This window comes from Hakea prostrata, chromosome 6, assembly GCF_041222555.1.
Source record: "Hakea prostrata isolate BN-2017 chromosome 6, UWA_Hpros_2, whole genome shotgun sequence".
NCBI classification, from domain to species: domain Eukaryota; kingdom Viridiplantae; phylum Streptophyta; class Magnoliopsida; order Proteales; family Proteaceae; genus Hakea; species Hakea prostrata.
The window spans coordinates 21,566,074-21,636,252 of NC_142605.1; the positions used below are offsets into that span (position 1 = coordinate 21,566,074).

The 70,179-nt window shown below is 37.1% G+C and overlaps 6 protein-coding genes and 1 pseudogene across 17 annotated transcripts; 3 read left to right on the forward strand and 4 right to left on the reverse strand.

Annotated features, from left to right (window-relative positions):
• Nucleotides 1-2,716: 2,716 nt before the first annotated feature.
• LOC149012577 (pentatricopeptide repeat-containing protein At5g66520 pseudogene) lies at nt 2,717-5,326 on the reverse strand (annotated as a pseudogene). Its single transcript, XR_016174024.1, has 2 exons — nt 3,340-5,326; nt 2,717-3,242 (listed from the first exon to the last, which is right to left on the reverse strand). The product of XR_016174024.1 is annotated as a pentatricopeptide repeat-containing protein At5g66520 pseudogene (transcript).
• Nucleotides 5,327-7,736: 2,410 nt separating this feature from the next.
• LOC149012578 (high mobility group B protein 7-like) lies at nt 7,737-9,243 on the forward strand. Its single transcript, XM_089159758.1, has 7 exons — nt 7,737-7,943; nt 8,212-8,294; nt 8,409-8,568; nt 8,648-8,705; nt 8,821-8,865; nt 8,960-9,031; nt 9,155-9,243. Exons 1-7 carry the CDS (start codon nt 7,837-7,839, stop codon nt 9,233-9,235), a joined length of 606 nt encoding a protein of 201 aa, XP_089015884.1. The 5' UTR covers nt 7,737-7,836; the 3' UTR covers nt 9,236-9,243.
• Nucleotides 9,244-9,641: 398 nt separating this feature from the next.
• Nucleotides 9,642-11,622, reverse strand: LOC149012579 (Leucine-rich repeat (LRR) family protein). Its single transcript, XM_089159757.1, has one exon. It carries the CDS (start codon nt 11,457-11,459, stop codon nt 9,642-9,644), a length of 1,818 nt encoding a protein of 605 aa, XP_089015883.1. The 5' UTR covers nt 11,460-11,622.
• A 6,752-nt stretch (nt 11,623-18,374) lies between these two features.
• EMB2759 (embryo defective 2759) lies at nt 18,375-31,667 on the reverse strand. 3 transcript variants are annotated; one of them, XR_016173916.1, is made up of 6 exons: nt 31,407-31,667; nt 31,127-31,193; nt 30,662-30,792; nt 20,086-20,550; nt 19,043-19,721; nt 18,376-18,855 (listed from the first exon to the last, which is right to left on the reverse strand). XR_016173916.1 is itself a non-coding variant. In XM_089158203.1 (5 exons), exons 2-5 carry the CDS (start codon nt 31,151-31,153, stop codon nt 19,307-19,309), a joined length of 1,038 nt encoding a protein of 345 aa, XP_089014329.1. In that variant the 5' UTR covers nt 31,154-31,193; nt 31,407-31,667; the 3' UTR covers nt 18,375-19,306. The 3 variants fall into 3 exon arrangements, 2 of the variants coding, with proteins under 2 accessions (XP_089014329.1, XP_089014330.1); XM_089158203.1 differs by having other exon boundaries at nt 18,375-19,721; XM_089158204.1 differs by having other exon boundaries at nt 18,378-19,721; nt 20,086-20,538; nt 31,407-31,666.
• Nucleotides 31,668-34,732: 3,065 nt separating this feature from the next.
• On the reverse strand, nt 34,733-47,614 carry LOC149012581 (CDT1-like protein b). Of its 9 annotated transcripts, none has more exons than XM_089159409.1 (11): nt 47,512-47,614; nt 47,248-47,391; nt 46,964-47,034; nt 44,816-45,067; nt 44,595-44,714; nt 43,062-43,287; nt 41,791-42,414; nt 37,199-37,406; nt 37,005-37,095; nt 36,686-36,753; nt 35,073-35,550 (listed from the first exon to the last, which is right to left on the reverse strand). In XM_089159409.1, the coding sequence occupies exons 4-10, from the start codon at nt 45,040-45,042 to the stop codon at nt 36,696-36,698; spliced, it is 1,554 nt and encodes a 517-aa protein (XP_089015535.1). In that variant the 5' UTR covers nt 45,043-45,067; nt 46,964-47,034; nt 47,248-47,391; nt 47,512-47,614; the 3' UTR covers nt 35,073-35,550; nt 36,686-36,695. The 9 variants fall into 9 exon arrangements, with proteins under 9 accessions (XP_089015538.1, XP_089015541.1, XP_089015536.1 ...); XM_089159408.1 differs by having other exon boundaries at nt 46,964-47,053; XM_089159412.1 differs by lacking the exons at nt 35,073-35,550; nt 46,964-47,034 and adding an exon at nt 34,733-34,993.
• Nucleotides 47,615-60,671: 13,057 nt separating this feature from the next.
• LOC149012582 (putative glutathione S-transferase) lies at nt 60,672-61,711 on the forward strand. Its single transcript, XM_089158451.1, has 2 exons — nt 60,672-61,247; nt 61,349-61,711. Exons 1-2 carry the CDS (start codon nt 60,933-60,935, stop codon nt 61,694-61,696), a joined length of 663 nt encoding a protein of 220 aa, XP_089014577.1. The 5' UTR covers nt 60,672-60,932; the 3' UTR covers nt 61,697-61,711.
• A 4,835-nt stretch (nt 61,712-66,546) lies between these two features.
• LOC149012583 (small ribosomal subunit protein eS7-like) lies at nt 66,547-69,418 on the forward strand. Its single transcript, XM_089159549.1, has 6 exons — nt 66,547-66,652; nt 67,564-67,648; nt 67,734-67,807; nt 67,892-68,015; nt 68,699-68,881; nt 69,047-69,418. Exons 2-6 carry the CDS (start codon nt 67,574-67,576, stop codon nt 69,164-69,166), a joined length of 576 nt encoding a protein of 191 aa, XP_089015675.1. The 5' UTR covers nt 66,547-66,652; nt 67,564-67,573; the 3' UTR covers nt 69,167-69,418.
• Nucleotides 69,419-70,179: the final 761 nt, after the last annotated feature.

Sequence of the window (70,179 nt, forward strand, 5' to 3'; positions counted from 1 at the left end):
ATGAGGCCATGCTCGAGGATATTGTTTACCCTTCGGAGATTGTTGGGAAGCGAGTTAGATATCGCGTTGATGGGTCCTGAAGGTATAAGCTATCCTAGTGTTCTCTCGTACCTCTTTTATTCTTTTTTCTCCCCCCCCCCCTGCCCTTCCTTTTTTCTCCTTCCTCTTCCCCCGGGGGGGGGGGGATTGAGTTTTGGGGGTGGGAATTTCTAGTGTTGGTTTTAGTATAGTGAAGTAGCTGTTGAAACGGCTTAGTGATTTTTGGCCATGAGTTCAGTATTATAGTTTTTCCACCATTGGCTTAATACTAACATTTTTTTTTTTTTTGATCGGAAAAAGAAAAGCATTTCATTACTGATTAATTAAAAAACATAATTCCTCAATTTGTACGATGCACATTTCTTTTCTACTGTTCAATCCATTGATACTAGGAGTTCTACTAGTCAAAATATTTAGTGAGTTGAGGAGGGTTGGGGACTTATAATTACAAAACAATGCATTAACTAGTTTGGACTTGATGTCCACCAAATGATGCACAAGGTTGATGGGCCATTGTTTTTTTTTTTTTTGGGGGGGGGGGGGTGTAGAATAATGGAGTTGCCTCTTCCTCATTCACCCATACTTCCTGGACTTCCGTTGTGTACTTCATGCCTTCCTTTATTGCCCTTACTATTGCTTCCAACGAGTTGCTCTTTTTCAAGTATCCCGACTTTGCAATCAGAATTTTGCCTTGTTCCATAAGTCCCATACTCCATCCTGCTATGTCTAGTTGTTTGTTATATACCCCTGCACAGAGCAAGATAAGAGAGTTAGTATATGGTATTGTACAAATAGTAGGGTGAGTGTGTACTATGTTTTCTAGTTGGCTCTCCCTGTTGGGTGAAACCTTCATTTCAAGGAGCCATTTCTTTGTATTTTCCAATTATCCTTAGAGGGTTAGGGTTTTATTTTTTCCATTGTTGCTTTGTTTCTTTCTCTCCATATGAAGTAGCATGTAGTCACAAAAGCAGAGAAGAACCAAATTTTTTTATGCAGGTCTTGTTGGAAACCGGTTAAGAAGTCATTGCACAGATGAAGGATGGATCTTTGGGTTAGATGTTCCGTTCGTAATCCAAGCGGTCCTGCTGCCCAGTTTCTCTTTGTCCATTCACATGAGATGAAAATATGCCAGAGAGTCTCTGTCTTATCGCCGCACAGTTCACAAAGATCGTGTATTTCAGTCCATTGCGAAATTGTAGCTCTAACTGGTACCCTGCATTCAGTAGACGCCAAAAGAAGGTTTTAAGTTTAGGGTGAATAGGGAGTTTCCAGAACATTTTCCACCAATTTGTGAATTCAGTGGGCATTGTTTCATGCTTTATTTTCAGAGCATTGTTTCATGCTTAATACTAACATGTTGATCTCTAAATATTGCAGATTTTCCTGGACTCGAAGGAGCGGAATGCTACCGAGTACAAGGTCGAGACATTTGCAGGAGTTTACCGGAAGCTTGCAGGGAAAGATGTCGTGTTCGAGTACCCCGTTTCTGAGGCATGAAAAACCATACTGCATTGTCATGCATCTCTAGCTTGCAATGTTGCTTTTTAGCTCATTAAATTATTGTCATTTGTTATCAAGTGTTGAATTAAATTTCTGACCGAGGATTTTGTGTTAGGACTTTTTGGTTCAGGGAGCTAGATGGATGGTCTTACGCGTTGACAAATTTTGAAACCATTTTATTGTAGAAGACTCTTTCTTTGCTTGTTAAAGTGAAATTTTTAAATCTTTTTGGTGAAACAGCAATTTAGATAGCCTTGTGAAGGTGCTCACGTTGATTTTCATTTTATGAGAGAGCCTTGCTGGTTTTTTTCCTGAGGAAAGTGCCCATTTGTCCATGCATTACCATGATCTCTCTGCCTCTGAAGCGCACTCAGGAACCACCATGAAATTGTGAGAGAGCAAGCTTCTCAATATGTAATTTGACAAGGGATGGGCTCGAAGCCTATCATGGGGATCTATGGTTACCCTGCCTGGCCTTAAGAGTCATCTTTTACTTTGCTAGGGTTTTTCCAGGTCCGAACCATCCTAATATACTTTGATAAGGAGAGTAGGATCGGTTGGCCTTGATTCACCCTGATCTTGATAAAGATTTTTATCTTTAGTGTTGATGCGGTTCAAAATATACATCTAATATAAGAATTTGAGTTTGGAAGTGTTCAGTTTTAAGTCTTATTAAATAGTTTACCTGTATATTGAAGATTTCAAGGTGGCGGCTCCAGCAAAACCTTGGTGGATATCCTCATCTATGAGTATGCTCATAAATCCATATGTTTTCACTTGAAAAAACTATTTATTTGCGATGACCCATTTTAGGTCTTTAGGGTTTGTGGGTTATCGACTGAGCTGGTTCAAGGACTAAAACTCGGACCCTACCTAACAAGGCTGACACCAGTTAATGCATAATGCAGACCAGCCCTTTCGGTTTAAAATTCAGGCTGGGTTCAAGCCTTCAAGGTGGGTTTAAGCGGACCCACCGGATTTGGGCTGATAAAGAGTTTCATGAACCCATCTAGTTTCAGGATAATTACAAAGCCAAAGAGGAAGTACACCATCAGTAAGCCATGTTCATTCTAGCTTCCTGAAATTTGAGGCTGAACATTTTGAGCTGAAATATATGATCATATTTATTTGCAAACCGCCATGATTTTTGACATAGCAAGAGAAATTCAAGAAGTCTTCATCAGTAATCAAAGAGGGATGCTAATAGAATCCAAAATAAAATTAGTGACAAAACATACAGTCAAAGGAAATAATTATGAAAATGCTAGAATGGTTTGACAGGGTACTCCATCAGAGCACCAGAAAAAATAGGTCTAGTGCCATACGAGTCCTTGAAGTTGTAATCTGTTGGCACAGAAGCCTGCAGAGGGTAGAGTGGACTTAGAGGCTACCAACACCCAGAGCCCCCTTTTTCCTCCAAAGCTGAAATTGGTGTTCCCCTGTCAAATTGGTGAATGAATCCATAGCTAGATACTGAAAGATCTTCATTTGGATTTAAGATTGTTTACATTCTGAGGATTGAGTAAGCATGACTCTGCAAATGAACTTCTCATGAAGGCAACTTTCTATTTGACATAAAAAGAACAGTTGTGCTTCAGCGCTGGAAGTACACTGAATCATGAAGTAGGAGTTCTTCGAGCAGAAATAATTGCATGAACAGAGAAAGGAGGGAATGAAGCACTCCTATCATTATAGCCGGAGATCTGATACATTAAAATGAAACTGAGACCCACTACTAAGCAATTTCTATCAAGAATCTCCTGTTGAGAATCTGAAATGGATCAAGTAATTTTAACATACCTCTTAGCTTTTCCAAGGATTTCATTAGATGTTTTCGCTATGCATAAGAATGAAATATGACAGTATAATTGCACATTATCATTCATTCTTTCATGCAAAGGTCTTTGCGATGAGCCAATAGTTGGCTTTTCTGTCTCTGTATGCTTCTGATGTCTAAGCCTTCGTCCTGTCCTCTAGTTCTGATTCGTTTACTCCTCATACCTCAGTATGTTCCATGAGATTTATCAGTGCAGATATAAAATATTTGCCTAGTTTGTTGCAACATGTGGCCTTGTTTCCACTAAACTGTTCCCTGGGTTCTTAAGAACCCCTCTTTCTTTAAACAGTTTTCTAACAACTGCTACATCATCCCACCTTTTTGCCACTGCAAATATGTTAGACAATAGAGCATATCTACCACTATGGTGTGGCTCCAATTCGATAAGATGTTTCCCCAATTCTTCACCTAGCTCAACATTTCCATGGATCCTACAAGCACCAACAAGGGCACCCCATAAGGCAGGATGTGGTGGAAGTGGCATGTCATTCACAAAATCCAAAGCTTCCTTAATGAGGCCAGCCCTTCCAAATAGGTCAACCATGCAACCATAGTGTTCTAGTTGAGGTTCAATTGCATATTCTTGAGTCATGAAATGAAAAATTCGTCGGCCCTCATCAACCAATCCACAGTGGCTACATCCACTAAGGACATTGATGAAGGTTATATCATTTGGAGCATGACCCACCATCTGCATCTTCCAGAAAAGTGTCAGTGCCTGCTTTCCAAATCCATTCAATGCTAAACCAGCAATCATGGAGTTCCATGAAAGAACATTCTTCTCTGGCATCTTATTGAAAACTTGGAGAGCTTTTTCAACACTTCCACACTTGCCATACATGTCCAATAGTGCTGTGCCTAAGGTAACACTAACCTCAAACCTTTGTTCTTCTATATAGTCAGTTAACCATACGCCGTGTTCCAACGCTCTAAGTTGTGCACAGGCCGATACTGCACTCACGAGTGCTGGCTCATTTGGCCTGATCCCATGTCCAACCATCTCTCCGAAAAGCTTCAAAGCCTCATCGCACATCCCACATTGTGAATACCCAGAAATCATTGTGCTCCATGAGGCAACATTTCGTTCAGGCATATCATCAAACGTTCTCCGGGCTTCATCAATCATACCCCTCTGCGCATACCCAGCTATCATTGCATTCCATGAAACCGAGTTTCTGAATGGCATACTATCAAAAAACTGACGTGCCACATCAATATGACCGGAATTTGAATACCCAGTAACCAAAGTAGTCCAAGAAACAACATCAACTATAGTACGGTTTTCTTCAAATAATTGCCAGGCATTACTCAGCTCCCCACAACTACAATACATGCTGATCATGTTATTTAGAACAAATACATCAGACCCGATTCCAAATTTTGAAGCGTGGGCATGTAATTGTTGCCCAGGAACAAGCAAGGATGAGATCGAACAAGACCGGAACAAGAAAGGGAATGTGAATTTGTCAGGAGAGATGTGAGCATGGAGCATGCGAGTATAGAGCTGGACTGCTTTGAGGGGTTGGGTGCTTTGAGAGTAGCCTCTTATCATGGAATTGTACATGAAAAGGGTAGGGTGTTCGACATGGTCAAAGAGCGTTCTAGCGTAATTGAGATCACCAAATTCAGAAATGGCAGCGAAAGCTACGAGTCTGATATTGGAGAAGATGTCGTGTGCAAGGCCAACGATTATGATGTGGGCATGAACTCGTTTTAGTTCGGTAATGTTGGAGAAAGCAGTTAGAGATTGAGCAAGGTTTGGGTGGTAGAGTTGTCCCAGTTTTCTTGCAAGATTACCCGAAAACATTCCTGAGATGAGAAAGCTAGAGGTTGGATTTTTTTCCTTCTTTCAGGCAGTTCTTTTCAATAGATCCTTAGGCAGTCTTTTCAAACATTCCTGAGCAGCTCGTCTTCGAATTTAGGATGAATAACTTTCGAGAATGTCACCAAAGGTGGTATGTTAAAGGGGTTAAAAGACCCAACTTTCCTAGGGGAGGTCTTGGGTTCGTGCACCCACTCGATGGTATTAATATAAAGCTCCTCCTGAGCAAGTAAATCGTGGTACGCATGGAGTGGTCTCCAAGAATACTTAACAATAGTTAAGCGAAATAAAGAATGACTAGGCTACCTAATGATTTTACTAGGAAGAATATGAAGAGTACAATACAATCCTACAAACGCTATCTACTTATAACAAATCTAAAGGTCTCCTCTCTTTTTTTTTTTGGTAGGAATCTAAAAGTCTCCTTCATGCTTTGGCCAAGGGATTTGCATTTGAATCTGATTGTATGCAACTGATAAAATATATACAAAACAATTCTAATCCTCCCCCTACCCCCCCCCCCTCTCCTTTCAAATCCTTCCAATTGTGCACGACTTTGGCATTCTAGCCTCTAAGTTTTTAGGCTTTAAAGCCTACTACATTCCTAGGAAGTCTAATGTTATAGTGGGCTTCTTAGCTAGGAAGACATTCTCAGTTGAGAACCCAACAAAATGGCCTACTTCCTCTGAGTGGTTATTACTTATTAGAGCTTAGCTAAGCCATGTCCTTGGCTCCATGTAAATAAAATTACCTATTACCCCCCCCCCCACCCACCCAAAAAAAACACTCTTATGATCATTTGAATGTATTGGGGACTTAGAATGACCATCGAAACATTCTGATTTAGCAAAAATTGAACTTCACCATCCATTTTTTAATAACTTGAACATGTTTGGGACTTATAACCATCTATTTTTTATACTACCTAGAACTTGTTTGGATTCTTGTATCATCATGTGCTTATCAGGGCTAACTTGTTGGTCACCCCATGCATCAAAGACAACCATTGAGCGTAATTGTGACTAGGATAAAGTTGATAACTTGATACAATAATTTTAAGAAACTAAAATAACATCTCATCATCTACTATGAAATCCCTTATGATCTTAATCCAAAAATTCATATTGTAGGTCCGAGAATTAGAGACCATTGGATTTGAACCTAAATTAATGAAGGTGGATGGTGATGTTACTGAAGCGGGAGTTTCATGGAAGTTTGGAAGAAGATCTTACTCGAACACTTATTGATAGTACATTTGGAAGGTCCTAGAGATCAGTTAAGACCCCCCCCCAAGTGTGGGTTAGTGTTGAAAAAGAGCCAAAGGACAAACCACCATCGAAATTGCTCTTGGAGAAATTTCAGGGGTCAAGGTTGATTGGGTATGGGTCTCCCCGGACGACACATATTAGTGCATGCAAGTGAAAATAGTTGTTTTGGAATTTTTCGCGTTTCAGACCCCTATTTAATGATTTATTCGACCTAAAACGTGTTATTTCACTCCTAAGCCGTCAGAGAACATTAGAGAGTTTGTGGCAATGAGGGAAAATATTGCAGAAATCATATGGAGAGCCTTCTGTTCACCCACTGAGTTTTTCTAAGTTTAGTATGTTCTTCTCCTTCTAGTTATCTCCTTTGGATTCTTCGCCATTAATGGATCCTTGTGGAGAGATTTCTAATAAAAAAGAGACCTAAACTCTATCTTAGTTATTGCTCTGGAGTAATCTCACAATCATTCTATTCTACCTTTTCTTTCTAGATAAATTTCGGAGAAGACATACTAATGATTCGTTAGGTTTTCGATTTGATTTGAGTTTGTAAATGTTTTTTATTTATAGATCTTGTTCTTAGGAATTTTTTAAATTTTCTTTTGATTTTGAAAGTAGTTTAGAACCAAATCCCGTAGCCAACAGAGAGTTGGATCAGATTTTATCCATATTCGAACATAAGTCTCCCGGCATGGGTCTCTCCCTTGTAGGTTATTGTTCAAGCAACCCATCCTCGGGGTTAATTGATGAACATGAGTCTCCCCAGGCAACTCGTACATATTACTATTAAAGAAACTCATATCACGCAGTTTCTGCTCATCCCACACAAATTATCCGGCATATGTTGCAGTGCAAATACATTAGAATTGCTGTAAGATAGAAATGACTGATATATTTGTTGTTGAACCTACGATGCTATATATAGTTCTTGAAAATTGGAAAAATCGAGAGAGAATAAGGTCGAAACCATATTAAGGCATAAATATTCAATCTTACATACAAAAAATATTTCAAGAACCGGTCCTAGCCCGGTCAACCCAGTCGTCAATCGTCATGAGTGGAGAGCTCTGGCGCCAAAACCAAAACTTTTAGCGGGAAAGCCAAACAAGACCAACGAAATCAACAAGATCTGCATCGTTCAAGCAATTGAAAACTACGGCTATTAACGCTCCAAGTCATTGATCCGTGACAAAGGAATTCGAATATTTCGCGCTATTCATATTTGGCATTTGGCGCTAAACACGAAGCTTAATTTTCTTCTTTTCTCTCCTTCTTAATTGGTCGCCTGTGTTTTGTGTTTGAAATACGGTCTCTCTTGTCTGTGTTCCTCTCAACCCCTTCGTCCATCTATCTGTGTTTGTCAAAGAGAGGAAATGGCTGGTTCCACAACGAAATCAATCCCTTCTAAAGGAGGAAAGAGGGTCGAAGTCGACGCAAATGTGATGAAGCGTGCCAAGGATGGAAGCGCTTTCACCAGATGGTATTTTACATTTTTCTTCAGATCCTTTGCGGCTTCAAATGGGTTTTGCTCAATAATCATTTTAGGGTTCCCATCGGTTATTGAGGTTTTCCCCCGGGGGAGGGGGGTGAACATAGGTTTGTCATTACCATTTTCTGAAGCTTTAAAGCTTCAGCTCTAGTATCATTGGTTTTGTTCCTTCAGAATCGCTTGCGGTTAGTGGGTACTCTGGGTATCCTTTTTCTACTTTGTGACACTTTGAAATTCATTGCCTTTTTGTGATTTGCAGTGAGGAGTGTAACAAAGATGTTCCGGTGGTGCTTATTGACATGCACGATTGTAGCATTGAGTCAAGAATCAAGATGAAGTTAGGCATGTCTATGTTTGCCTATTATATGTTTGCTCTGTCTATCGATGGGTTGGTGTATTTGCTAACATTTTTCTACAATTTGATCTTATTCTGATTGGCTTTCTCGTTTCCTTCAGAGGCGCATGTCATAGAAAAAGCTACAGAAGTGAAGAAGCCAGCAGAAAAGAAGAGGAAATCTGTGTCGTCTGAATCAAAGGGAAAGAAGAACAAATCTGGGAAGAAAGTAAAAGACCCAAATGCTCCTAAGCGCCCTCGTACTGCCTTCTTCGTTTTTTTGTATGTCTCTATCCTTTTCCCTGTCACTGTCTCTGTCCTATTGATTTTGATGGCTTTTAACAGTATAGTTTGGTTACAGGGATGACTTTAGAAAATCATTCAAGGAAGAGAACCCAAATGGAAATGACGTTAAATTGGTAAGATTTATCTATTTATTACTTAATTCAAATGTTCGTTTCCTTGTTTATGTGTTTGTTTTGTGGATTTCTGCTTTTAACTTACTGACATTTGTTGTAAACTCAAATAACAAAGGTTGCAAAAGAAGGTGGAGCTAAATGGAAATCTATGACTGATGATGTGAGTAAATAATCATATCCTCCTTTATGTGCTATATTTCTTTCTGTTGTTTTGCCTGAATTCTTAACGTTTTCATGGTTCATTGCTTCTTCAGGAGAAGAAGCCTTACATTGATAGGGCACAAGAGCTCAAGGAAGATTATGAAAAGACTAAGGAAACCTTCAAGGTAATTTTCCTTGTTGGTTCTGTTTTGTTCTGTTATCACTGTTTCAACTAGTTTTGGAATTTTATTGAGCAAAAGATTTTGTATGTTTCTTTGGCGTCTTGTTTATTTGATTGCCTGTTACAGGAAGAAGAGAAGCAAGAGGAGGAGCAAGAGGAAGAGGTGCAAGAGGAACAGGGGGATGCAGGTTCAGAGCAAGAAGAGTAGAAGATTTTGAGCATAATCCTGGGCACCATATGGATAGGCTTCGCTGTCCTTTGTAAATGCTAATGTAGGTTTGGAGTAGTGAGCTGTGTTTTGTTGATTAGACTTCCAAGTTTCAACAGTTCATGAATTGTGAAAGAATCCATGTGTCCTCTACCATATAAAACTGAAAGTCAATTGTCTGAATCAGCAACTTAGATTTGAAACTGTACTGAGTTCAAATAGAAACTAAATTAATTTCCAATATGTTCCATTTCAAACTAATGACATTAAGATGCAAGTTGAATAAAAGAAAAGAAAAGAATGTGTTTGTATTGTTTCTAAGTAGAAACAATTCCTCCTCTCCTCTGAAGTTGCTAGCAACGCACAAGGCAGCAATGTTGCCTGCCACTGGTAGCAGGGTCAGCATTTACTGACCCTCTACACCTAAATTCTTTGTTCTACAAGGGGGCAAAGGCTTGCCACATAAGCATTGATTATGGGCATAAGCAGCCACAGGGAATATGTTGAAGGGTCTTCCTTGGGGAATCTCTCCGCACAGCCTGTTTATCCTGAAGTTTACATGCCTGATGCTTTTTAGGCCAAGCAAGCTATCTGGTATTTTGCCTGTCAGTGCATTGAAAGACAAGTCCAGCCATTGCAATTTCAGTAGGCTCCCTAAACTTGTTGGGATGGTGCCCTGTATCTGGTTTCTTGAAATATCCAATCTCTCAAGTTCAAGGAGGTTTGATATTGAACTTGGAAATATGCCTGTGATCCTGTTGCTTGACAAATTAAGCACTTTCAAAGTTGAACCTTCGCTGAACTCGGGAATCTCACCTGTAATTTGATTTCTGGAAATGTCGATGAACTCTACAAAGCTGCTTGACTTGTTCTGCAATAGCCTTGGTAGTGATCCATAAAACTGATTTGAGCTGATGTCAAGGGTGGAAAGCCCTTCTGTTAATGGAATCTCTGAAACATCATACTTCAGCCGGTTGTTTGAAAGCTTGATTTTCTGCAGGCTTGACATGTTTGTGAAGAACTTTGAAATCCCACCTGTGAAGAAATTATCAGAGAGGTCTACTGATGCCAAAGAATCTGGCATTTGGAAGTTTGGTAAGAGGCCTTTAAGGTTACAGCCAGCAAGGTGCACCTCTGTGAGGGGTTTATTTCTAATCCAGTCAGGAACATTTGTCAAGTGGAATTTGTTGTAGGACAAGTCTATTGACAGTAGAGATGGAATGCCATTTGGAAGAATTCTTGGTAAAGGATCTGAAAGCCCATTTCTTGACAGGTTGAGTTGCCAAAGTTTTTGTAGCCTAGAAGCTGACGGTGGAATTTGACCAGTGAGCTGATTATCGCTCAGAGAAAGGGTGTTAAGAGATTTAATGTTCCCAATTTGATCTGGGATTCTTCCTGTGAGCAGGTTATGGCTCAGAGAAATATCCATGAGACTGGGCAAGGTGCAAAGGGAATTGGGTATCTGGCCCGAGAATTTGTTATTTGAAAGGTCTATAGAGGTCAGATTATGAAACTGTCCGAAAAAATCAGGAATTTGGCCAGACAGAAGGTTGTAGCTAAGATCCAGGTTCATCAAACTGTTGATGTTTCTGAGGGTCGGTGGGATTGGGCCTGTCAGGAAATTCTTACCAAAATTCACCTGGATGAGGTTTCTGAGGTTCCCGAGGCTTGGAGGAATCAGTCCTCTCAAATGGTTTCCACTCAGAGAGAGTGTCTTCAGAGAAGGCAGTTGCCCAAGACTTGGAAGAATGGAACCTTCAAGGCTGTTACCTTCAAGAACAAGTTGGGTGAGGTGGGTTAACTTTGAGATGCTCTCTGGAATGGGACCCTGAATCTGTTTCATCCCACTTATCACCAATGTCTCCAAGAACTGAAGATTACCAAGAGAAGGAGACAATGTGCCCTTCATATAGATACCAGGTTCTCTGTCAGCAGGTCCCTGCAGCACCAAGCCAATCACCCTCCCTGAAGGATTACACTGAATGCCCTCCCAATCTCCTCCACAGCAATCTTTACCAATCCACGAAGAGAGAATATCTGTTGTGTCCTTCAAAATCTTGCCTTTGAATGCGAGAAGCTCACCTCTGTCTGTCTCTGAACAAACTGGGGTTTGTGCAACCGTCTGAGTCAGGGTTTCTGGAAATAGAACAGAGGATTGAAAAATGAAGGCAAGCTTGAAAACCCATATCAGATTCAGCATTTTTGGAAGTGGGTTATGGTCCATCTTGAGAAAACTGCTGAAAAATATACGGGATCTCTAACCTGTTAATGGGTTCTGGCAGTTGAGAACTCTACTGGAAGTTGGAAAGCTGTAAAAGGGAACTTCTATGTTTGTTCCTTCGCTTAGGGTGGAAGGTATGATGATGGAAACACAGTGAGAAAGAGGTACAGAGCTCCCTATTTATATATCAAAGATAAGAAACAGCTCTCTCTCTCTCTCCCAATTTTAATTTAAAAAATATTGAAATTTACGTTATCCAGATTTTAATTTACTCACATGGGTTTTTGTGACCGTTTGATGAATCACGAGGGTTCTAATTTGTTTTTGAACGTTACAGAGGTTTAGAGCGTCTAAGATTCAAAATTCATGACCTTTAAATTCCTGCTATTACTTTTTAGAGTCACAGGTTCCTATCATTCCCATTCTCCTCTGCATTTTAAACTAGAGAAACTAAATTGTCACTGTGTAGTATGGTTGTTGGTGTTGTTATTGATCATAGACCATCAATATAGAATCTCCATCTGATTTGGGTTTCTAATACACATTGATGGTTTGGATTGATGGTGTACCATCAGTTTTCTATGGTGAAGGACTATTATTATAACTCTCTCCAAAAGGTTTGTGTAAGAATCTCATCCCTTCATTTTGGAAATTTCTTGCCTGTCATACACCTTTTCTTAAAACCTAATCCTTTTATATTTAAAGGTAGAGCTTTACAGCCCTAAAAAGAGGACAGACAGAGTGGGGATGAAAAAGTTTTCAATATATTTTCAAGTTATTGCAGGTCTACTTGAATAATAAGCAACTTAAAAATGAAAAATAAAATAAAATAAAATAATGCTAAGTAGTATCAATTTTTTCAATCCCAATTCAAAACTTCTAAAATAAGAAAAAAAATTATTCAAAGAAGGTTACAGTTTATAACTTCTTAATCCACTATTTTCAATACAATAAGATGTATCATGGAGTAGGTTGGAGAAATATTTGATCAAACGAAATTGTAATCCTTCAGCCCATTGAGATGAATATTTTACAGTATTGATTGGAAGTAACTAGGAATAAGTGGTCCTTCATTTTTTACCTTTTTTTTCGTCTAAAAGAAAATTCATATTGGACTGTCGAAGGAAACAACCCGGGAGACAACAAATTAATGGTCCAACAAAAACAAGGGTGGACAGTTCCACCAAACCCTAAATAAGTTAAAAGTTTTGGCCCTACGGACTATTTAATCTGCATAAATATTACAATCTCTACTAACAAATCTAAAAAAAAACTAAATTAAAGGAGTTCTTAAGTATTAGAATTTCAGTCCAATCCAAAGAGTGGCTACTACCATTGTTAGGATTAATCACACTCTTGCAGTTCAAATATAGAATTAACTTAGTGATTTACAAATCTCTAGCAAGCAACAAGCCATTCTTGATCTTTTACCTAAACCAAGACATGTTACATGGCCATTGAACATTATTTTTTTTATACTTGGTTAGAATGGGTAGGAGTAGGGTTACCCCAAAAAAAGAATGGATAGGACTACTTTATGTACGATTTACCCCTTTAAAAGTCTAGTGGAGGTGGTTTGCTCACGCTGTGAATGTTCTGAATCACCCTAGAACTATAAAGTGGCACAATGTAGCCCCTATTGACCTCTCTATATGTTTTTAGTAATGAAAAGTTTATTTTCCGTTAATGTATGGTTGGTAGAGTGGTAAGATTCATATTTCTCAGTGGAGAAGTCATGGGTTCAACCATTGCAGACGACAAAGCTCCCCCGTGAGGATGTAATTGAGGTGCGCGCAAGCTGGTCCTGGATAAACCTTAGATACAAAAAAAAAAAGGGCTTATTTTCTCATTAGAAATAAGTAATACATTGGATTCATATTGGAGACTGAATTAAAAGAGAAAATTTTATAACCAAATAACATCAAAGGTATTGTTGCTTAGTTGGTATAGTCTCTAGATCAATGCGAGATCAACAAGAAACTATGCAAGAGCATCAACATGGACAAGTCTTTTTTTTTTGGGTAGAAATTAGTTGGACACATTTGTATTTATATGATAGAAACACATGTGGATGTGTTTTTAGCACATTATTGGCAATAAGATCAAGGAGCTTTTGGTTCGAAGGACTGGCCCTCACACCTTCCCCCTCTCCCATCCCTTGAGTTTATGGACCCTACCATCATATATTTAAGAGACCGGAATTCTCTTGTCTGTGTTTCTGAGGTGGGCTTTCATCCTGATTGTGTAATAGAAGGATCGACAACATCTGGGTAGTGTTATCCTCTATCATCTCTATCGCAGAAATGACTGTTTTACTCTTGGTGAGGATAGATATTTTCTACTTAAAAAAAACACACAGGTTTTACCCACAAAAAAAAAAAGCAACTAATATTACACCGGATTAGTCAGAGCAAAGCCTTGAAAACCGGGGTTGGCAACAAAAAATAAAAAAAAAAATAAAATAAAATAAAATAAAACCCTCTACTTAGAGCATTCAATGAATCAAAACAATGTTGATCAAATACTTTACAACTCAAAATCTACAAACCATAAACCCTTCAATGAATGGCTCGGACATCTTTTATGAAGCATGACCTTAAAACAATTATTCCAATGATGAACATCTGACCATCTGATTCAATGAAGCCTAGCCATCCAATTCCATGGACACAATCATTTGTTAGGTGTAGTAGGCTTAATGATGAATCACAATACCAATCAAACGGTCCACATAGATAAACTATCAAAGGTGAAGCACCCATATAATCACCCTTCCACTAATCACTCACTTAAGATAATATTTTTGTCATTAACTGAGATGAAAGTTTCCAAATAGGGAAGAGAAGAGGCATGCAACTGTAGAAGATAAAGAGTGAAGGATTTTGTGGGCCCATGTGGGGCATCATCATTTGAATTATTATTTTTTTCCAACATCAACGGTCATGATTTCCTTGACTGCAAGGCTGGAAGAGTGAACAAATTCAAAATGGGACAATTGGGTTTGGTTAAGATTGGTGGATTTTTCTCTCTTTCAGTGGCATGATTGAAGTTCTCTGTTTCCTGATTGATGGACAAGGCTTGCGTCAATCAAGGAAGAAAGAAAGCCCATTGGCCCACGTGGAAGATTCTTATCCCAATCATTTGATGATGTGTGAATTTAGAATCCTGACCGTGGGATTCTATTTCAATGGATAGAATGGATATAGAAGACATAATAAGACAGACATGATCATATAATGATCAATATTTCTCTCAATCTCTCTTCAAATTTAAAAAATTTGAATTTTAACTCTGCCCACATAGATTTATGTGACAATGAATATAGATTTCACATATTGAGGCCTATAAAGGTCTTGATATTGCCCCCATGTATACATCTGGTGGTATTTTGCATTTAAAGAAGAAAATGTAAACCCTAATTATAGAATTACTCTTGTTTTGTAGATTTGCTTCTTGTACAATGATAACAGTCTCCTATATAGAGATAGTAAATCTAAGGAAGTCGCCAATGATGGGTTAGTCAAGTGGTTAAAGACCCGCCCTCCCATGGGAAGGTCCTGGGTTAGTCAGCATCGATTGCAAGAGGTGTTGAAGATGACTATTTGATCATGTCTAGTATTTTTTTTCTCAAATTTAATTGTTTAGAATATATACCATGTATCCTTGATCTCATGTCTTGAAATGTTGAGACATTAAACACCGTATTAGATCAAAGTAGAAGACAAGACAACAATTTGAAAGCCTAAATGGAAAGTTGCTTAATTGATAATAACCATCACTCTTAGTAAAGAGATTATAAGTTTGACTCTCCCTGATGGTATATGTAATAGTCCGACCCCTACTGAAAAAAGTTTCCAATTCCAAAAGGAGATAATAGATTCTATGTTTGAATCTAACCAGTCACATTATGATTTGTAGGTACTACCAAAGTGCTATTTATTTTATGTAACAAAAACCTAACCACATTAAGCAATCACATGCATGAAGAATGATAACACTAGTTCTCCTTTTTAATTTTTTTTTTGGTAAGGCAAGAGAGCTTTTCAACAGCCTAAGAGGCCATGACTAAGAAAAGACAGTAGAACAACATACACGGTGGTGGTCCTCTTTCTATCACATCAGCTGTATCGATCATGTGAATCAATAATATATAGGAGACTAAACAATGAGAGGTGGCGAACAGCAAGAAATCTTAAGCTTTCATATTCAAGCTGAGAAATATGTCGACAAGGATTTTAGTTGTTTACAAAAAATTAAAAATATTTTCATCACATAAGTTCCATTTTGCAGATCTTTTGACACCAACAACAACCACGGTGTTGCAACTTGCAAGTTGTTGCCTAGAATTATAGGTCAAAAACCCTAGTCCTCACTTGTACTTCAAGGGAAATGGTAAAACATGTAAAGGGTTGTTGAACACTACTTCTTTTTCTTGTTTCTTGTTTTTGTTTTTGTGTTTTTTTTTTTTTCATTTATTTTTTATATAGCTTTTTAAACAATGTGTAATCAGTGAAAAAGCTTGAATTAATGCACATGACCATCAAGCCGAAATTTCGTCTGTTATATTCTAAATTTTGATCCTATCGTCAAAATTGTATGGCTTAATAAATGCGCAGGACCCAAGCACGACCCGTGTAATCAGGCATATTTCTCGTAATTTTTTCCTCATTTTTGAAAGAATCAACACTCAAAAAAGAAGAAAAAAAAGATATTCTCTTGAAAAAGTGGAGGGCATCCTTATCTTTTCGACATCAAAGGACAGCCTCTAATTTTGGAACCCTAAAACTCAAAAGTTTTTTTCTTACTTCAATTGTTTTTCCTTATAACCATTAATGGTTTCAACCCAAGGAACATTGAGAAACAGTGAAACCTAAAAGCAAAGAAATAGAATAAAAATGTCACCATACAACCCCTAAGTCATCCTCCAATGAACTGAATTCATTAGAAGGGACCATGAGGATTTTGCCCACATACCCTCGACGAGATCAACAATGGGGCTTTCTCTACTATCATCAGAAATCTCAAAAACTTTCCTTCTGAGGTTCTAAACAAGAAGGGGATACAATGAATTCAAGACACATAAGAAAATTGATCAGAGGAGATGTGCACAATCAGTTCTCATTTCCTGGTGGATTAACTTTTCTTTCTTGACTGTTGTCCTTTCAACATACTTAAAAAAGAAGTGTTCAAAACAGATAATGGTCATGCGTTTTTTGGAGGATTAGGAATTTGAACTGTTGACATGGAAGGATGGGTAACTGTTTTTGCTGTGGCTGATTGATTAAGGAAAAAGCCACAAGCTTTTATTCACGGGCCACCGTTCTTGATTTGAGCAACTGGAAACTTTCAAGTGGTTCCCACAACATGCAATTTCTACGTCAGGAAAAAGGGAAAAAAGTCAGGTGTGGGAAAGTGTGGTGGGCTTCACAAACAAACAAGACTTTAGTTACAACTCTCCATTTCCCATATAGTCAAAATATCTAATGACAGATGCACAACAGAAAAACACAGGTGGAACACTTCTTGTAAAATTTTCTCTTTTCTTTGGATGAAAGCTTCTCATAAACTTTTTTTGGGTAACCGAAAGCTTCTCATAACCTCCTGTTATAAGGAAGTAGACATGTTAATGACTCAAAGTCCTCATAAGATGTGATGAAATCCAGAAATCTCCAAATAGATTTCGAAGTGAAATGATTACAAAGGTTTACTTAGTTTACATTCTAGTTTACACCCTCCTTCCTCTGATGATATGGTTTTCTTTTAGTCTAAGTACACTAAGAAATCTTGTACATATTTAATTGTTGACTTTGCATGCTTAGAACAGTTCAATGAGCTTGAACCTGACCTGAAAGGAAAAAGAAAAAGAAAAAACCATGGACCAATTTGAATGATTCTGTACAAGCAGGGTCCAGGGACCCATTTTCCCATGCAACCTGACCTGAAACTATCCACTCTTAAATGACATCAGATCCTAGTTTCATAACCATTTAATCAACTTCACAGTTCTTCAATTTGACATCTTGGGGTCTACAACCGATAACAAACCGGCCCATTGACACCCTTACATCTGCCTCCGTGCCCCTAGCCTCCATTTATCGTTTGCCCAAGATTGCGAGATATTGATGAACTTTGAACACAACCGGTGGGACTGACGGAAAAGTGTCCTTCGTCCAGAGAGAAATGGACCTAATAAAATTCCGCAACTGGTGTTGCAAAATATATACCTACTCACATGGGGAGGTGAGGGTAGGCCCAGGGTAGGGTGTCATCTGTTCCAAGATTAATCTACAATTAGGTCATGCCAAAATAGTACTTTTCATTGGGTGTCTGTCAATTTCAGCCAAGGTTTCCTCAGTAGAGGAGGCTCTATACATCTTCACAACAATATCTGACACTAATTTCAGCTACAAGTAGAAATGCATTGATGCAAATTTATTACACCAACAACTGGGGGGAATACAACATAACCAAGAAATAATTTGGAATGAAAGATAATCAATAACCAGCATGACACATCTGAAATATGATTTGGAATGGTTCGGAGTTATCTAAGCTACCAAGGGAGCAAAGGAGATAGGAGGGAGGAACCATTGGCACGGATTTCCTCCCAGCACAGATATAGATTTCACCTCTGTTTTATGCTGTATCTTTTGGAGGAAATCTCTCTCAGCAAGCTGCATAGCCTCAACCTCTAAACATGATTCTTCTAGGGTTAAATAATGCTGTCTGTAACCAACGGGGTTGGTCCAAGTGATAAGCAGCTTGGTTCGCTTAAGCAAGGTTCCGGTATCGAAACTTGTGGATGCAAAAAATCCCTGCTGAAAGACTCAACCACCAAAGCCAGGTGTGCGACCCGGGTTGAACACCGGATTAGTCAAGGCAAAGCCTTGGAACCGGGGTTGGCAACAAAAAAAATAAATAAATAAATAATGCTGCCTGTTGTTAACTGCAACCAGCGGGCAAACTTACTGCCTAACAAAAAATGGTTGCAACTGTTGGGAGTATTCTGTGGATTCTCAAAGAAAAAGAATAGAACACTTTGGAAATGGAGTTCATTGTAAAGATTGATGATGAACAGATTTGAGCCCATTGATGATGTAAAGTGGATTGGGATCAAAGGTAGAATGGTCAATCACTGAATGTGAAGCATCAAACATTTTCAACTACCACAATAATTGACATCTCCATGTGAAAATTTCTCATTTGATTGAAGGATAAAGGATAATGCAATAGTATTCTGCTAAGGAAGAAAATGTTCAAAAGGAATCTTAAGACAGAGAAACACATCAGATCTCTGATGGCCCAGTAGTTTTGGTAAAGTGGAACAAAATTTCTGGCTTGTTTGGGCTTCGCCTCACCCAAGCATGGAGAAATCAGCATCATACCGGCCGATTTGTATCTGTATCAATAGAGGCCAATACTGATCAAAGTAGCTGTTGTTAACCAGAGACAGAAAGCTTAAGTATACAATGCCCACAACACCAGGAAATTTACCAGAGGAATGAAGAATAATATTCAGATAATAATAATAATAAAATAGCCATGTGGAAGATAAAAACAACATTGCTTTAGAAGTTTTAACGTACCCGAATGGGCAGTTCTAATACTTCCACTCTCCAATACCCCTCTCAACCACCAAAATCTAAAACAAAGCTCCAGATTTGATGCACCAAACTCCATCTTCACTCTGGAACACCTCAACATTTTTTTCTGAAAAAGAATCGGTTGATAAGACCTCCTTCATTCCCTTCTGTTAAGCGAAAAGTAAACCTTGAAATTAAAATCGCACAATCTGAGGATGATTGCTGTTCCAGAACCTGATTGCTTATCCCACAAAACAGTCTCACTACCTAAATGAAATTAGCCTTCTTTAGAAACCTGATTGTTCTGCAATAGAATGGCCACACTGACTCCACATAATCCAGGTACTTCTCTGTTGCCCACTCTTCAAACTCTTTCAGTTTCCTCTTGGATAATGCCTTATAGTCTAAATTTTTAAAGTCAAGCACAGGCTGCCAGAAATGGGCTCGCAAGTCTTCCTTGAGCTTCCCTTGGGCCATATAGTTGTAAGCCAGTAGAAGGAAGGTTGGCAAATTTTTCACCACAAGCACCGTCTGCTTGAAAGTGAAGACATAGAGAGCACAGAGTCCCTGTAGCATTTTAATGTAGAGAGCCATGATCACTGGTCCAAAGACCCACAGAGGTCGTAACTCCTTTGAGACACTAGGACCATAAACAATATTAACTGCCAGGTACCATGGTATGCTGCAAACATGATAGATTAATCAGCAAATATTCAGGTTTCTGTACATCATAATGTATAGGTTTTAAAAAATCTAAGTTATAATTAAAAGCCAAAAAAAAAAAAAAAGAACGAGAGAAAAGAAAAGAAAAGAAAAGGCATGCAGGAGAAGCACATGCTGAAATATGCAGAATTCAGAATATACTGGTTTCACTTTCCTATAAAGTCATTGACTAATAGGAACCTCTGGCCAATTGGAAATTAAAAGATATTGATCTGAACCTTCAATCAGATAGAAAAAGCCTATCCAATGGTGCCCAAATGGTAGCAAACTCCTCAAATATAAAGCAAAAAAAAACTGTTCCTAAGCTGTCATAGTAAACTCACAATATCAGTAGCGGAATCTTTATCTTTGCATCCAGACCCAGAAAGTAACACCAAGCTGCCTTCATGATCTTCAATGTTACCTGCTTCTGGTCATCACTTTGATGCTCCGAAATTTTACTCTCAGATGGTTTCTCACCCAAAGCTCCATTAGTTTCTGCACTAGAAGATTGTGTGCGCAAAATCGTCAACCACTTCTTAAATAACTTCTGAATAGCTACTGATCCTAGTGACGTCTCATCTCGTTCTGAAGCATAGACATTCTGAATATTTAGAGATTCTGTTGTAGCTTCTTCACCCTCATTTGGTACATATGAGAGTTTAACAGAATCCTTTGGCAATTTATATCCACTTGATCTTCCTGTATCATTGTTCTGAGCGCTGCCTTGAAAAGCTATGATCTTTAAGGGTCTTCTGACTGGGACGACTGGTCCGAGAACACGAGAGGTCCTTATGCTGTGGGAAAAACTTCAAAATTAGACCATTTAGGCAACTACAAAAGAAATAGGTTAAACTATAAGCAATTTCAAACGTAAAACCGAAGTCTTGTTGCCACTATTACTATTACTTTATTCCAATGCAACATTAACAATCCAAAATATAAAATATCAACAGAAAGCATCATAATAATAAATTATATAAAAAAAAAAAAAAAAAGAATAAAAAAGGGATTACTAGAAGAATCAGCAAAGACGATTACTTCCAAGATTTCCAACATCAAACTTCTAGATGTTCTGGTTAATGAAAAAACCCATAAAAGAAGCCTTATTTCCAATATTTCTAGACATCAAACTTTACAGCCTGTATAAACTCTGAACGAAAATACATGTCAAGGCATGAGTAAAAAGAGCAAGACCTTTTTCTTTTACTTTTCTTTTTTCTCTGAAGGGAGAGAAAGGGACGGAGAGATAAGCAAAACCTAACTGTGACCAGCATTGACAAAAATTATGTAAACAAGATACCATGCAGGCCAAAAAATGGCAAAAATAGCTGATGTGCTCAGCACTTTCACTTCAAGTGAATGGCAACCACGGGGCATTGATCTTCATGTAAAGACCCCTTCATCGTTCCACTAGTTCCTTGAGAACATTCACATAATTACTACAGTAGCTTAATGAATGCAAGTCAATAACAAATATTCACCGTAGTTATACCTTCCCTAATCTCAAATTAATTCCAAAATGGACCTTTCCATGAACAAGTTTTGTTACTCATAGGCCAGGATCACAAAACATCCAAATCTTCAGTCCATCCTCACCATAACCAAGTTTAGTGAAAGATTATTGTGTGTATTTACTATGTCCTTATAAGCCTTCTTTAATCTCAAATTAATTCAACACACCCAGACCTTTCCATGGACAGTGCAGTTACTAAATAGGCCTGAACCACAAAGTCTGCTTCTCCAATCAAAGATGAGGCTCACCACTATCAACTTTCCAATCTGCCTTAAATTCATTTGATTGGGTTTGAAGGTGAGGGTCAAATTTCACCTATACTCCCCAGTTTCCCCATCTAAAAAAGTACACTTCACGCACATAAATACACAAATAAACCAATAAAGAAATTTGGCCCCAAAAAAGGAAAAAAAAAACTATAAGGAGAGCATAACTGAAAATTTATAATATTTCAAATCCATAGAAGCCATAATATGGGCTTTCATCTCATGTTTTCCCCAGCAAAAAGGAGGTGAAGAAGCGTCTTGTAAAGTTCTGCATCTCTGTCGATGTCAGCTTTGCAGGATTCAACTTGTGGAGCTCAATGACTTGTTACATTCCTGTTCGGTATTTTTCCTTCCCATCCTCCAAAAACCTCCATGAATTGGTGACAGAGAGCATCGAGGGCAAAAGAAGTAGATCTCTACGACCAGCAATGTTCTCCGGTATGTATCAAGCAAATCAAGCCGGATTTAACCTTACGCTGATAATTGTCATCATTTTGCCTCCCTAATCTAGATTCCAATATTTGTGGGCTGTATTTATAAGACACAACCTTTACTGATCTTAATAATAGCCTACAAGCTGCTGAAGCTGTCACAGCTCCTGCTGCTAGACAAAGTGAAATGGTTGACGCAGTCTCATATAATAAGCCCTTGACACATATACCAAACAGGGCAGGAAATGAGACTAGTAGTAACATTTCGCAGTACAAATACTAACAGTGACATAGGATCAGCACCTATTTGGCTTATTTTTAATAAAATACGCCTAGAATTGGGTTACCTAGGTCATGGGCCCCACAGTCTTTGAGTTTTAAAATCAAATAGATCCTTAATGGGCCTGTAATGGCGCACCTAGCTTAATTACCAAAATAGTATCATTAATTGGTTTCTCAATTCTTTCCGACTTAAGTTACAAGGAAAGAATTTTTATTTTTTTTATGTTTTATTTCAGTTTTAAGTGTCTTTCCTATTTCTGTTATGAGTTAAAAAGCATTTAGCCTATTTCTACCCCTGAGAGAGAAGAATAAAGTACATTCTCAACTTTGCTGCCTATTCTCTAGTTCTCTTTACTGTTTTTACTTAGAATGATGTTCTCAGCCCATCGAAAGGAAACTCAAAGTATTAGATCGAAGGTTCTTTATGAAGTTGAGCAAGATCCTTAATTGGCTGAGATTTCAGCCTCCACAGTCCATCTCAGCTCTTTGATAGCTCAAAACAGGGCTCGACTGCCCATGTAAGCAGCAGCCAGCATCCTATCAACCTTTTCCTGTCACCTTCTTTTTATTATTTTCTTGAATTTTTAGGCTTTCCAAGACACCCAAATGTTACACCAATTTAACCATCAGATCTGTCCAAAACCTTAGGCCCATCTTCCCCTAACCCTAGCAACCTTAGATCCCAATTTGACCCCATCCTGACCAACCAATTTAATAATATAAACTATATTTTTTAGTTCAAACTCCCTAGACCCCCTAGAAGAAACCCCATATCTTCCAATTAGCAATCCACACCCAACCAAACTTAGAGGATCATATCCCTATACCATTACATATATCCCCTCCAAGTTTCAACCAATTCCAACAATTGTAGATCTCAGTTCCCCATTACTAGAAACTCATCCCACATCTCTAAGATCCACCCCATTGGCAAATTTTCTCTAGCAGTTATGATAGAACCCAACTAACTTAGAGGTTATAAAACCCCCTTACAATCATATCATTGGATTCTCAACGCAACCATAAATCCTAGGAACAAATTTAGAATTTTCACCATATGCACCCGATAGACCCCAAAGCGAAATTCCAAGAAACCCTTTCTTAGACCCATTTGAGTTGGTTCGATTATAAAATCCTGGTTAGCTGGCCCTCAATCCATTGAAGCTACATCCAACAGCTTAATAAAAAACTCTTACCACATTTTGTTTAGTTTGCCTATAACTACCTCCCTCAAAATTTACCACCATTGCATCCCTAACAATGTAGGCTTATGTAGCATATAAAAACCATAGTCATATGTAAAGAATAAACACCACTAACTGAACACATTGAACAGCAGGCCATCCATGAATCACAGATTCACAACCAAATATCATGATATCTGACATCTCTATGCTCTACAAAAGAAATGCTGGTGAGCTTACTGATATTGAAAACCACCAAAGCATTGGACTAAGAAAGAAGCACTGAAGTATTTGGCAAAAATATAAAACAACCCTGAGAATGTGTGATCAATTTGACTAGGTAGTGTAGTAGTGATTGAATAGTCAACAAAGCATCAAAATCAGATGGTACAGATGACCAACAACTCCAACTGAATTTAGTGAACAAGTTGATCCAGTTTTATGATTGAGGACCAGCAAATATTTCAACAAGAATCAGATTCATGTAAGGGCAGGCTAGTTGATTTTGGTTACGGTCTCTGGGGTAACAACTATTGCGTTATAGGATAAATGGGTTGTGTTTGAAATAGTTAGTGTGGAATGGTTCAAATGGAAGAATCATGTTAAGTTTGGATAACTTTTGAGTTTGATTTCAGCTGAAAAAGGTGGTCTTATTATGGCAATATTTAGAGAAGACTTGCTCTTTCAGGGTTTGGGAGAATTAGTAATGTAGTACTGTATTTGAATGAACAAAACAGTAGCCAGACAGGATCTTTTCCCAGGGAATGAGTTTCAGATTTGACAGAAGACTATGTATGAATCAGGATTCAGGTGTAAACAAAACTGAAACTTAAAGAGTGATATCATGATGAAATAACATACACGGACAGAATAGATCAAAGTATGGGAACTATGAATCAGATTGGAGTTAGGTTGTAGATTTCGATTAGGACATGAAAAGGATACCTTGAGATCGGATATCACGTAGATGCAATATCTGAATACTAACCAAGACAGAAAAATAGTCACTAAACTAGACTTGTTAGCAAGCAAAAAAAGTGAGGGAACAATTTGAGGGAATTGTCAAAACAATGATAACAAGAAAGTAACACTAGGCTTCACACCGGAAGGTGGATCGATTGGATCAAACACCAACCTAGTCTGATCAAACAAGGCTAACAAAGCAACTTTGATTTCAAATGATAAGTAAGTGATCCACCCTAAGTCCCTTTATATAGCCATTCTAAAGACATAAGCATTAAACTCGGGCTTCAAATCGCAAGGTGGATCAATTGGATTGAATACCAACCTACCCTGATCAGACACAAGGTTTCTCCAAAAAGAAGAAAGTCTAACAAAGCAACTTTGATTTAAAATGATGAGTGAGTGATACACCATCTTACATAAGTCCCTTTGTATAGACACATCCTAAAAATATAAACATTAAACACACCATCCAACTACTATCCAACACCCACCTAACAATGACTCAATCACTACCTAACTCTTGACAAAAGAAAACTCCTTTGACAATGAATTCCTTATTTTCAAAATACAGTCCCTTTTATTGACTTTGATAAATTCTCAAGGATTAAACTTGGGTTAGGTCTAGCCCATGAAGATCATCACATGTGGGCTAACTTTAATACACCTAAGTAGTCCTAACCCATGAAAGTCATGGGCTGATTTGGTTCATACCCTATGGCCTAACCTATTGGGTTTTTTTTCCTTTCTAGTATATGTTTTTAGTTAGACATCACTTAGGATTCTCCATTTGCATTGAAACATGGATCAAAACTAGGTTGTGATTCCTAGGAGACGCTCACTAAGTTTGGTTCAATTTTCAATGGTTAAATTTCAAATACTGAAATTCAAGAACTTAAATATCTAAGGTTTGGGTTGAAAGTTAATGGCTGGATGGGGCCAAACTTGGTAGAAATTTGGTTCCATGTTGATCGCTGGTCAGAGAATTATGGTGCTTCTTGATTTCTAGGACAAAAAGAGATCAAATGGGAGTAGGGAATTCACATAGAAGGAAGATGGAGGTGCTAGCTGCCATAGAAGAAATCTCGGTCGAAATTGTCGAAATTTTGACACCGAAAAGATCCAATTATTTCGGAAAAGTTACAGGTTTCGACCGAAATTTCGACCATCTCAACTATTTCAACATTCCAACTTGTTCTTCCTCAGTCTTTGCCTTCAAGCACCTCTTTTGCTCATCTTTTGCCTCCAAACACCTCCTAAGCCACAACAGCTACAAAGGAAACTCCGGTAGAAATAGAATGTGAAGCATGAGCCATACCCAATCGTTCCAAACTTCCCCCTTTTTTTTTTTTTGTTTTGTTCATGCCTTAAATGATCTTGTATTGCCTTGAAATTAATATATGTTAAGCCTAGGACTATGATCTATGATTGTGTTTTGTTAAACTTATTTTTTTCTTATTTGCTACCATTTCTTTATTTCTGATTTTAATAATTATTTTCTAAATTATGTATTTTTATTTATGTATGTATGATATATGGACTTCAACTTAATGTATGTGAGACACCATCACTTGATCTAGTTTGTCATTTTATTTGTTGACTTGTTGTATATGTAAACATTCTATAAAACAATTGATGTATGCTGATGATTCTATGCCTGTATGCAATACATTTTGTACTTGTCAGAACCAATCATTTGTTAGTATACTTGAATGATAAATTTTTAATGGTTTTTTTTGACAAAATACTAGTTCCATTGTGTTTATTATCCTTTAAATAGGTAGGAGGCAAGAAATCAGATGAAATGGACGTCATATAAGGCCTGAAACCTATGGTTGAAATTATAAAAAAAATCATATGTTTTAACCGAAATTTTGGTCGAAATCTAAAAATTTCGGCCTTCTCTTGGGTCAAAATCCTGGTTTCGACTGAAATTTTTTCCTTGCTAGCTGCAAGATACCTAGATGGAGAAGCCTTGTCTAAACTTGTGCACATGCTAGATTGGCTGTAGAGGTTGATTCTTCAACCAAAACGAAGGATTCTCAGCTTGTCTTCACCAAGAACCATTTATCAAACGCCTTGGAGATACCTTACCAGGATCAAACACTATCCTAACTAAGTACAGTAAAGAGAATCAGCAGCAAAGCTGGAGAATTTCATTAGTTACACAAGGGTGAACTGATTCATTGATGGAGGTGGCTAATTATAGCCTTAGAGTAATTGTCATGCTGAAATTAGTGCTCAGACTATGTCAAACTTAGGAAACCTACTTGGACTCAAGTCACCTGAGTTTTATAAATTGACCCTTAACATTTACATGCACCCCATGGTGGATGCTTTATTACAGCTTAAATTGGAATAAAAGGCTGAAAAACTGAAATAAAATAAAAGAACTAGATTGTCCTAACTAGGCTGGGCAGAACTACTAGACTGCCCTTACCTAGCCAAATTTATCTGACAGTGAAAGAATAAAGTATGGGCTTTTATGGCCCCCTGATTGTGCTGTTGGACCGCAAGCCTAGAGTTTTCCTGGGCTTTGGGCTTCCACTTGGAACAGGTGTTGGACCTACATCAAAAGTAATAGATCAATTGCTAAAATTTGAAACTGATCCAACGAGTGGATCAAAGATGAAAAACAATCCTAATTGGGCCAGGAGAGGAGTGAAAAACTAATATCCCCAATCAAAGCAGGACTTCAGAAGAGAAGAATAGATACCACATCTTAGATTCTCTTCATCAAATTCATGCCAAAAAGAAAGAAAAAAAAGAACACATGATAAATTACGGGTCAGATTAGGAATTGTAGAAAATCAAAGAAATAATTGTTGACAGAGGAAAATAAAAGAAAAAGATAACAATAAGAGGACCACCTGACATCACCCCGCTAGGTGGTTGCAAGGATTGAACAGCAGACAAACTTGGTTATAGAAAAGGTTTCCTTGATCAGATAAAACACTGCTTCTCCATTGGAGAAGCAAGAAAGCAAAAACTTTTCATGACTAAGAATTAGGAGTAAACTAATCGGACCTTCCCTGAGCTTTCTGAATATTATGCAGACCCCCCCCCCATATTTCTGACAGTCACTCGAACCTAAGGGTGTCAAATTGGAAAAACCATATAAAGCACTGTACCATTGCAAATACAGCCTAGTATATTTCAGAAAATGGTTTCTGGTTGGGAATTGTTAAGGTAATTGTACAATATTGATTTCATCCTATAAACTGTTGTATGTAATGAACCATAACATATAACCGTATATGGGTGTAAGTGTCAATTACAATACTAAGTTTGAAACCACCGAGAGAGAGAGAGAGATCCCCCCCCCCCCCCCCAAAAAAAAAAAAAAAAACACAAACACCTTAAGCCTTCAACGAGAAAACTGAAACCCTCATCACTATCAAACTTCAGACACAAACCTTGTGTCCCTGCCATTTCACTGTTCTACAGTGTACGACTTCTTCATCTTCTTTGTTCAGAAATGTGCCACTTCAAAGTGCTAATTCACTTCAGCTCCAACCTATCTCTCCGATCTATTCCAAATTGGCATCCCAGATTTTCCCCCTTCCTTCTCAATCTCTCTCTTGCACTGATATGCTTTCCTTTGTGTTTCCGCTGATGGCTTATAAAAACCAAACATGGTTGTTTTTCTAAGGAGGTTACAAAGGTATCATGAATTTGTGTGTGTGTGTGTGGTTCTTTTTTTTTTTATTATATTTTATTTGTGTGTTGGGGGGCGGGGGCGGGGGCGGGGACGGGGACGGGGACGGGGGAAACAAAGGAAAGACCAGGGACACCTGTTTCTAATTATGTAAGCTAAGACATCAAATGTTTCAGTAATTAAGCGACCATTTTTTTCCCTCCATGTCCATGCTAAAAAGTAAAGGATCTGTAGTGCTTTTGAAAGGGACTGGAATGAACAAGAAGAAATTTTGTTTCAGATTTTCAATGATTGAATGTTATCACCTGTCATATAATTTAGTAAATTCTGGAGCTTTAAGGGGACTGAGTTGAATGTATTCTACTTTACCATGCAAGTCATCTGAATGGCATATTGCACAGCCTTCTCTCATCAAAAATGTTACTCTTACGAGTTCAACCATTGGACGATGGTGACTTGAACTTCAAAAGATCGGCTAACAAGTGCAAGACAGCAAAAAAAAAAAGAAAAAAGAAGGAAGCTAGAGGACTTACATTGTGATCAAATGAATGAAAAACACATGCCCCATCTCAAGTATAAACAGATGGTAACTGTTGAGAGAATGCTTAATGGTTACTTTACATATACAGTTCCCTTCTCAGGTTCTCCAATTATAATACTATTAATATTAGTTTTTTTCCCTAAAAATATTTCTATAAATTTATAATTACCAATATCAAATCCACAACCTTTATCTTCAATTTGAATGGCAATGCTGAATTTCTAATATAGGTCACACCACTTTTTATACAGTTTATATACCAAACAGAAACCGCACTGCTTTGGTACAGCATCAGTATAGAAAATGTAGATATCATAAATAAAGTATGGTACCGGTACTAGGTGTCCATTTTTGGTACCATACCCATTGATATCCTTATTCAAACCTCTCCTACTAGTTAAGAAACATTCCACTTAATTCCAGCCCATTAAAATTTTAAGGTTAGCTGACTGGTGAGTTTGAAACTTTTTTTTTTAATTTACCACAATACCCTTGATAAGGTTGATGTTACCTGTTTCCCACTTTAGGAAGTTAGCCTTTTGCTTTAGTTCAATCTACTGCCTTTGTTACTTATCTCTTCTATCTTCCATGTCCCTTCCGTCTTCTTCTCCTGCTGCAACCCACCTGCCCCCACACCCCAGTCTCACCCCTCTGTCACTCCACAGTCTAAATCCTAACCTATTAAAACCCTAACCTGCCAATCTAAAACCTCATAGAGTTTTACAAACTATTTTTATTTAAAAAAGAAAAAGAAAGAAAAAAACAACTACTGCAATCATGTTTCTGTCATCCAAGCCAGGCACACTCGTCAAAAGTTAGATGCAGCAATAGAAGCTTTTTAAACTTGAAGTGCAAACCCTTTTCTCAGTTCTTGGATTTGTACACATCCATCAGATCAAGCTTCAGAAACCAAAATGGAAGACTGATTTTCTATTCAAACAAATGCTGTTAATTAATTATTTTCTGGAACACAGCACCCAGTGGATGAGTCAGGTGGTGCACACCCAGGATTTCTCCCTCACATTGCCAACCAACATCATACACTTCCTGCACCATCTGAGCAGGATACACGACCCAAACAGAGCCCCTGTTGTACTTCCTAAACCTCTCTAATCAGGCAAACTTCAGGCTTTTAGATGGTATGTGCTCTAGAAAGATTCAATTCAGATTCTTAGATGGCATGGATCTGCATAAATGGGGGCATGTAGACCGTCACAACATTCATCTTGATGGTAGAATGAAAAAAACTAAACAAATTGTTTACACTTATCAATCACATATATGGTTTTAATATTCGTCCGATTCAAAAAGACTAGTGTTCTTTTTTTCTGAGTTTCCAAGACCCTTGTTTCTTTGTGCCCTTAAGTGTAATGTATTCTATCAGTGATCATCATCTACCACGCAATAAAATGCTCACCAATTAGGTGACTTAATTGAACCATTAGACATGCAAGTTCAGAAGCAGCAAATGTAGACAAAGCCTCCCTAGTAACTGACTGGAGATTGAATTGATGGGAAAATGAGAGTTTTTTGAAAGAAACGAAAGAATGTTAAATTAAAGAATCTTATAAACAGAAACCATCAATCAGGAGTATCTTCTGCCCGGGCATTTTCTTCACAATCGGTGAAAAGCATCATAGGCTAATACTGAACCAGAAAATCCAGGACAACAATAACTTGAAGTGTTGACCAGGACCACAGAATAGGGTATAAAAGTCCAGTAATAGAAGAAATTCAATATCATAGATCAGGGTTTCAGAATAACAACAAAATCTCGATTGAGAGTGGGCATGACCAGGATTGCATAGTGTCCCAGATGACAAAAATCTAGATGACAGCAATAAACCATGCCAAAAGGTCTAAAAAAACTTATCTAGGTTCAGAGGAGAGGAGACCTATTTGAAGTAATCCATACAATAAGAAAGTATTTAGATGTAGAGGCCTTGAATCAACTTCAGTACTTGCATTGATATGTGGAAACAAGATATGAACATCTAAATAGAGCATACATGTACACATCCTTCCCATAATAGCCATATAATATCAAAATTAATAAGAAAGTAGCATCACATCTCACACCTTAAACACCGGTGGTGCTTCGAAGAGGTCCATCCATCTGATCTCTTACGCAACTGATGAGCCACAAAAGGTTTCAACTTCACTGCTTTGGTCCACGAGACGGGCGTTGAGGAAAAGGTCGCGAAGGAACCCTAAAAACCAAATGTCAACTATTATAAACATAGCAAACACAGAAGATGAGACTTACGAGGTGAGTTCAGTAACTTGGTGATTTGTAATTCAAGCCAAACTGCCACAAAAGACAAGGACATATCTATAATTATGTCAGGTATTCTGGTTCACCGAACAGATGGGCAACCAAGTTCTGACACCATTGATTGTGCAACATATTCAGCAAATTGCAACATTACAGAAGACAAGATCCAGTCTTTGATGTTCCCTCTTGTAAACAATTTGATTGAGGTCCAATAACATAAAAGAGTTCCCACAAGAATTTAAAAATTCAAGTTATAGTAGCTCAAATACCTGTGATTGATGGGATATTAGCGCCATTCCCTCCTCCTCAAGCACCCATTCATCTACCTGAGCATATCTGATAACAAAAAGAAGATAGAACAAGAAATGAATCAAACGAACTAGCTGAACAAACCCTAATATCTATCAAACAGCAGACCACACGAAACAAAGGGTTCCCCATTAGTGAAGAATGCGAAAAGTTGTAACAGAAATTGCTCCTCAATTGACACTAAATATGATAAATTTTAAAATAATAACAATAACTAATCAGATAAACCAAAATACGTACCAAAGAAGATTTTCTGTTGAGATAATTGGAGAAAATGAAACACCGCCAAAGAGGAATTATTAAAATTGAAAGGTTTAGATATTATAAAAGCAAGAAACTGAGCTCTAACCAGGAAAACAAAATGTAACCTTTCCGGTTTACGGGTTCTGAAAACGGAAAAGGTGTGTTATACTTGTGAGGCTTAGAAGCAAGAAATTTGCAGAGAGAGGGAAGGGAGAGGAAGGGGATATAGAGAGAGAGAGAGAGAATGAAAAAGCAACGAAGCAGAAGTTGCGATAAGATGAAAGATGACGCGGCTGGGTCGTATTAAACCCGGTCGGAACCACCGACTTGTTCCACGGCAACCACAAGCCGACAGGAAATTTTCTCGATTTGGGCTGCGGGTTATTTCAGCCCAGCCCACTGCAACCTGTTTTTCATTAGGAAGAGCCTAGCAATACGGCCATAAGGGCCGTTTAACTAAGGGTGTCAATTGCGTACCAAAACTATTTAACTGTACCGAACTGCACCGTCTAAAACTACATCATTCAAAATTTGATACGTTACATACTGAAACCAAATTTCTTCGGTATTGTTCTGGTTTAAGATACTCATACTGTCGGTATGTACCGAAACCGTACCGAATTGGTATAGTACCAAATTAAGGAATATAAATGTAATTTACAATTAAAACACTTTACCTTTACCCTATCCCTAATTCCTTATTTCAGTTTTCCATTTCGTCATCCACTCCTCTTCTTAGTTTTACTTGTTTTGTTTTTTTTTTTTTTTTTTGGTAGAATTGTTTTGTCTCTATAATATCATATTCTATTGATTGTTTGATCGCAATTTCATTAGGATCTTAATGAACTAATAACAAAAATGGCATGGGTTCATTTGTATTATAATTGTACCGTACTAGATACCTTGTTTAAACCATTTTCCTGCATCGATTTAATACCTGAATTGTACCAAACTGTTTTTTGCAAATCCCGAAGTTGTACTGTACCGTGAAAATTTGGTATGGTACGGTTCTGATTTTCAGTATTCATTTGTACTGTATCGAAACCATACTGATTGACACCCTTACATTTGACAACCCACCCAAAAATGTTTCCGATGTTTCTTGCTTCAAAGAAACAAAAACATTGACCATCGTTAAACACTTTTGTTGCATAAGTTTTTGGAAGCAAAATTTGGACATGGGTAAGGTTTTAACTTTTAAGTGATACAATTTTAAAGAGGCATACCATGGAACTCATCATCCAAAACATAAAAACCCTGCTAAAATTGTCTCAAATTGTGGTGAAAACCTTCCATTCGTTGCATCTAATGATATGGATTGTTCAGTTCTTACATCTCCATTTCTACTAACCAAAATTTCCTCTTTATCTTTTCTATCTCAAGTGAAATCCCATCCCCTAGCTTTGCTTATTCATTTTCATCATCTCCGTAGCTGCAATAAACTACCTCCGAATATTGTTTTTGCTTCCATAAGTAATTTTATCAAACACCTATAAATGTGTTTTTGCTTCTAGAAACACTCAAACCTACTTTTTGTGTTTTTAGAAGTAAAAACACTTGGACATTGTTTGTTTGTTAATAAATGGGCGGTGGGAAGAAGTTTGAAAAATCAAATTTTTTAAAGAAATCTTAAAAGAGTGGTTTGCTTGGTTCATAAGATAGGAAAGATGGTAAACAAACTTTCTTAAATTAAGGAAGATTGTTTAGTGAGGTGGCGTGTTAACCTTCTCACCCCATGTCTTTTCAAAATCCCACAAAATAAGAAGAATTTTGTGAAAAAATCAAGTATGACCCACATTTAATATTTTTCCACAAATTCCTTCATTTCTTTCCCTTCTCCGTCACCCAATTAGGTAACATGCTCCATATTTTTTTCCACCCCTTTTTTCCTACCCACCTTTACAAACAAACGGTGCCTTGGTGAATTATCAAACGGGTCCTAAATCACCAAACCGACAAACATTAAAAATCAATTTTAAAAACCAATGTTGCTTAGAAAAAGAAAAGAAAAAAATTCGCTTCCTATTACAAGTAATTTATTAGGGAAAGAAAAATAGTTTGGCATACTCATGTATTAAATTGTTTTAAGTCGTGGATGAATGGATTCTCTCTTCTCCCATCCTCCATTATGAGCATAGAACTAGGGGTGTCAATTTATAGCCCGAATCGTTAAAACCGAACCACACCGGCCCGTTATAGCCCGAACCGAACCTTAATGGGTCGTAATTGGGCTGAGGGTCGTGGAGTCCGCACCAACCCGAAACCGAACTTCTACCCGTTATAACCCGTTTTACAACCCGTTTTGTAATTTTACATTAAATAGTATTTGAATCATTATATTACCATTAGGTAGTTGGTATAGACAATTAAAAAAAATTAAGCATGAATTCAAGGATCAAATAGTCATTTTACTACTTAATATCTAGGTTCTTGATTTCTATAGAATGTGTGGGTTTTTTTTAATGGAAATTGACCAATAGCAACTTTGCTTTCCATATAATTTTCGCTTTTGTTGTAGGATGCTCAATTGTTTCTTCTTGTTCTTTTTCTTACACATCATAAACTGTTAGTCAACCGAATCTAAACCGTTAGTTAGCCCAAATCCAAACCGGCCCAAAACCGTTATTTTGCTAATGGGCCATGTATGGGCTAGGTGTTTTTCAGCCCCAAACCGCCTCAAACCGCACCGTTGACACCCCTACATAGAATGGTGACCTTGAGAAAATAGCACACGGGACTTGACATGAAGAGTAAAAATGATGTCTTCACCCTTAGTTTTGGATCATTTTTTAAAAACGTGGACTTAATGAAATTAAGCTTACAATCTATGATAGTTTTCTATCATGGACTATGAGATATTTTCTATTCTGTTTTCATGAAAATAGGTTCCAAAATGGATATACCAAACAGACATTAAAAGATGAGGAATTAACGAAGAAAAAAAGAAGAATGAAATTCCAAAAAGGCATGCCCTAGACTCTTAAGGTGTTTAAGATTCGAGAGATTTGATTTTTCCGAGAGTTTCGAAGGAAGGAGAGAAGGCGAAGAAGAGGAGGAGATGGTGGGGGAAGGTAAGTGAATAGGAAAAAGTCAAAAACAACTATGTGGAATTGAGTGACCATTTTACCTCGCAATATGCCTAGATTTGGGACATCTATTTGTATCAGTTTTTTTTTTCTTTTCATACAACAAAGGGGTTTTATAAAGCCAAGGGGTGGAGATATTAATATGCCTCCGCGAGAGTTGAACCCACAAACTCTAAGAGGTGTTGGTTTCAACCACTAGAACAGCTCTGCGTTGACGGACATCAACTTGTATCAGGCTTTACCCCAATAAAAATCATGTTGAAAATAAAATGGTCCTAACTTTTAGAAAGATTCAAATCCTGGTTCGCTTTGAAACTGAATTCCTCTACAGTAGACTTCAAAAATCTTTTCAAGATTACTGTAGCCACAAACGAAATTGTCCGCAAAAGTTCATATGAGAACTTGCATATTTGAAGTAACATATATGAGATTTTCCTTTTTCAAGAGGACTGGAGAGTAATTTCAGATGCTCCTTTGTCGCCACATGGTAAAATTCACCTGCCCATGTGAAATTAATAGATAGCAGTTAAGAAAAGTGAATACTACTAATTTAATAAGCTCAAAACCGTAATTGCAATTAGAACAACCAAAGAAGACAAGCAGGGCAAAGAACACAATTATGGTGCTGCAATATGCAGAGGACCAAAATCATTTAACTCAGAAATTAAAGAAATAACTGGAACAGCTAACACAGCTACATGCATTAGATGTCCCATTGTCCCCTCATTGGTAATAATCAAGAGTTAAAAGCTACTCAATGTTAAGTACATTTTGATGCTACTCTTTGCAAGTTCCACACACATATTTGAAAGTCTTGAAGCCAACCTAAAGAGTAACACTATCTTGGTAACTCCAGAACTCCCAGCTGCACTTGTTGGTGGTTCTTTTACTCCCATGACAATGAAAGCCAACAGTTGCTGGAGGTTTCAGTCAAGTAAGTCAATTGGCATCTTGGACCCATAGCCCATTGGAGTACATTGATCTGAAGGACCATGATCTGTTTTATCGTCCCAAAGAATGACGAATGGGCTTGCGTATGAGGCCAAATCGAAGATCTGCTCCCAAAAAAGGAAATTTTTTAGCAAACTTATCTTTTGATCTTTCTTTAGCCTGTTCACACAGTAAGGCAACTGATTAAAATTTGGTACTCTTCATATGAGTCGATTGATATCCAATTGTGAAGCCAATGCCATATTGGACCATCTACGGTTAGTAGCAGAGCCAATCTGGAAGATACTCAAAGTAGCACAGCAGACACACACAGACTGATTAGGCCCAAAGTCCAAATCTCTCATTCAGTATGACATGCTTCAGAGAGAAGGCAACATGAAAATATATGCTACATTGATGCCTTCTTTTTTTGGTAAAGTATTTGATGCCTAGATATAGCCAAACTTTTAATCAAGTCGTGAGCCCACCAGTGTAAAATATGCATAAAGAAGCACACTTTGGCTCATGGCAAGTGGGGCGCTCAAAAATGAGCTGAGTTAGAAACAGCATAATGCACAACTGTGCCACTACAAGTCACATGCAAGACAAACTTGCCCAAGCACCTTCGCACAGGGGCTCCAAGGCCACAACAACTATCCAAAACTCTTTCAAGAAGGCCATGGTAAAGAGTCAACTGTTTGTATGGTCCACATTTCAGCCTAATGATCCAAACAATGAACAACAACAACAATAAGCCTTGTCCCAACTAAAGGGGGGGCTACTTGGTTCTTGCCAATCAGTTCTGATGCCATACAAGCAAGGCCTATGCTATACAGATCCTTTGTCACCACTCTCCGTTTGTATGGTCTACCATTTCGCCTTCAAAATGGTATCACTCTCCAAACAATGAACACTGGGGACCCAGGCCCTCTAATATACTTCCTACCATGTCTGCATTCAAGCTAATTTATTTCATTAATAATTATAGCCTTCATTCAGCAAGAGCACAGGCCATGGTCTGGTGGTTGCACAATGAAGTTTGAAGGGTCAAAAAGAATCCACTGGAGCTCAAGACAAAAGTCAACAAGCCAAATCAGGCTTCACTTGGACAATCTGAGGTCTGAACAGTCAAACAGCATAGTTCATTTCCTGAAGGCACCGCTTACAAAACAAGTGTTGTCTGTATTTGGGATCTATTTATTATTAACTTTTGTATTTCATGTATCACATTTAGAGGAAAATATTGCTAAGATCAAATACCTGAGCCTAACTAAAGTGCTTCAACAAGCCTTTCACGAATGGACACCAGATCAGACACTTTCTTGATGCTGCAAAATCCAAAGTATGAAAGAAATCAGTATAAACACCACCCAAGCACTGAGTTCAACAACAACAAGAGCAATATTATTATTTCAGTAACCAGCCAAATTGCTGGTTTGCAATCAAGGAAATTGAGGAAGCAGTGAACAAACAAATATGAACAAGTAGAACAATCTGTAAAAAGCAAGCTAAAACATCTTGTTCTCTGTTCATGCTTCTCAGGTTTTTTATTTTTAATTAGAGATAATTGAATACTCACCTATAGAAGATATCCCCACTAGGTACCAACTTCTTGCAAATCCAATCTGGAACTAGCTCTTCCAAAAGCTCAAGCTGTTCTTCAACCTCTCCTACAACAAAAAATAACATTTAATAAGCAAAAACTGTAATGGCAAAAACGGCAGGGGGTGGTGTGAGGCATCATTGATGATGGCAAATGGTATCTGTACATACTTCTGTCAGTAATATCACAGTTATTCCATATAATTTTGTGCACAAGCTCTTGTTTCGTGATGAAAGGATGGCTTGCAGACTGAAATATAATATGGACTAGATCAAACAAATCTGGCAAGGAAACAAGCATCTGCCGGCACTTTACCGAACTTTTTGAACTCATCTCACCACCCTCAACTACTTGGTCTTCATCTTCCTCTTCCTCTTCCTGTAAACATGAGGTATCTGAGATAAGTGGGTAAGAAAACTAGTAGACTATAAAATAGATGGCTTCATCTGAAAAAAAAGAATCACCAACCTGGATGATCAAGCATCAAATCAATTGATTCCAAAGAATCCAAACACATTTTTCCCATCACAGTATAAAATGAATGCTAAACTGGATTTCCAGGATCAAACAGTTGTGGCCTGCTGAGATTATTATATACAGCAAGGAATATGGGAAGAAATCCTTGAACAAAGGGTATGCAACAGACCATTCAGTTCCGAGTTCGAATCATGAGTTGAACTCCATTATGCCTACATTTTTTTCAGACAATTCCGTGTGGACTGGTCGCAGAACTGGCATGGTTTTGTGGTAAACATGTGAAGACTAAACTACTGACTTCCCTTCACCTTGAGGACAAGGTGAATTTCAATGGGCCAGTAATGTTAGGGCCCTGGGATGGCCACAAGTGGAAGAAAGAGAGTGGGGAGAGTCACCATAACTAACACATGGTGGGTTATAAATTGAGGAGGATTGCAAGGAGAGGTCATCAGATGTTTTTATGTAAGGTTTGGGCAGCCTTTGGCTGAGGCCACCATGAGGTATAGGGGGTGACTAGCACCATCAAAACCAGGTCTATCTTTAGTTTCCTGCTGTAATTCTTATTAAACTAATTCAGATATTAGTCCAGTAATTGAATCCTAGTAGTATTTCTTCTGTTCAATACATGGGTTCCTAACAATAACAATTATGCTGTACCGGATCCCTTTTTAATTTACATATAAGAATTTAGGCTATTGTAGATCAATTAGACTAAGTAGACGTATACAACACATTGGTGCCTGCTAAGCTTTTTCTAAAAATTTCTCAAAGTATGACCTCCAAGTGTGAATTTGAAATGTAAGTTCTTTGGCATTTGCAACCCTATGCCAAAAAGAGTAGTCATTGGTTTTCCAAGGGATCTAAGTCAGTTAATGATGTTTTTAAGACTTGGGCTTGTAGATTCAAGCCAAAAACATGTAGTCTCACCCTTTGGCACAGGCTCACCACACATGTCCTACTTTTTATCCAAATCTCTTAGAAGCATGGTTTTCAAGGCATTCCCCAGGCATCTCAATCTCTCAAACATGGAGCTGCCTTTCTTGCACTTTGTTGGCTCACTGGCTGGTGTTGCTAGGTCACCTGGCCAATACCTTGTTGGAATCACCATACACTTTGAGCCAAGCCCCTTGATGCACCTAGAAGCCATGACACGTACGCATAGAAGTTGGATTGTTGAACTCAAACAGGTTTCTTTTGTTGAAGTGGTGCGGCAGATTCAAAATCCAAATATTGACTAAACTGAGTAATCACCATAGCTTCTACTTCTGCAATGGCTCCTTTACTCTCCTTTTCTTTGTCATTCAGAATCTGGTGCTAGTACACTTTCTGGCAACCAACTAATGGGTAATTTTCGCTGCTTGCCCCTTTAAGCTTTGCTGTTCAGCTTGGTGCCTTTTGTTGGCTTTTGGCTGGGCTCTGTGCTTTGCTTCTTTACTATATTTCTTTCCCCTTCCTCCCTTCTTTCCTTTAGGCTCTCTTTGGCATAGTTTATATTTATGTTTATGACCTACTCATGAATAATCAACGATGGTAATAGGTTATGTAAAATAAACAACAATGGTTTGGTTACTACTGGATATAATATAAGATATAAAAAGAAATGGGTTTGGTATGGCTAGGTAAATAATATATTATATATCGTCAAGTTGGTTTTGGGTTGGTTTTAGGGTCCCCCACCCCAAGTGAAGGGGTTGGTTTTAGCTTACCTTATTTATATGTACTAGTAAACTTCTAAATGCAAATGCATGAGTATCTATATATGAGGGTATAGAAAAAATATCAAACAAAGGAAGGGAATAATATATCTCACATATATGGCATGGTAATTAATCTCTACAAAAAAAATTGGTAATTAATTAGTTTTCATATTTATGTATAAAATTACTAATAGATCTCATAATACTCTATCTATAGAATATAGACATTTGGTAAACTTGTCAAATTAGGTTGGGCTAGCCCTCAACCAAATAAACCCATCCCAAGTAATACTCGTAGGTGACCATTAGTTTTAAGGTTATTGGATGAATTATAAAAGCAAATAATATTTCAAAAACCATATAATGTGAAGAAGTGAATACAAGTGAATTAAGTGAACACAAAGAAATATTTAAAATTGTGATGTTTTATTAAAAATGCTAATCACATGAGGCATTTTAAGAGTACTTCATTTCTTTTTTTCTCTTTTCTTGATGATTTAGAACTACTTTGTTCATACATTATACATGATTTTTTTTGTTGGGAAAATTTCAATAACACCCCCAAGATAATTGGTGTATACCCTAAGTTGTATTATTCTATACCTTATAATATAAAATGGCAAATCGAGGAAGAAGGAATTCATGGAGGAAGAAAATAAGATGTAATTTAGGATCCAATTTTTTTGGGGCAACATTGTAAAGTCACAAGAGAGTAAGAGTAATGTAGGAATTGAAATCATCTAACTATGACTTAAAGGCTTGCTTGGTTACATGAATCCAAAGATTTCAAATCTCTAGATTCATGAATGCGAGATTTATACCTGTTTTGTTGTGCAAATCCCTAGATTCATGAAATCTAGAGATCCATCTTTTTACACTAAAAACGTGAATCTGTAGATTTATGGATATGGGGTGAAATCTTTAAAAGCACTAAACATTAGCACATTGACAAAATCACGTCGACCAAATAGTTTTTCATAATGAAATTTCCACAAATTCAGTTAACCAAACAGTTAATTTTATGAATTATGACTCTATAGATTTAAAATCTCAAGATATTTGAAATCACCGGATTCATGTAGCCAAACAGACCCTAAGAGAATTTGCTAACGAAGTGTACCATTGTGAAAATTTAAGAAACATTTTATAGGATGTCTGCGCCAATTTGATATATTTTTGGGGTGTTCATGCTTTTTGCCAATTGTCTCAAAAATTTTCCCCTTTTTATTTAGAAATACATCATACATAATTGAGGACAATAAATAATCATAGAAAATTGGCATGGATAATTAGAATGTTTGTTGCTATTGTCTCTGGTTATTCTATGTATTTAGTTATATTTTAACACAATGGTTTTCAATTTTTCTTTTTTTGAAGAATAAGTTTGATATACTGGAGACAATTGAAATAATACTAACCTATAAGAAGAAAATCTTAGGTAAATTTCTAATTCTAATTTGATAACAATATGAACTAAATTAGACTATATATTTTTAATGAGTTGAATAATTATCCAAATCCTTCAATTACAAAATTTCATATATTTCAATGTACATATTAGGTGATCTTGACATGTTCTTTTTATTATGAACTATAATTTTAAAGTATTGTTATATTAGAATTAGCTGAATAAAGTTAAAGTTTTGCACTTATAAAGTTGTATTGGAATTGTTATGGTATCAGATTAGTTTAATAAGAGGGCTTTTTAGTGTTTATTGATATTCTAATTTTGGTGAAAGAATTGGATATTTATTTTTTGTCTTCCATTATAATGTTCAATAATTTATCTTATATCCTATAACTGAGAGGAGGGGAAAGAATAATCAATTAGTCAAATTAAGCAAAATGATAAGAAATGAAAAAATAACACAGAAAGAAATGATTATCAGTAATTATGTATTATTGAAAATGGGGGGGGGTGCAATTAATATTGATTATTATTATATTGTGAAATAAAGTTATAGTTTTGGATACTATTTATTATTCTATGCAAATTAAATGATCAAGGACTTTTAAGGAAATAGAAATGTAGCCATTTCTCTTGTGTTTACACTTTTGTAATAGTAAGTATGACATCAGCTTTGGTTTTGATTTTGATTCACTTTTATTAGTTTAGATTAGTTTTGATATCCCTAAAATTTTCTTATGTGGAGATGTAAGCAAGGTGGAGGTTGGAAAGAGAGAAAAGTAATGTTTTGTTTTAACTTTTTTGTAACTTTACCATTTTAACCCTGTTTAAGTAGTAATTATGCACATGTTCATTAATGGTATCCACATAAACAAAAATAAATAGGTTTATGACAATAAATCATAAACAGCTCTTGATCTATTTATGAATTTATGTTTAAATCAATTTATTTTAATGAGAAATCGGGTCATAAATCATAACAAACACATCTATTTATGCTTATATGTTGAATAATTATAAATTTAATATACCAAAGAGAGCCTTAGTTAATGAATTTATTTATTAATCCAAAAATAAAATAAAATATGAAAGGCAATTCTACCCAACCCTTGTTGGCACTGACTGGAAAGATTAAAAAAGGAAAAAGAAAAAAAAGAAAAGCAAAATGCAATTGAGGTACCTTTTTTGGAAGTGCAGAGGGAGATCTAACCACATCTTCATTAATATGAATCCCCTTTGTTGCTGAACTCTGATAGCAGAAATTATCAATAACCCCATGCGTCTTTGACTCCTCCAAGATAACATTTGAACCACTGGCATCTTCATTCAAATTCAAGAAGTTTAAGGACCTCTTTGTCATTGATTGGCTTGATGTCCTAGCCCTACTGGTGCTAGTGACTACCTTGTCATCAGAAACAAGAATAACTCTCTTTGGCGTTTGCTGTGCAGGTGTCTCTACCATCAAGTTATCTGTAGTTGAGACAAGCTTCACAACAGGGCTTTTACTAACGTCGGAATTATTTTCCTGCAAGCTTCCAGAATATGGATTTTCACTACAAGAGTTTAGTGACAACTGAGGCACTGGAGAGGATAAGATTTGAGTCTTTTCTGCTTCTGGGATGATAATCTTCTTAGAGAAGTGCTTTCCAAAAGATTTACATAGATGTGATGAGCCCGACAGCACTTCAAGCTCAATGGAGGTTGGAGGAGATATCTTAGGTGAACCCACAGGCAATGACTCTGGAAGTCTAATAGCAGTTTCCTTAAATGGCTCTGGTAATGTGGCCTCTGGGATATCACATTCCTGCATCCCAACATAATCAAAACATGATTTTTAAGTCCAACTAAGTTTTCTAACTAAGGATGATCAGCTGCCATCCAGGCACCATTAGCCCAGGCAACACAAAATTTATGAGAAGTGTGGCTTAAGTACAACAATTATATGGATCCCACCTAGAAGATTATCTAGGTCATCAACAAGCCTAATCAATTAACATTGACTGTCCAACCAACCTGACATTTTCAGATTTCTGTTACTCTACCAGGTTATCAAACCAAAGAACAAATACCAAACCTACAAAGGCCCAAAAATACAGAGCATATGTGGAAGTCCTTGTAAGTATCATAGAGAGTGCACCTCTACAAAAATCAGGGAATGGTTTTAATTCCAGACTATTTTTGGGTCAAGTAGACATACATTTCCTTCTCCTTTTCCTTCTGAGAGAAGTTATATTAGAGAAGATAAAACAACATGACTAATGGACAGATCTGCTCACAAATTTCAATGTGAAGTGTAGTCCCAAACAGCTTTCTGCTCTGAGATTCTACTAACTTTTGGAAGGCATCCAAAAGAGAGTGCTTCAAAATTTCAACCATATGACTCAATCAGATTGAATCATATTTAAACTTGCAATCTATATGGAGAACGTTGAATCTGACTCAGAATAATACCTTAGGATGAGTATCATAGAAATCTAAAAGCCTATCACGAAAAACTTGCCGCAATACTTTAGATGCTGTCTGGTCTGAATGAGCTGGTAAGGCATCAAATATTAGAGAAATTTTCACATCTGGCTTCATACAAAGGGTTTCCTCATCATGAATTAGAATCTTCTCAACCTGAACTGCTTCAGGAAGTATGTATTTTATCTGTCCAAGATGGCAGTATGAGAATTTCCTGAAAGAATTAAAAAATAATAATGTCACATAAGATTTCTAAATCCAATGTTCGATGCATTGCACCTTCTGCAATGGACAATGAATAGGCATACACATCGGAAAAAGAAGGAAGATAGAAAAACAGACAATTCAAAGAATCTTAAAATCTACTTCCACAAAGGGCCATTGACCTGCGTAGGTTCCACCTATGTAGAGTCTTAGGAGGGATGAGTTTGGAAACAATCCTATCTTTGTCATCTTCAAACCAAAGTAGCCACTCTCAACACTTAAACCAAGCGTTTGACATGGCAGCATGACCTTTTACCATTTCACCAAGAAATATTCCCTTGAGAATCTACTTTCTATTTTTCTTTTTTTTTTTTTTTTTTTTTTTTTTTGGGGGGGGGGGGGGGAGGAGTTGGCGGAAGCAGTGTAGGGAGAGGGATAGTGGTTAGGGAGCAAAGAGGTCGGAAAAATGGCCACATGAATAATTTGAAATATGTGCCACCAAAGATGTATGCCCCTTCAAAGTCTTGATCAATGGGTTAATTTTGCTCAAAACATCTTCAACCTGTTTGAAGCAACTCTCATGGATGATTGGCTCGTCACACGCAATTATGCATCCACTCCAGTAATTCTACTTCAGCAAGATAATAGAGAGGTGTGTCTGGAGACAATTAGTAGGAATTAACATAGATAATTGGCTCGTAATATGCAATTATGCACACCCTCCAATGCAATCATGAGAGGGGTGAGTTTGGAGACAGTCCTACCTTTGATGTTAATCTGCCCAAAGTGACCATTTTCAAGATTGGTCTGGCAGTATGACTTTTATTTCACAAGCAATGGCCCCTTAAAAGTCCAATATCATAGAAAAGGGAAGGGGGTATGGGAAAGTAGTTGGAGAGTTAATGGGTCAGGAAATGGTGACAATGTGACATTACATTAATAATTTGAAATATGAGCCAGAAAAGATGTAATCCATTCCAAAATCTTGATCAATGAATGAGGTAGACCATAGACTCAAAAATCATTTGACCTGTTGATAGGAACTACCATGGATGATTGGCAGATCATGTGCAATTATGTGTCCTTTCCATCAATTTCTACTGAGCAAACTAATAGACACAGAGATAAAATAACAAACAAATAGAAAGGAGGGGTAACTATGTCAATGAAATTATGAAACTACAAAATACAAATAAACTAGATTCATCATAATTGGTTAATCATAGTTACAAAATCATTGGTTTTACTAAAAAAGGAAATAGAGATGACTAAAGAACATACTCTCTAGAAAGAGCACATCTAGAAATTTCCAAGTACCTTTTTGTTAGAACCTCCACTTGAGTACAAATATTTCGAAAAGTTGGCAACTTTTTACGCAGTTGGAGCAACCTCACTGAACTGTCCATACGATCAAGGAGATCTATCAAGGTCTTGCACCTAGTAGCAGAGGAAGACAACTATAGTAACCACAGATTTCGGAGACACTCTTAACATTATAAGAGGATGGAAATTTTCCCTTTGAAGTTAGGAGTGCCAACCTGTCAAAAACATCAAGAGCTTCATCTTTCATTTGATCTCTCCTTGAAGGTTCAATTGCTTTTGCAGGTGTCTGAGATAAAATGACATTTCCCTGGCTTTCAAAGGTTTTACAGTCTTGCATAGGGGAAGCAGATGAGGTGCTGGACTTATCTCCAACAGGAAGAGTACTTTTACACTTCAAATCCAGGACATGTTGCATATTTTCTTCACTTCTTTTCTGTTCCATGCTTTATAGTGATAGCACAGAAAAGCTGGAGTAGCACAAAAACCTAATCAACTCATTGAAGAACCAAAAACATGAGAAAATACTTGTGTGCAAGTGATGCAGCTGTATTACTCTCGCAAACCATGCTGCTCTCGTAATTTTTCTTCTAGATTGGTCCTTATGCCCCTTATATCTACAAGACTTTAATCACTCAAGGGATGGGGTTGGGAATAATCAATCTTTTACAGTGGAAACTTGAAGGCAAAGCAAAACAAAGGAGCTGAACCTTGATCGAGCAGAGTATAATCCTGGCTGATATTGACTAAAATGACCAGGATGGTCAGACAGCCAGCATAGTCATCTGCTCCTAGTTAACATTGTTATTGTAACAATATCCATGGTGTAATGGTTAACTGTTATAAACCCCTGAACCATCAGTTTGCTGAATGCACTTGGCTGCATCAAAGACCTTCTGGACTTGGCCATGGCTATAGACTAGGAAGTTCAACCCCTAACATTTTGACAATTGCAGACCCTCATAAAATAAAATTTTACTCTCTTCCACTCCCTCACTGCATTGTACGAAAATTAATAAAAAGAGAACCCACATGAAAGAACAATCTCCCTTAAATCTCATTTCTCCATACTCTCTCAAGAGCATTTCTACTTAGTCCCCCCCCCCCCCCCCACACGTTCTTTTTTTCTTAGTCCCTCCCTTGCATTCTCTTCAAGTCTATCTCTCTACTCTTCCATCCTATTAACTGTTTCTATTGAACATGCAATCTCTCTCCCCAGCATGCAGTTCAAATCACTTGGAGGACTAGGTTGAAGAAACCATACCAAATCCATTCAACCACTTATTAGGAGTAGGAATTCTAACCACTCAAAAATTTTGGGCAACTGAACTTCAATATCTCTGATGGGTGAAAACTCCCATTGGTCAACAAGACAACTCAGTGCTGAGTAACAATGATATAGAACATACAATGCTAATCTTGTATTACTTATTTTAGTGGGTGAGCCTGCGCGCAGCGGTTAAGTTGCAACATTGTAAATGATTTGTTGGGAGGTCCAAAACTTGGAAACAGCCTCTCCTGCAAAAGTATGGGCAAGGCTACATAAGTTAGCCCCTCCCACACCCTACAATAGTGGAAGCCTTGTGCACTAGCACTTTATTTTCTTTCTTGTATTATTTAGTTCCATTGTCAATCCACCAAGCCTGATGCTTGATAATTGAACAATGATGGCCGGATAAGTCTGACATCCAGTTTGTTTAGGAAGATTTAAAAGATAAAGAAAATAAATTGAGAAATGCAGTGGATACAGAAGAACAGAGAGGAAAAGGGAAACACCTAAGCAAGCATCCTAAGGAGAACAGGCTACACACTAGAGAAAAGGTCTGATATTATTTATAAAAAGAAAATAAATAAATAAAAATTTTAAAAAAAGGATGAAAGACAGTAACCAACATTTCTTTTTACCAAATTTTTTTGGGAACGTTTTTCATTCCCTTGCATTTTCTTTTGGAGCTACCAAGTTATTTTGAACATATACCATCACGAAATTCATCATACCAACGGGACCTCTATTGTTTTAGAGACTTATTCCAATCTTTGATGTAAAATGGCTTTCTATTGAAGGTTCTTCTTCAGTTCCAAACAGGTATTATATTGATGTAACGCCACATTTAATTACTAAATTTATTGGGGAAATTTTTTCATTCCCTGGGATTTGCCTTTGGAGCTACCAAGCGACTTTGAACATATACCATTACCACAATAATTATGAATTGCTGTATGAGTCGGAGCAAATATTTGTTGGATAGCCACAAATACACAAAAACAAAAGGTAAATTACTCAGCTGCGGATGCATCTGGGTATCGCAGAGTTTACATTCCGAAGATTCGCAAGAAGCCAAGAAGCAACAGATAATCAAATTTACCAATGCTAAGAAGAAGACTGAGGGATTCTCAGCTTGGGTTCAGGAGTGCCAACAATCACAGAGAAGGCTCCCTAGTAAAGAAGACATCATCTACTTAGATCAAAAGGCAACAGAATTAAGAGTACAGTTAGTACCTACATAATGACATCATACAACATTGTAAACGACAGATGTAATATCACATGGAACTCAAAGCAATTACGCACAATAGGGGAATTCATGCTTTATAGCCACCCCCAAACCGAAAAAAAAAGAAAAAGGCAAAGGGATTCCATCTGATTAACCTTTTCGATTTAGACTTCAGTTAAGACTAGAACCGCCAAGATTTTGCAGCTAAACGAGTCGATGGAATGACTAAATAGGGAGAAAACAACGACGGCAAAATCTTGAGAAAATCTGAAGTCAGATCAGCTGAAGAAGCTCTGCAACTGACAGAAATTACGGAGTGAGCTTGGTTATCGTTGTTTAAGAACCAAAGAGACCTTGGCCAAAAAAAAAAAACCAAAGAGACCGATAAAGAGAGACAGAGAGAGAGAGGATAAACTTACAAGCTTGGATTAGGAGTCGACAAAGGCCGAGAGGTTTCCGGGATTGGACGTGACGTTAGGGTTTAAACTTTGAAATTGAAGTTTTGGCGGATAGAGAACCATAGAAGCAAGGGGCAATTTGGTAAAAATCGAACCGCACCACCGACCGTCCATTGACCGAGACGCGTGGAACGCGGACCGACCGACCGAACCGAACCAACCGACCAACCGAAAGATATTAACCCAAGAAACCAAACAGCGAGAGCACGCCACGAAGAATCGAGGACAGAGTCACAAAGATGAGAACACGCCGGGGGACAAGAGAGGATAAAAATGCTGAGGAAGTAACAACAAATGTATAGATCTAAAATATTAACTACCCCTATCGTTGAAACGGGACATGGACGTAGCAAGAACCAGTAGACAGCGAAGGGCAAGGAACGAAACAGTGAAGAAGAAAGCGAGAGAAGAACCCTCCCTAGGCAACAAAGCGAAAAAATGGATAGATAAGATGCTCTTATGGGTTTGAGACATGGCAAGGCGAGCCAAGCATTCAGCAGCTTAGCAAGCATATAGCAATGTGGCTCCACCATCACATATCTAGACTTTAAAAAGCAAGACGCCCATATAAAACCCATTACAAGTGACAAACAAGAAGAAGATGGCCGGAAGCAAGCACCGAACAAACCGCACGCCGACCGGCCGTTTCCATACCGATTTTATACCGTTCATACCGACCGTTTTAATTACCGTCATACCGACCGATAAAATGGACGCGGTATGGTTTGAGGTTTTCAAATTCAATACCGTACCATACCGTACCCAATTACCGTTACCGTACCGAATCGACACCCTTAATAGAAGCACTAGTAATTGAAGAAGTCTACTATGCGTTTGGTTTCGTTTCTTGAGAAACCAATTCTTATGGAGAACCGTTTTTTAATATTTCTGTGCTAAAAGACCGTTCTTTGCTTGAAAATGGCGTTTGATAAATCCGTTCTGAAAATATTTTCAGAACACTAATAATAGAATAAGTTGGTGTTTTTTTCTTTTCCTTTTTTGGGTTGAAAAATAAAGTTGGTGTTTGATAAACTCGTTTTAAAGCTTCAATTTGAACTAATTTTATCACTTTCGTTTTTGTTCTTTGGTAAAAACATCTTTTTAATGTTTTGCAAAAAGCGTTATTTAGAACACTTTTCTGTCCGGTTCGTTCTTAAAGAACAGAAGAACGAACCGTTTTATCAAACGCCTCTAATCCGTTCTTCTGTTCCCAAAGAACAAAAGAATGCCAAAAACGTTTTCTAAGAACGTTATCAAACGCGCCCTAGGGAACCAGATGTACAAATCATCTACCTGAAGTTGTTCCATAATCTGATCATAAATTCATAATAACCCTCTGCCCTACATCATATGTATACAATCAAAGTAGCAAACACATTTGTTTTTGCAAAGAAATAAGGTGCTACTGCTACCTAAAGAATATTTATCCAACACCAACCACTATAGGATAGAAGGATTGTTTTTGGTTTACAACAATGTGCTGGCTGCTAGGTCGCGTGCTGGGTCCAGGTTCAATGACCCACGAATTAAGTGTTGGAAGGGATTCTTGTGAGAGTGTTGTTGGCCGGGGGCCTGTGTAGCCAGGGTTTTTTGTTTTGGAACTGAGGTTCATCCGGGCCAGCTTGCATGCACCACAATTTACTTCCTCAGGGGGTGAGCTTTTATATTAATGCCGTTGAGTGGGTGCGAACCCAAGACCTCCCCCAGGGAAGTTGGGTCTTTAACCGCTTTAACATACTACCTTTGACAGTGTAGCCAGGGTTTTACCTTGTGCCTGAATTGCAAGGCTAGGCAGGTTCAAGGCTTTCCCTATTACAAATAAAATAAAACAAAAAATTAAGGGATTTCTGCGTGGTGAGAAATCTTCAGCTTTCTATAAACGTATGCATCATTGAAGAAGAAAGGATTAACTTCCTGTTAGAAGACACTAACTATGAAGAGTCCTCATTTTTTCATTTTCAGATGCAATGGTTCTTGCTTAACGTAGAATCATTTTCCTTTCTTTTTCTTGGTTGGGGAGGGGGGGATCATTTAAATTTATCCATTATAAATCTTAGTTCCGTTTAGTAATTTTTTTAATGTTGTAAACTTGACCTCACCTTTTGATGTGATGTGATGACCATGTCACATATCTATGAGATAGTGGATGGTCCATTTGCTTGTTAGAAATGGAGTGGTTGGGCCATTTGAATAGGTTTCAACTTTCAACGCAAGTAGCGAGGTCTTTAGATGCATAAAGTTTAAAAATTTGGTCCGAAAATTCAAAAAATTGTGGAGAAATTTAATTGAACTAATGTTCTTCCAAGTTTTTTTTCTCCCCATCTATTAGCGAGCTAGAATGTTACTGGCCTCCAATAACAATCAATCATGCATACAAATTACTCAATTATCTATAATTAATAATTAGTTATGTTTGGGAAATATTCAGCACTATTCTTTGAGTTGACCCCCAAAAATTAATATTTCTTCTTGTGTTATTCAATTTATCAATCAGACCTCTATAGGATGAAACTATATCAAAGACACCTCTATCATAAAGAAATGATAGTTAAATGTCAATATAAGCAAGTTGAATAATCTTAAACGAAAAACATAACACTCAACTCATTTCTTCCTTCGTTTCCCTTTGCAGTCTGTGACTTCTTCCTCCCCCCAATCATAAATCTTCAAGCATTTGGAGATATGATTCATGAATAGTGCTTTTAAACTTAGGACGTGGGGCTACTATTGAAAATAGATAAATAGAAATTAGCAAAGACAAGTAGTTTTAGTAATAGGAGATATGACTGATGAATTGAATAACTCTAAGGGGTGGCCGGCAATAAAATTAATGGATAACATTCAAAGGAAATTTCCTTATTTCCAACATATATATATATATGTGTGGAAGGTCAAGGTATAATAGTTGTGGTAGGTAGCTTGCCTTCTTATTTGACAGCTTCCAATGTATTTTGTTTTGTCTTTTTTTCCCTTTGTTTTCTTGGGTTTTTGGGTGAAGCAAAACAAGTTTCATTACTATAAAACTAATTCTGCTACAACCAAAGTGTTATATTACAAAACATTTTTCTGGTGGATTGCAGCTTTCCACCCAAGAGTCGAGCCTTACATATATTTTTGTATCAGGGAAAGTGGATATTTAATTTACATTAGTAGAAAACTTCTGCTACAATCTAAGTGTTATATTACAGAACATTTATCTGGTGGATTGTAGCTTTTCACCCAATAATAGAACCTTACGTATATTTCTGTATTAGGTAAAGTGGATATTTTTACATTAGCAAGGTCAGTGTATAACTGGACAAACCTATTATGCAGTAGATAGTAAGGCCATGGATACTACTGTGATGGGATTGGTAGCATTGTCACCAAGTTAGAGGAGTTGATCCAAAGGTGGTCAATTGGATGTGATTCCTTGGCTTGATTAACGCCAGCTACAATGCCTTCCATGATGCATGGTTTCATCTTCAGTAACAAAAACGCAGGAGTCCACCCTGCCATATATAGGCTTCTTTTCACAGACCAAAACAACGTAACAGTACCCCATCTCCAGCCTTTCAACCCAGTTGATTGAACCCCTACAACCATTAACACCAAATCAGTTTGCATTATTGAAATTACAAAGAAAAGGGGAAAATGTTTACCTGGGTAATGATCATGTGTGCATTGAGTGAAGAGTACTGCATGGAGTCATGAAACATTGTTAAGCTCATGAGTGTTTCTATTTGCAGTATCGAAATCCAAAAATTTGTCGTGCTTAAGATGTCTTCAGGTGTTGGAGGTTTAAGGTTTTGTATGGTGGAAGTACAGATTTCTTGCTTGCCAAATATAGTAAAAAGAAATGGCGAGTACAGAGAAGAACCAGTTCATTATTGAAGTATATATTCCATTGCCGATCAGTACTCCATGCTACACAAACATCAAATAGAGAGAAGCATCGGTTACAAATTCAGAACAAATGCCTAACACACCAGCAGCTAGAATGTGTTTTGAAAATTCACAAGCAAGAAAGACATGCCAATTTTCAATATATTGTTTACAAATTCGACAAAAAGTTAAAACCGATGAGCATTATACAACAATTGAGTTGACTGGTAAACTGTTTGTCAGTATTTCTCCATAAAAATAGTTTGTATCTTGGGTGCAATTCAAATGTTTTATTGAAGAAATGCCATCACTTGAGATACTACTTAACTCTAGTGAAATATTGACCATAAGGAAAAGGACGACGTAGAGCAGCTTACCATTCCGAATAAGGGAGCAATGCCATATGTCATCGTCATCAGATATCCTATTTTGCCCAATCTCAGAAATAAAACGAATAGGAAAAACAATAATTTGTATCCTAAGTGTCATTTGAGATTGCTTGGGATACCCATTTAGTTTGATTTCTACCCTGAGGTAACTGGGAGACAATTTTATTTCTTCATCGTAGCCAAGGGTCCAACCAGAACAAGGTATTTCTCCCATTACCTATCAGTTTGTGGACAAAGGATTTTAATTTGGGAAGATTGGAAGCCAAGCTATTTCAAATTTTAGATCCCTTTTTTCTTTGGAACAGTTGGATTGAAGGATGAGGATTGGGAAAAATATTTGCCCTTAATGACTCGAACCCATGTTGATCCGGCTCCGATAATAAGCAAAAACATTGTTTTGAGTAGTAGCACTTGATTATGGATCCTAGAAGAGCAAATTCCCATTCCTCCTTCCTCTAAGGGCCTATTTGGTTACATGAATCCAGAGATTTCAAATCTCTGGATTCATGAATCTGAGAATTATACCCGTTTAGTTGTAGAAATCTCTAGATTCATGAAATCTAGAGATTCACATTTTTACACTAAAAACGTGAATCTATAGATTTATGGGTAAGGGGTGAAATCCAGAGATTTTAAAAAAGCTATACATTTGCACATTCACAAAAATCACGTCGATCAAATAGTTTTTTAGGATGAATCCACAGATTTCATTCCACAACCAAACATCTAATTTTATAAATTATAACTCCATAGATTTGAAATCTCCACATATTTGAAATCTCCAGCCTCATGTAACCAAAAAGGCCCTAAAGGATTGAATAAAAGGGATTTGTTTGGCTGAAAAGTTTTCTTGGAGGAACTAGCTAGTATTACCCAACCAAAACCTACACGTAATGCTATCCAACTAGTTACAAACATTGATGGGTAAAGCTTCCAATCTACTGATTGAACAAGTATTTCATGAACGATCAAGTTATAATTAAATATTATAACCAAGAAAAAAGTTATAACTAAATAAAGAAAATGATTTTGGAATGAAAGATGACACCAATTTGGAAGCACTTCAAATCTGAAATATAGAATTGTAGAATATGGAAATTTCTAATGCCCTGTTGTGACAAAATCCTATTCGGCAGCGCAAGCTAACAACCTGGAGAAAAGGTGCTCGACCGGGTTGATCAAGGAACGTCTCTGATGATCAAGTTAGTAGAAGCGCACAACTTTTAGAAGAAGAAAACAACTTGTAGAACTCTCAATGCCAGAGAGAGTAACTTAAGAGTGCGCGCACCGTTAATGAGGAATGTGTGGATATTTATTGATCTTAGGAGAGGTTACCTTAACTGTGCAGTAATGGAGTTTGAATGAAACACAATAATTGTTGCTAACTTTCTAGGGAGAGAAATCTTATCTACCAAGAGAGTATTGCTTGGATTGTAGTTGTGGAGTCTGATCTGGATTCTAAGAGCAATTTGAACTACCCGACTTGATCGGAATCCTTATCCCCTTTAAGGAGGTTGGTTATGCTTAGTGCAAGTTTCATATGTTATCTTGTTTATGAATAGCTTAAAGTATGGTTGGCTCAGATGTCTTCGATAGATCGAGGTCGGACTATCCAACCAACAGTGGTTGAGCCATCAAATATAGGTTGGCCATAACATAAACCCCCAACCACTTGGTCTCGATAGCTTTGTGCAGGCTTGGGCCAAGGGACTAAGTTTTTCCTGATCAGGCTTTGATTTGGTCAAGCTATTCTTGACTTGACTCTTGCTTAGTCAATTTTAAAAATAGCGCAAATGACATGTTTGATGCTGATGTGACAGTCGCACAGAGTAATACTTGCAGCATAGTAAGATGCTATAATTTGATCTGATTGTTCTTTCTTGTGATAAGCCACCAGAGAAACTGTATGAAGACCAAACCATCTCTCCAAGGTGACATATATTGATATTAACTTTATCACTTCAGTTGATAAAGGGAGAGTAAACAAAGAATGCTGTTATGATTCTTGATGAAGTACTAGACCTATAGAACAGCTAGAATTCAGAGAAAGGCGAGAAGAAGAGCAGAAATAGAGAAGCACAACTTATACAAGGTTCAAGAATTTTGGGGAAAATGCATGTTCTCATGTCCCCACCCCGTAGAGGTCAAGCCTTTATATCATTTGGTTCGCTCTGAATATGAAACAATGCCTTTTCGCTCTATTATGAACCAGTGCCTTTACTCTTGTGTGAACCAGTGTATAAGAACTCTCTTTGGCTCATTTTCGTGTGATGGCGGGTTTCTCATCGTCTTTTTCCTCTCTTCTTTGTGTAAGTAATTTCAGAGGTTTTTGAGTTGTTAGTGGTTTTGGGTGCTTAGATGTTGAGTATCATTCTTTGCACACTTGTATTTCCTTTCTTTATAAGATTCAAGGATTTTTATAGTACATTTGGGTTCACAACTGAGCCACGGAGACGTATGTCTTGTTGAGACTGAACTCCGTCAACAAATCTCTTTTGTTGCCTTTCTATTTTGTTTGATTTGCATGATTTTGCACCAAAGTTTCAGAATCACAAGGTACTCATCTAACAAAGTAGTTTGAGAACTTAGGAGCAATCCATCAATGTGAATTGCTCATAGTTTTGTGTGCTATCTTCCTAGTCATGTAACCTTTGATGAAGATTGTTTCCCTTCTTCACCCAAGCTCATATTTCCCTTATACACACCCCATGATCCTCCCCTAAATAATCCAACCACAACTCCCTCATTGGAACCTCATTTCCCTACACAAAGTGCACACCCACTCCCAATCCACCTCAACCACTACGTAACAATATCCAAACCCGATTAGAATTAGAAACTTTAAACCAATTTCCAAATTTAATTTACTAGTTGAACCGGTTAAAACCTAATTTGTTCAACCTCTTAAAACCAACAGCTCTTTCATTTTTTATGCAAAATTATTATTTCTTCCTATTGTAAGTCATAAGTTGAGTTCAGTTAGGAGTTTGAGTCCAGTTGGGAGTTTGGTCTATTAGAGAATCTTTATTGTTTATGTTTTTTAGTCCCACATGGAGAACATTGTACTTGCTCATTCATAACTATTATTATAAATAAAGCTCTACTATGTCACACATGACATAAATCAAGATTCTCTCAAGATTCAACATGGTATCAGAATTAAGTTAAACTCTAAGTCCCCATCGCCTCCATTATTCTAAACCCCAACCACCATCCCAGTCCCCATCACCTCCATTATTCTAAACCCCAGCCACCATCCCAATCCCCACCGCCTCCATCATTCTAAACCTAGCCACCATCCCAGTCCTAGGATGATCTAAACTCCAAAAGAAAAGCATCCTTTATTTGTAGATTCAACCCTACGACAGTTTTTGGCAAGCCTCCAAATGTCTCTAGAGCCTTAAAAAAATGCTTAAGAGTGGTTATGGGTACATCGCAGGTTCAAGTAATGTTTTATGAGATTGTAGGGACTTGTTGTGTAAATTCAAATAGTTCTAGGGATCTATTTTGCAAATTCAAATAGTTCCAGGGAGCTATTTGTAAATTCCAATATTTCCAAGGACTTTTGTAAATTTGAATATTTTTGAGATCTATTTGTAAATTAGAATGGTTCCAGGGAACTATTTGTACTTTTTGAGTGATTTCTTCCTGTAACAACCGACCCCACATTTCCATTGTCTGGTACATTTGAAAAGTCTCCCATGTCTTCCATTCATAAGGATCGTGAGTTTTCTCCACTACAAATGACCACTGTGAAACTCAATGGGACAAATTATCTTAGATGGTCTCATTCAGTTTCCCTTGCTGTTGGAGCTCATGGTCTTTTTGGCCAAGGTCAGCAACTTTCCAAGTGGTACACAAATGAATGTTTGGTTCTGGATTTCCTCATCAACTCCATTGAATCAAGCATAGTAGACGGTTATCTCCTCCTCCCTGATGCATCAACTATTTTGAAAGTTGCTTAGGATACATACTCCAGAGTAGGCAATGATGCATGGTGCTTTGAAATTAGAGGAAAAATCAATCAATTGAAGTAGAAGGACCTTATTCTTTCTCAGTACTATAACATTCTTCGAGAATATTACCAGACTTTAGATTTCTATTGAAAGTTTACACCAAAAAATGCTGAAAATGATATTGCCTATCAATAGTGGGAAGACAAACAGAGAGTTTATGATTTTTTTTGCAGGACTAAATATAGAATTTGATCCCAGTCACACACAAATCCTTTCTGGAGAGTCTTTCCCTTCTCAAGCTCAAGCCAATGTAATGGTAGATACAGACGACAGTCGACGGATAGCTATGGTGCATACCCAAACTTCTGATAGGTCTGTGTTAGCTAATGGTTATGGTAATCCTAAGCCTAGTTTTGGTAACTTTCGACCTCATGTGAAGTGTGAGTATTGTGGGAAAGAACACCATACAAAGGATAAATGTTGGAAACTATATGGACATCCAACTAGTTCTTGTTGAACAGAAAAGAGTGGCAATGGGGGCAGCCATCAAGTATCTGCAAATCAGATTATTCCAGACATACATAGTACTCCAGAACCTACTTTCCTAGACGAGATCCATAATCTTTTTCTTCAGCTGACGACTAGACTTGCCGGATCCTCTTTCAGTTTGACTCCCAGTGAGAGTGTTGCATCTTCCATTGCCTCTACCTCTGGTTCCCAACCTCCTACAAATATTTTCAATTGTCACCGTGTCAATTATATTGTTTCCTCCTGGATAATTGACTCTTGAGCAATTGACCACATGATAAGCTTATCTTCTTTATTCCACACGTATTCTTCTATTCCAACTATTCAAAACATTTGAACAACTAATGGATCTCTGTCCCCTATTTCTAGAAAGGGTTCCATCATCTATCCACCTAACCTCACCATTTCCTCTATTTTGCATGTTACTAAATTTTTAGCTAATTTATTATCCATTAGTAGCCTAACCCGTGACATAATATATAAAATAACATTATTTCCATCTCACTGTGTTTTTCAGGACATGGAGATGACACACACAATTGGTAGTGGTAAATAGAAGGAGGGGTTTTACCTATTGGATGGTTCTAATTCTCCATCAGTGCTTTCTATAGTTTCTACATCATCTTCACATGCATTAGTTTCTTTGTTACATTGGCATAATCATCTTGGCCACATTCATTTACCAGTTTTATCTAGATTCTTTCCTAATTTGATTAAAAAGTGTCATTTGAATGATTTTGTTGTGATACTTGTATTTTGGTCAAGCGGACAAGACATATTTATCTCATTTCAGATAATAGAAGTAATACTCTTTTTTTCTATTATTCACTATGATGTATGGGTCCTTCTTGGACTGTGTCTATATTTGGCCATCATTGGTTGTTACATTCATTGATTGTTGCACCCACACTACTTAGGTTTATCTCTTGCATAAAAAAAGTGATATGTTCTCTTGTTTCAAAATTTTCACAATGTGTTTAAGACCCAATTTGGGGTTGTAATAAAACTCCTGAGGATATATAATGGGATTGAATATTCGGGTTATAGCATTCCCTCTTACTATTATGATCATGGGATTATCCATCAAATCAGTTGTGTTGATACATATCCTCAAAATGGGGTTGCAAAATGCAAAAATAGGCATCTCTTGGAAGTGGCACGGTCCCTTATGTTTACTATGCATGTACCACGTACCTCAATTCTAGGGCAATGCGGTTCAAACTGTCGCTTATCTCATTAAGGATGCCTTCACGTGTCTTAGATCAGCATTGTCCTCTTGAAGTTCTCCTAGGTACAACTAATTAGATTGTACTCCCTAAGGTCTTTGGATGTGTTGTATTTGTTCACAACCATCATAGTCATGGTAAGTTTGATCCTAGAGGGTTACGGTGTACATTCTTCGGTTATTCCCTACACAAAAAGGGTTATAAATATTATCATCCTGAATTTCATTGATTTTTTGTGTCTATGGATGTTATTTTTCAGAACCAGGTTCCCTTTTTTCTCCTCTTCTTGAGGGGAGAGAATCTTTGTGAAGAAGCTTCGGTGTTCCTTGAGATTCCTCCTAAAGTTCCTATTGTTGAGTCTCTTTTGGGATATTTCCAATTGGAAGATGGAGTGACTAGGCAAGAACAGCTGGTGGATGATGTGTAGAGGGAGCCTAGACCTCCTCTAAAGACCAACCAAAGGAAGTCGAAGCCCTCCTCTAAGCCACGAGAATTGGAAGCACCAGATCCTAGTCCTGAAGCAACCATTCCTCCGGTGAGTCTATCTCCGATCTTGATTTGCCCATTGCATTAAGAAAATAGCCATGAACTTGCACCAAACACCCTATTTCTAACCATGTATCACATCATTCCCTATCCCTAGAATTTCAATGCTTTATTTCCTTTTTGTTTTACACCTTTATCTCTAATTCATTGTAGGACACAATGTCTCACTCAAACTAGAAGAAAGCTATGGATGAGGAAATGCAAACCTTTAGAAAAAATAAGACATAGGATCTAGTATCCTTGCCTACAGGTAATAAGACTGTTGGGTGCAAATGGGTGTTTGTAATAAAACACAAAGCAAATGGGACAATTGAGAGATAAAGCAAGACTAGTAGCCAAGGATGTTACTCAAACCTATGGCATTGACTACCAAGAGACATATGCTCATGTTGCTAAGATGAATATTGTTTGGATTGTTCTCTCATGGGCTGTAAACTAAGGGTGGAATCTTCAACAATTAGATGTAAAGAATGTTTTCCTACATGGAGAGCTGAAGGAACAAGTATATATGGATGTGCCCCCTAGTTATTCTAGTTCAGAGACACATGGGAAGGCGTGCAGCTTAAAGAGAGCTCTATACGGTCTAAAGCAGTCTCCTAGGGCATGTTTTGGAAGATTTCACAAGGCAATGATCTCCTATGGCTACAGGAAAAGTAATGCAGACCATACCCTATTTATCAAGCAAGATAAATGTCATACTACAATACTCCTTGTATATGTGGATGATATTGTTATCACAAGAAACAATGAAAAAGAAATTACAGCTTTGAAGACATTCTTGGGGACAAAGTTTGCGATAAAAGATATGGGCAGACTCAAGTACTTTCTTGAGTTAGAGTTGGACTACTCTGCTAATGGTGTCTCACTCTCTCAGAGAAAGTACACCTTCAACCTATTAGAAGAGACTAGAATGCTAAGGTGTAGACCTGCAGAGACCCCAGTGGAGCCTAATCGGCACTTGAAAGCTAAGGAAAGAGAACTAGTTGACAAAACTAGCACCCAAAAATTAGTTGGGAAGTTGATTTATTTACCACATACTAGGTTAAATATCACTTTTGCAGTTTGCCTTGTAAGTCAGTACATGCATGATCCTTATTCTTCACATCTTAATGCAGTATATCGCATCTTTAGGTATTTGAAGGTGTCTTTAGGGAAAGGTATTTTAATCTCTTCTCAAGAATATCTTACAGTTGAAGCATACATCACAAATGCAGATTGGGTTAGATGTCCAAATGACAAGAGGTCTACCTTTGGCGATTGTACTTATGTGGGAGGTGACTTGGTATCCTAGAAGAGTAAAAAACAGGTTGTAGTGGCTTAGTCAAGTGCTAAAGTAGAGTTTAGAGCCTTAGCTCAAGGTATTTGTGAAATGTTATGGTTGAAGGGTCTTCTTCAAGAACTTGGAGCAGATCTAGAAGGACTTATAAGGCTATATTCTGACAGCAAATCAGCCATCAACATCGTCCATAATCCAGTTCAGTATGATAGGACCAAACATATGGAAATTGATAGACATTTTATTAAAGAAAATGTTGAGGCTGGTCTAGTTCATATTTCTTTTGCTTCCTCTAACAACCAACGTGTTGATATATTGACAAAAAGTTTGAGTTTCAAGTTATTTAGTAGTATTGTTAGCAAATTGAGCATGACAGATTTCTATGCACCAACTTGGGGGAGAGTATTGTAGGTCATAAGTTGAGTTCAGTTAGAAGTTTGAGTCCAGTTGGGAGTTTGATCTATTAGAAAGTCTTTATTATTTATGTTTTTTAGTCCTACATCGGAGAAACATTGTATTTGCTCATTTATAACTATTATTATAAATAAAACCCTGCTATGTCACACAAGAGATATGTCAGGATTCTCTAAACATTTCAACACTTCCTTTCCATGGTCATCTATTTTCATGCAATGGTCTGATCTTTTCTACTTTATAATTAGTTGGTGGATCTTTGTAATATCAAGCTTCATTATATGTTTTCTTCTATCTTGTGATCTTTGTAATATCAAGCTTCATTATGTTACCTAAAAGAAAAAATTGGGTTACACAGAACCCGGCTTTGGCCTTTTAAATTGGGTCATTTGCAAGGTTTTCAAATTTGCATCAGATCAGACGTCTTGGTTGTTGGTATCTGGGTCTTATGTCGATGGAGATTATTTCCTATCTTTATCTTTTCACAACAAAGTGTGTGGAGGAAAAAAATAAATATTTGAGACAATTATTGATTCTTTTTTGTATTGTAATGAAATTATATAATAGCCACTGAAAAGTTGGTATATTGATAAAGACTCATAAGGCATATGAAATTGCAAGTGTTAAGTTTTTTGCCTACTGTATATCAAGGGTAAAAAAAATAATTAAGACTAAATTAATACTAACCGCCATTCAAGATTATTTTGGATATTTAAAAAAAAATTTAAAAAATACCACATTATTAATTAACAAATGCTTCTTAACAACAAGGGGACAATATGCCCACTATTTAATTTTTAATGAAACAGACACAGTTCAACTGTCACGTTTGACCAATAAAGAAAACCGTCCCATGCACATTCAATGCATTCGAAAATCAGAATCATCATCATGCATTCACACCAAACGACCCAACATTTCATTTTCCAATTTTTACAGCAATTGACAAATTGCTTGACCCAATCCCTCCAGTGTCCTTCGGATCGATTCAAAGGTAGCAGCCCACAATGGACCAAGAATGATCCACCACACCCACGTCTGAAATTGAAACTTCAGAAGAACAGCTAGCCTATAAATACTTGTAATCTCTCATCAGATCAAATCGCATAAGCTATCTAAAGCATCAAGTGTTTTCACTGAATTGATACCTGCTAGAAGAAGCTAAGTACTAGAGATCATAACAATGGCGGATGAGGTTGTTCTCCTGAGTTTCTGGCTCAGCCCTTTTGGGATGAGGATCAAAATCGCCTTGGCCGAGAAAGGAATCAAGTATGAGTACAAGGAAGAGAACTTGCAAGACAAGTCTCCTCTACTTCTGAAGATGAACCCAATTCACAAGAAGATTCCTGTTTTGATTCATAACGACAAGCCCATCTGTGAATCCCTGGTCATTGTTCAATATATTGATGAGGTTTGGAAGGAAACATGTCCATTGCTGCCCTCTGATCCTTATCTCCGATCTCAGGCCAAGTTTTGGGCTGATTTCATCGACAAGAAGGTAAGATATATATCTCTGATTACCACTTGATATTTAAGAGATCTTCATGTTTGTATACACCACCCATGTTATCTTTTTGATTGAGATGATTGGTCTTGCAGATATTTGAGTCTGGAAGGAAGACATGCATGTCAAAAGGAGAAGACAATGAAACTGCAAAGAAGGAACTGATTGAGTCTTTAAAAGTGTTGGAAGGAGAGCTTGGAGAGAAGTCTTATTTTGGAGGAGACGAGTTTGGTTTTGTGGATTTGAGTCTGATTCCTTTCTACACTTGGTTTTACGCTTATGAAAAGTTTGGGGACTTGAGCATGGAAGCTGAGTGCCCAAAGCTTATCGCTTGGGCTGAGAGGTGTCTGGAGAAGGAGAGCGTATCCAACTCCCTTGCTGACCAACACAAGGTCTTCCACTTCTTTGGGCAGATGAGGAAGATGTATGGAATTGATCAGTAGATGGGGGGGGGGGGGGAGAGTAGGAGAATGGGAGAATAAAAAAATAAAGTTTGCTACCACATGGAGCAGAAAGTTTGTATAAAGGGTGTTCTCTTTGATTTTGTTTTACTACAATATAGCAGAGTTGTGATTTTATGGTTGTACTTGTACTTTATAATTGAATGGTTTTATTGTGAAAAATAACAACGCAAATATACGTTGTCGTAACAAGTAATATAATGATAAAATAATCGTTCACTCGGAGACTATAGATTAAGTACCAAATTAATTATACCAATTTTATTCGAATAAATAATAAGAAAGAGAATTATTTTAGACTATAATGCCAATTGAAACTTAAATTGAGATATGTTAATAATTAAAAACATAGAGGTCAGATTTCACCATTACTAAGCATTCCCACCATTTGATCCATCTTTATAAACTAAAATATTTTTTTCTGATTGATAGTCGAGATTCCCTTCCCTATCTACTAGTCTCTCTCAAGTACTAATAAAAATTCTCTCAATTGCTAACCCACTATATGTCTATGTGGGTTAGAACAACTAAGAGATCATTAAATTTTATAGATTCCCATGTAACAACTACACAAACCATGTAAGTATATTTCTATCCTACATGTAATTCATGGCTTTTATTCCAATGAACTAAACACATAAATCCTCTCTTAGATCATTATGATTAACAAATCAGTTGATTAATGGCCAATTAATCAAAAGCATGAAGAATAGAAGTTAAAACTCAATCAAAGAAAACAATATTCAGAATTATATTGATGGATTCAACTTCAAAGATAGGCTATATCTGATCCCTAGAAAAGTTAAATTAGTTAATATTAAAAATTAAAAGGAATAATTACTGTTGCCCCCTGTAGTTTGATTTTATTACTAATAAAACCCTATTATTTACAAAATTACTGTTGCCCCCCTTCCTCATAACAATGTTAAGTTGCCGTTAAGTTTGAATATGTAATGTCTAATTTGCCCTCCATTAAAATTAAGAAATCAAAAGACGATGCTACCCCATTTATAAAACCAGATTAAATGTCAATTTTACCCTAAACTTCATTTATTTTGAATTAATGAAATGGGCAAAATCCAAATCCGATTTGGTTTCCCACCTTCACAAAACTTCATCTATTTTGAATTAAAGAAATGAGCAAATTCCAAATCCAATTTAGTTTTCCACGTTCACTAAACTTCATTTATTTTGAATTAAAAAAATGAACAAAATCCAAATCCAATTTGGTTTCCCACCCTCACTAAACTTCATTTATTTTGAAAAAAAATTAGGTGATATTCAGTTTCCAATTTGAGTTGAATTCGATTTTCCTTCCTCTTCCGTTTCTATTTGAGTTTTATTCAATCATTCATTCTTTCATTCTCTTCTTCTTTTTTTTTTTTTTTTTTTTTGAGAATAAAACGAATTATAGTTTTTTTTTTGGTCCACAATTAATTAAGGGTACTACTATAACTTGACAAAAGGGTAAATAAGTAAAGAGATAAGTATAAGGGTATTTTGGGGTTTTTGAGAAAATATAAAGATGCCACATCATCAGTTAACTAACGGAACTTAACGGTAGGGGGGCAATAATAATTATAGACAAAGTTGAAGGTTGGCTTAGTAATTTTGAAAAGTACAGGGGATACAATAGTAATAAAATCAAAGTATAGGGGGCCAATAGTAATTATCCCAAATTAAAAACATCACAGAAGAATTCAAGAACATTGAAAAAAGATGAAGAAAAACTAATCCCCAAGGAGTGCTTACCATGCCATTTGCAACAAGGAGGAAAATAAACAGCAACAACAAGGCTCTACATCTCATATACCAAAATGGAGGCTGGTGGAAAAGAAAACCTGGAAAGCTATTTGGAAATGCATCACTCTTCCTAAAATATGTCACTTTGTTTGGAGAGCGTGTGCTGATGGTTTGCCAACTAGAATAGCTTTACAGCGTAGAAATATTTTCACAGAATCAACATGTACTAGGAGTTGCCAACATTTGGAGGATACAGAACATATTCTGTTAGGCTGCTCCTTTGCTCGTGCAGTGTGGTTCGCTAGTAGTGTTAGCTTTATCCCTCCCAGTGATCAAGAACTAAACTTTGGACAATGGGTATCTAGTTTATGGGAGCTTATGAAATCAGCGAAAGAATAGACAAGAAGATTCACTAGTCTCGCTTTTTTCACTTCTGTTGGGAAATATGGTTGGCGAGAAATGATTTCATATTTGGGAGAAGCTGTTGGAAACCGGAAGATGTGGCAGCACATGCTGAGCAAGCTCATAAAGAATTCTGGGACACAAGAAAGCCAAAAACACAACAGCAACACCAGCTCCACAACAATGCAGCACAACAATGGCTAAATCCTCAAACTGGGTGGTACAAACTGAACTGTGATGCGTCATTTGCTGAACAATGGGACAACATGGGTTTGGGCTTTGTACTGCGTAACTCTAATGGTGAGGTGATCGTTACAACATCTGAACCTGCAAGATTTCAATCGGCAGAAATGGGAGAAGCACTTGCTATCAGATCAGGTATGTTACATACCTTAGGTGAAGGCATAGACAAGATCATCGTGGAATCTGATTGCAAAAGTATCATCAATGTCCTCACAAACACATAGAGGAGTAGAAATAGGGATATGGCTCCAATTATTGCTGATATACACCAGATGATCTCCTATTTTGAATCATGTAAGTTGTGTTATATTCCTAGGCAGATTAACCAGTTGGGTAATCACCTAGCTTGGATGGCCAAGTCATTGTTCGGATTGACTATTTGGCCTTTATCCACTCCCTGGCTGAAGGATTTTGATGTTTTAGCTCCGGTGTCTCCGGGTTAGTTGAATGAAAAGTCTGTTTACCAAAAAAAAAAAGAAAAAGCTTCAGATCTCCAAAGCCCAACTAACGTCTCCAAAATCGTCCTCTACGCTCCTCCAGAGCTCCAAGAATGTTCCCTATGCTCTTCCAAAGCTCCCAAAAGCGTTCTTCTCTTGTTGGACTATACTCTCCTTTTATAGATTAAACTCAGAGTTTGAATCAAACTCAGAGTTCCTATCTAACTTAACCCAATGAGTGTTTTGGCATATAAATCAAACTAACTTAGAGAGATCAAATGTACAATTCCACCATTGGATTTAAAGACCAAGAAGTTGTCTTCAAAAAATCGGCTCAATCAGATGCCGGATCGATGAAGGGCTTGATCAAAACTGGACAGAGACATTCAAAAATGGGATTTTCTGTCTTTCTTCTTTGAATATAATTCTTTTTTCTCTTTTCCCTTCTTTGATCAAGTCTCAAATAGGAAATAAAATATAGAAGCATGCAAGGACTCATTATCTCCATGTTTTTTACTTGAGGAAGCTTTTAGAGTGCACTATAACTTGATGAATGAGACTTTCATTTCTGAAGTGGAATAAAATCTAGTTTGGTAACATTAGGACTCTCTTTACAAAAATTTTCAATAATACCCTTGCAGATTTGATTGATAATTTCCTACAATTAAAAGTAATAAATCTTAATTAGAATTTGATAGAAAATATATAAAATCATCAAAATTATAGAAATTAAAGGAACAGGGCAACATATTCATTTCATATCATCTTAGGGTAAATTGATATAAAACAATTATAAACACATCGGAATATAGTAAATTAAACGTCTAAAATAATATGCATGACATCAACTTATGAGGATTATAATGATATTTCATTTTAATATCAGTTGGGTTACAGACCAATTATGATTATAAGGGCACGGAAGATTATAGTTGTTGAATTCTAAAACATCACATGTTGCAATCCCAGTTTACCCACCTCTATTCTCAATGTCAATTGATCAACGTCCATCTAGTTCTCTGAACTACCAGTAGTAATGTTTTTCAATATGCGGCTTGGATCTTGATTTGTGCTTTCTCCATCCTGCCTATAAAATTATGTATGCATTCAACTAAGGGTGTCAATCGGTACAGTTTCGGTAATTCGGTACGGTACCAACTTTGAATACCGAAAATTAGAATCGTACTATACCGAATTTAAATGGTATGGTACGGTTTTGGTATTATAAAAGTGGTTCGATATGATTTCAGTATTAAACCAGTGCGGCAACACAATATCTAGTGCGGTACACTTTTGGTATGAACGAACCTATGCCAGTTTTGTTATTAGTTTATTAAGATCCTAATGAAATTACAATCAAACAATTGATAAAATATGATATTAATCGTACTGAATTTTGAACGATATGGTTTTAGACGGCTCGATTTGGTACAGTTAAACGGTTTCGATGTGCAATTAACACCGTTACATTCAACTCCTCCATTATCTTTCACTTTACCTATCGTGGCATGTACTCCTTAGATCTCTACTAGCAACGTGCAACTTCTGCACGCATCAGTTACTCTATTTGTTGCTCTTAGACATGGGCCCATATTGTTAATTGATAATTGTCTAGAAATCTCATCATGTCTAGATCTTGGAATTTTTTGCTTATTGAAACTCTTGAATTTGCTTAACTTGACCAGTTTTTGGAACCATTGTAGCATTTGAATCTGATTGGGACTCCAGTAGCACCTTTTTTTTTTTTTTTACCTTTAATATATATTTTTCATTCTTTAAATTTTTTTTTTAAATTTTATATAATATTTTTATTTTTCAAAAAAAAAATTTTTCATGTTTTCATTAATTTTAAATCAACATGCTAATTTATTTTGTGTGGAAACGGTCTAAAAGAACCCATCAAGAGATTCACAGACGGGGAAGGACCAAAAACCCTTCTCTTCTATAGAGACTGGAAATTGCATACTTTTAATCTGGACCGTCCAGATATTAGGGTATGATATCAGATCTTCTCTTCGATCTTTTAAAATCTTCGAGCTCTAACATTAGGGTTGCTCTCGCGTAGTAAGAAGTGTGCTTTCCTCCTCTAGCTGCCACTGCGGTCAGGCAAGAGGTAAGGTTTTCTCTGTGATTGGCTCTCTACGTTTAAACTTGGTTGAATCTACTGGGGCTCTGAACTCCTGTGCGTAATTGATATTTTCGTTCTCTGTTTTCGCGGGTGATCTTCGTTCTATCGAAAGGAATTGTGAGTGTTTTATGTAGTTTTCTTCTGGAATTGATGTTTCGATTTCAGAAAATGACAAGGTTCCCAAGTAGCTTTATGTAGTTTTCTTCTGGAATTGATGTTTCGATTTCAGAAAATGACAAGGTTCCCAAGTAGCAATTTTGGAGCTTTTGGGTGGGATGGTATATGGCATTAGATCCATTTGATTTTTCTGGTAGAAGTGGCATTCGATCCAATTTGTTTTGTTTGATTTTTTCTGGCGATTTGATGCATCTTCCAGTCGTTGTTTCATTCGTTTCTGCTGTTCATTTTTTTTTTGGTCTTTGTTTCTGGAAAAACACAACCCAATTACTTCGCCGATTCCTTTTAGCACCATATTTGCATCAACATTCTTAAGTTCGCTGGATACTCAGATTAATAAGATTGGTAATGTCAAATTGTTTTGGTTTCTGTGGTGCTTTATATTCCCCGTCTATCGATTGTTCTCTTTATTTCTACTCATCTGTTTGTCCGAGCTGATTTTAATTATGTGTGTATGCCTCTATGTTACTCTTCAACCTTAAGGGACATGGTCAATTTTGAAATCTTTAACATTGTCCAATTAGTTTTGTGAAGATATAACAGAGGACAACCAAACTCTTCTTAACGCGAAGCGAAGGATTTTCATGAAACTGTTTTATCTGTCTGTGTATTTATCAAGCATGTTGATTATATTGTTACAAATAGACCTTTATGAACAAAGGCATGCCATGTGTGGTTTTAAACTCTTGCCAAATAGCCATCTGATTCTTGGATTGCAGATCAGCCAAGATGTACACTTTTAGGAGGAAAATCCAAAAGGACAAGGATGCTGAGCCTACCGAATTTGAGGAGTCGGTTGCTCAGGTTATTTCCACTACTCTAATATTTACCTTGCAACTTGTTTGTATATTAACGTATGATCATTAGTCTGATTCTACTGAATCTGCAGGCCCTTTTTGATTTGGAGACTTCCAACCAGGAGCTCAAAAGTGATTTGAAGGATCTTTACATTAACTCAGCTGTGTAAGAAACGGAGATTATCTTTTTAGCAATACTTGGTTTTTATCTTCCATGTAGAGTCATTTTCTTTTCTCCGGATTATTGCAGTCAGATGGACGTTGCTGGGAATCGAAAGGCAGTCGTTGTCCATGTTCCTTACAGACTGAGGAAAGCTTTCCGCAAAATTCACCCTAAGCTTGTAAGAGAATTGGAAAAGAAATTCAGTGGAAAGGTACTTGAATACTTTTTCCTTTTCCATTTCCAAACAATGAGTTGTGTTGACTTTTTTGTGTATAGTTGAGTCCATCTAGCAGGACTGAGGTAACTGTGCAGTGATTGAGAGGCTGTCTGACCTTTCATATATGATCCATTGTGCATTCTTATTAGTTCCTGCCTACACCATAAAATGGATTGTGAGGTTCAAATACGGGAATTACTCTTGTTCAGTATCACTAGATGCTCATCAAGAATAGTTCTACTCATATAGATAACAAAATTTAGAACATGTTGGCATCACATCAAAGCCAAGAGCCCTGTATCTAAAGATCGTTGATCTGTCTGTATGCTATAATTGTCAAGTGAAATCAGTTAAATTTTGTATGCATGCAAGGATATTCTAGTGATCACTCAATTTAAAGTTCAAAATCTTCAACCAAGGTTATTAAGAAAAGCTTTGGAAAGGCAACAGCTTGTATACACTCAATACCTGATAAATGCTATTTGCTTGGAGTTGAGCTCATAATCAGATGATAATGGGAATGCAAGCAGTCTTTGTATTTTCTGTTGCTATGAGATGTAGACTAGGGTTTTTTTCCCCCAACTCTGGTTGGACTATCTATCATATAATCTTGTATTTGAAGTATTCTTCATTGGAGCCCATTGATATTTTCCTCACTCTGTATATTTATTTGGCAGGAGGTGATCGTTATTGCCACCCGAAGGATCCTGAGACCACCAAAGAAGGGTTCTGCTGTTCAGAGACCTCGCAGTCGTACACTGACTGCAGTGCATGATGCCATACTAGAGGACATCGTGTACCCATCAGAGATCATTGGGAAGCGAGTCAGATATCGTGTTGATGGGTCCAAAATAATTAAGGTACAAGCCGTTCAAGTGTTCATTTAAGTTTAACAACGTAGTGCTGAACCAAGTTAGTGATTTTGGGTTGAGTTCTATGTTGAGTCTTGTCTGTTTTGGTAGGGTAATTTTTTAGTTGCCTTCAGATGGCTTAATCCTAACATGTTGGTCTCTCAATTGTGGCAGATCTTCCTGGACTCAAAGGAGCGGAATGCCACCGAGTACAAGGTTGAGACATTTGCAGGAGTTTACCGGAAGCTTGCAGGGAAGGATGTGGTGTTCGAATACCCTGTTACTGCACCATGAAAGAGCCATACTGTGTTGTCAAGCATAAATGGACCACCATTAAAAGCTTGCTATGTTGCCTTTTTCTAGTTTATTACAGTTTTGATATTAGGTATTGAATTAAAATTTTGCCCAAGCATTTGGATTTATGTTTTTTCTTCAGGGAGCTTTGAGGGATGAACTTACGCCTCTTAAATTTTAGACAATTGTGGGAGATTCGAAAGTCAAATTGCTCAACTTTTCTGGTGGAATGGTATTTTGATTTTCTGTCGAGGGTAAAATGCCTTATTTCTTTTCCTTTTATGAGACTGTCCTACTAGTTTTTATAGTCCTTTCTTGTTGATCCATACACTGCCAGGGTGTCTCTGTATCTTAAGCAACAGCTGTGTGATGACACTTCTAGATGGTCTTTTAGTTCTTGTAGTGTAGGATCAGAGAGAAGCCAAATTCTGTTTGTCACACCCCTGTTTCCTTGTTTGGGAGTTACATTCGAAGAGATTGAGGGAGTTAGAAGTAGGGTAAAATTTATTAATGGAGTTGGTTCTCTGAAAATACTATTTTTTATATATCAAAATTGTACGATACCATTTTCATATCAATTTTTCGTATCGGTACCTATTAAAAACAATACGGTACGGTTTTAATTTTAGGTGACAAATTTATGTATTGTACCGATACTTTGTTGAATTACTGATACCATTTTACACTCTTTACCCTTTTGCATTATTGCTCAACCGTGGTTGAACTATAACCTTTGGTGTCGACTTCAGGGGGAGAATTGCAAAAGCTAAGTTTTTTACCTACTATATACCAAGAAAAGTAAAGGTGGCCAATGGAGGAGTAGTAGGATGGTTAGGAACCTGCTTCTCAGTGGAAAGGTCATGGGTTCAACTCTTACCGGCAGCATATGTAATATCCCTATCCCTATATTTAAAAAGCACCTTTGTACCAAAAAAAGAAAACTAAAGGTGGTTTTTGAAATGGAAAAAAATACCACCTCATCAACTAATGGATACCTGTTAACGACAATGGGG

Coding starts and splice junctions, on each gene's coding strand:
- LOC149012579 (XM_089159757.1), bottom strand. CDS start 11,459: ATGGACCATAACCCACTTCCAAAAATGCTGAATCTGATATGGGTTTTC.
- LOC149012582 (XM_089158451.1), top strand. CDS start 60,933: ATGGCGGATGAGGTTGTTCTCCTGAGTTTCTGGCTCAGCCCTTTTGGG. Junction 61,248..61,348: donor CTGATTTCATCGACAAGAAG/GTAAGATATATA, acceptor TTGGTCTTGCAG/ATATTTGAGTCTGGAAGGAA.
- LOC149012578 (XM_089159758.1), top strand. CDS start 7,837: ATGGCTGGTTCCACAACGAAATCAATCCCTTCTAAAGGAGGAAAGAGG. Junction 8,295..8,408: donor AAGAATCAAGATGAAGTTAG/GCATGTCTATGT, acceptor CGTTTCCTTCAG/AGGCGCATGTCATAGAAAAA. Junction 8,569..8,647: donor ACTGCCTTCTTCGTTTTTTT/GTATGTCTCTAT, acceptor GTTTGGTTACAG/GGATGACTTTAGAAAATCAT.
- LOC149012581 (XM_089159412.1), bottom strand. CDS start 45,042: ATGGAACAGAAAAGAAGTGAAGAAAATATGCAACATGTCCTGGATTTG. Junction 44,715..44,815: donor GCTCTTGATGTTTTTGACAG/GTTGGCACTCCT, acceptor CTCTGCTACTAG/GTGCAAGACCTTGATAGATC. Junction 43,288..44,594: donor GTGGAGGTTCTAACAAAAAG/GTACTTGGAAAT, acceptor TAATTCTTTCAG/GAAATTCTCATACTGCCATC.
- LOC149012583 (XM_089159549.1), top strand. CDS start 67,574: ATGTACACTTTTAGGAGGAAAATCCAAAAGGACAAGGATGCTGAGCCT. Junction 67,649..67,733: donor TTGAGGAGTCGGTTGCTCAG/GTTATTTCCACT, acceptor CTGAATCTGCAG/GCCCTTTTTGATTTGGAGAC. Junction 67,808..67,891: donor CTTTACATTAACTCAGCTGT/GTAAGAAACGGA, acceptor GGATTATTGCAG/TCAGATGGACGTTGCTGGGA.
- EMB2759 (XM_089158203.1), bottom strand. CDS start 31,153: ATGGCGCTAATATCCCATCAATCACAG. Junction 30,793..31,126: donor TAATATCCCATCAATCACAG/GTATTTGAGCTA, acceptor TTTGGTTTTTAG/GGTTCCTTCGCGACCTTTTC. Junction 20,551..30,661: donor AAGCACCACCGGTGTTTAAG/GTGTGAGATGTG, acceptor CTAATTTTGAAG/TTTTTCCCACAGCATAAGGA.